Source organism: Rutidosis leptorrhynchoides, chromosome 4 (assembly GCF_046630445.1).
Source record: "Rutidosis leptorrhynchoides isolate AG116_Rl617_1_P2 chromosome 4, CSIRO_AGI_Rlap_v1, whole genome shotgun sequence".
NCBI classification, from domain to species: domain Eukaryota; kingdom Viridiplantae; phylum Streptophyta; class Magnoliopsida; order Asterales; family Asteraceae; genus Rutidosis; species Rutidosis leptorrhynchoides.
This window is the reverse complement of record NC_092336.1, coordinates 64690452-64762540: the sequence shown is the minus strand read 5'-3', so window position 1 is coordinate 64762540 and position 72089 is coordinate 64690452. Positions and strand designations below refer to the sequence as shown.

General features: G+C 34.1%; 3 protein-coding genes across 3 annotated transcripts; 2 read left to right on the top strand and 1 right to left on the bottom strand.

Annotated features, from left to right (window-relative positions):
* Window positions 1–21715: 21715 nt before the first annotated feature.
* On the top strand, window positions 21716–23203 carry LOC139844160 (small heat shock protein, chloroplastic-like). Its single transcript, XM_071834365.1, has 2 exons — window positions 21716–22007; window positions 22536–23203. Exons 1-2 carry the CDS (start codon window positions 21785–21787, stop codon window positions 22955–22957), a joined length of 645 nt encoding a protein of 214 aa, XP_071690466.1. The 5' UTR covers window positions 21716–21784; the 3' UTR covers window positions 22958–23203.
* Window positions 23204–32501: 9298 nt separating this feature from the next.
* On the top strand, window positions 32502–60482 carry LOC139844400 (uncharacterized). The gene is made up of 5 exons (XM_071834625.1): window positions 32502–32873; window positions 58930–58983; window positions 59077–59188; window positions 59266–59312; window positions 60005–60482. Exons 1-5 carry the CDS (start codon window positions 32808–32810, stop codon window positions 60212–60214), a joined length of 489 nt encoding a protein of 162 aa, XP_071690726.1. The 5' UTR covers window positions 32502–32807; the 3' UTR covers window positions 60215–60482.
* A 5822-nt stretch (window positions 60483–66304) lies between these two features.
* LOC139843340 (uncharacterized) lies at window positions 66305–70335 on the bottom strand. Its single transcript, XM_071833418.1, has 5 exons — window positions 70039–70335; window positions 69198–69275; window positions 69012–69096; window positions 68748–68836; window positions 66305–66647 (listed from the first exon to the last, which is right to left on the bottom strand). Exons 1-5 carry the CDS (start codon window positions 70324–70326, stop codon window positions 66504–66506), a joined length of 684 nt encoding a protein of 227 aa, XP_071689519.1. The 5' UTR covers window positions 70327–70335; the 3' UTR covers window positions 66305–66503.
* Between the last annotated feature and the right edge of the window lie 1754 nt (window positions 70336–72089).

Below are 72089 nucleotides of genomic sequence, written 5' to 3'. Positions count from 1 at the left end.
AAGCCCATTAATAGCCCATAGTCTAATTTCCACAAGTGTCGTTCTTTTGTCCAAACCTCAATTATGGTACAAAGCCCAATTACCCAATTTTAGTAATTAGCCCAACATCATGATTACTTCGTTTTAAATAAGCATAATAATAACTTAGCTACGAGACATTAATGTAAAAAGGTTGAACATAACTTACAATGATTAAAAATAGCGTAGCGTTACACGGACAGAATTTCGACTTACACACTCAAACGATCTCTATCATAAATCTTATTATTATCATAATTTAAAATTAAAATTAAGATTATTGTTATATCTTATTACATTAACATTATGATAGAGATTTTTAGATATAGATATTGATATTTGATATTGGATCGGTAGAAAGAGGGATAAAAGGATATATAGATTTTTTGATCCGCTCCTTAATGTATCGATTACATAGCCTTTTATAGGCGAAATTAGAATTGAAATTTTCATTTACGACCCCTGAACTATGCTCAATTAACAACTTTTTATTATTTAATATTATTCTTATTATGAATTATTTAAATATTATATTTTATTCTTGTGCATAGTTGACTCATAATTTTTACACCGTTGCGTCGAGCGTTGAGAGTTGACTCATGTCCTGGTTCCGGATTTTCGAACGTCCTTTCGTACAATTTTATATCATGTACTTTGCGTTTTGTAACTTGTACTCTTGTCATTTTTAGACGTTCTTCATCAATAATTTGAACCTTTTTGATTGTATCTTGTACTTCCGAGCTTTTTGGACCTTTGTGTCTTCAATTCGTCGTTTTCGCCTTTTGTCTTCGCACTTATTTAATATAAACGAATATTACTTGAAAATGGAACAATTGCAACTAAAATTCTGTCTTTCTTGGGGGATAATGCAATGAAATATGTGTTCATTTTTAGCCTTATCAGCAACCACCGTTCTTACAGTTGACACCCGAATTGGTTCAGGTGACCTAATGAATTCTAGGTGAATTCCTAGGATTTTACGTTCAATGGTAATGAACGCATTAAAAATGGGTTTTCAGAAAACAAATCGGTTTTAATTTGATCAAAATATTTTCTCGTTCAAGCTCGAGTTTAGATATCATCGAATTCCATGAGTTTGTAATTCTCAATCTTTGAGGTCAATCTCTAGGATTGAGTAATATCTGTCTTAAAAGCTGATTTTTAATCTTTAAGGAGATTATCCTTTCTGGGAATCTGATTCATTAGTCTTATCAAGCTAATTTGCACGGCGCCCTCCCCATTTTACGAGACAGATCCTCTCATGGTTAGGATAAGTCTGACCACTTGGCGACCCTGTTTGATGCTGAGGTCCGTGGATTTCCTGCTGATTTTAGAGATGACTTTTCTAGATTTTTCGTCAACCTACAGCTGGTCTGGACGACAACTTCTTGACTAAATCAAGAAGCGCGTGTCTTTTTCGGAAGACTTTACTTTCATTTAATGATGGAATTGATTCACCGTGTAGATCCATCTTTTCTTTTATCTTTATTATAATATTGCGGGTAAAACAGTCAATTTAGTCCAAAACAAAAGCACCTGCAATAACTTTACAGAAACATGTGATAGATAGTTTTTTTTAATTGAATAACTTGATACATTCTCCCCACACTTAGTTTCTTTCTTTGCCTTTTTATTCTCCTTTATTCCATTTTAAATGAATTCAAGTGTTTTAGGGTGTTTCTCAATTTTATGTCCTTTTCGAGGTAACGATAATTTTGGTATTAACACCTAGTTTTCATCGTTCATAAATATGTATAAACATGATTTTGTATTCATTTAGTTGAAAATTTTTTAAATTTTCACAAAATTTGGCAATTAAACCAAGTGTAAACCTGAGAGAATTTATAACCCTTCTCCACACTTGAGATCATGCAATGCCCTCATTTGCATGAAATTAGACTCTAACTATAAATTCATGAGGGTGATTAGTGCAGAAAAGTAGTTAAAGATACCCAGTTTTGTAATTACAAAGCTCGTCGAATGATAGATGGCGCGCCTCATCGTTCATCCCTTCTTGTTTTATCACACATGTTTTTTTTCTCTTCAAAAACGGCTGATTTTCCGAGCTGTTTGTTAATATTTGAAAATGCGTCTTTTACTCTTACTTATTATGCATGTTTATTAACGAGTTATGCACTAACCTGAACCCCTAATTTAACGTTAAGTGGGGTTAGACTTCCCCACACTTAGCTGACGATATGTGAAGTCGGTAGAATAAGTTTCACGAATTAGAATAGTGAGCCAATTATTTACATCTCGGGTGGTGTATAATATATCAATGGGTTTAAAGTTTAGAACCACTCGATCGTCACTACTTAATTCTTTTTTAAGTGTAGCTTTTAGTAAATGGATACGTCTCTTTTCTGGTTCTTGGTCAAATGAATCGATATACACCGACATACATATTTCTATAGGGTGGACAATTCCTAACATTTCCTTTCGTTCATTCTCGGGATCAAGGTTTTCACCTCTATTACCCAATTGGGTGAAATTCGAGGTGTCAATATCTATTACAGCTTGTAGTTCATCTTTGGTAGATGACTCGTCTATTGAGAATATTGGGTTGGAAGGTTGTGGAATGGTGAATTTCTGGATCGAAGCAAATTCTTCTTCATTAATGGTACTAATTGGTCTCACCATTTTGGTCTCGGGGGTAAAATTTTCAACGTTATCATTTTTCCAAGAGTACCAATTTGCCACCCTTACTTCTTCTTCATTCATTGATGGATCGATGATTTTGTCGGTAGAGGCTAATGTGTCGATATGTTGTGAAATTGGTAAAACTGAATAAAAAGTATCATCGGGATAATTGGTGATTTCGGAGCTCTCGAATTCATCAAAATTCGATGATATGAGATTTTCTTGTACATGATTCCTCAGATCAACATGTGCGTAATCTGATAGAGTTTCAGCTTGCCTATTTACAAACTCTCTCATTTGTTCATTTTGAGCATCAAGTTCTTCGAGTTTGATTTTCATATAATCTAAAGAATTTTCAGACACATAATTTTCCCCATCTTCTGGTTGTGGAGTTTGGAAATATTCTTGGGAATAATCCCAATTTGAATTGTATTCTTCATAATCGTTCCCTTCAGGTTCCATGGGTTCATAATTTTCCATAGGAACGTAATAATAACATTCCCATGTTAAGTGATAATCTCCACAGATTTCACAACCAGTTATTGTTTCGTCATTCGTGATCCAAGATTGACCGAACGAATTTTCATCAACACCCGTTTGAGAGTATTGATTAAATTGATTTCTGATGTCATAAAGAGTTTCCAAAATATTCTCGAGATTTTCCATAATGCGCTTATTACCAAATTTTAGCTACAATGTGGTGCATTTACTTAATTATCCTATTAGTTATAAAAATAAAAATTATATAAGTTATCAAATTAATAGACTTTTCTACTTTTGCCCACGTTTCGAATAGCCAATAGATACAGCAGGGAGCCAGAATCCTTTAAATCAGAAGCTCACAACTCAGCCACTAACAAATCTAACTATTACTACGAAGCAGAAAATTTGGATGTCTATCAATTTAAAAGCTTAAAATAATTTTTCGTTTTTGAAATTTTAGAGAAGAAATAGAAAATTCTATGTCCTAAAAACTAGATCGTCGAGAAATAAGAAAGAAAAAGAAGTGCGTCGAAAAACGTCGAAAAATAAAAATGTCGAAAAATAATAGGCATCGAAAAATAAAAATAAGAAAGTAGCGCGTCGAAACTTAAAAAGGAACTAAAAACTAAGAATTAAAAGTTGCGTCTAAAAATATTAAAGCTTAAAAGGAAAACTATATCCCAAAATGGCAATAATTTAAAAAGGTACTAAAATTTATAAACAGCGTCGCAAAATTCTAAAGCACCTAAGTCTTAGTCTAAAGAAAAAGCACTTCAGGGATTTTACGGCAAAGCCTAAAAATCTAGAAATAAAAATAACTATGGTAAAAACTATATTAAAACTAAATACGAGCAAAAAAAAATACAAATATTACACTAAAACAAATAAAAAAATACAAAATATAAAATAAACTTAAAGTTGTAAAATGTACAATTTTTATAAAAATATTATTTTTATATTATTTATTTTATAAAAGTATTAGTTTTATAATTTATTAAAACTAATTAAACTAAAAATACATATTAATTAAATAAAACTAAAACTAATAATTAAATAAACTAACCTAATTAGGGTTATAATAATAATAATTATAAATTAATTAAAACCCTAAACTGTCGGCTGAGGTTACCAGGCCTGTCAACTCAAGCCATGCGATCGCATGGTTTGGAAGTTAAAATCTCATGCGATGGCATGAGGTAGGGTTTCGGGCCAAGAGCTGGCTGCTACAGTGTTCGGGCCAGAGAGTTTTTTTTTTTTTTATATTGTTTTTCTAAAAATGATATACAAATATATTTATAAAATATAGTGTTTCGCCGAATCCCCGGCAGCGGCGCCAAAAACTTGATGTTATGCGAGGTGTATATGAAATAGCTTATATTTTACTAAGAAAAACTAATAAATACGTTACAATTTTATACAATATATTTATTATTTATTTACAGATGGGATATACCTAAACCTTGCTACAACACTATAGACAGTGTACCTAATCGTAGAGTAGTATAGTTTTTAGTAAGTTCGGTTCGTTTCACAGGGAGTGGGCTTATTGTACACTATATTTTAATTAACTATATTTGTACAAAATATTTATAATTATATATAATAATATATAAAAGGGGGTTTACCGTTTAATGATCGGTTTGTCGATTTTAAAACTTTAGTCGCAGTTAAAACCTAATGTAAAATATTAAATAAATAAAAGACTTAATTTAAAGCGTAAAGTAAATAATGATAATGAAATTGCGATAAATAAAAGTGCGATAAAGTAAACTTGCGATAATTAAAAAGTACGATAATTAAAAGTGCAATTAAATACAATGACAATAAATAAAAGTGCGATAATTAGAAGTGCAATTAAATATAAAATAAAAGAAATTAAATATGAAATAAAATAATTATGCTTATTTAAACTTCCGTAATCATGATGTTTGACGTGTTGATTTTAGTTTTATGCCCAAGGGTTAATTGTCCTTTGTCCTGGATTATTCAATATGTCCGTCTGGTTTTTGTCCATAACAGTCCATCATTCATAAATATAAAGTGCGAGTGTCCTCGTCAAATTATCCTTATACCCGAAGTCAAATATTCCAGCTAATTGGGGACTTAAAATGTAACAAGGTCTTAATACTTTGTTTAATAATTACACCAGGATATCGACTGCATGTAACCCAAGGTTTTAATACTTTGTTATCAATTATGCCAAGTGTCCTTGTACATAATTTCACCCCTGTTTTAATAATTCCATAGACTATTAATCCATTCCCATGTCCGGTTAAATGAACGATTATTTGTACATATAAATATCCCGCCCATCGTGTCCGATCGAGTGTATATGGTTATTTATAGGTATGTCCAATTGTAAATCTTTATATTAAAATTAACAAACTATCATTCAGTTAAACAAGTATAAAGCCCATTAATAGCCCATAGTCTAATTTCCACAAATGTCGTTCTTTTGTCCAAACCCCAATTATGGTAAAAAGCCCAATTACCCAATTTTAATTATTTTTAGTCCAACATCATGATTATTTCGTCTTAAATAAGCATAATAATAACTTAAGTACGAGACATCAATTTAAAAAGGAGAACATAGCTTACATTGATTATTTATCGCGTAGTGTTACATGGACAGAGCTTCGACTTTAAAACCCGTAAAATAACCTTTACATAACCCAAACTAATCTAATATAAAAATACCCTATACTAATATCCTCTAATAACATATATATATATATATATATATATATATATATATATATATATATATATATATATATATATATATATATATATATATATATATATATGTATATATATATATATTATTAGAGGAGTATTATTATAATTATGTTTAAAACTCGTCGAATAAGCTGGCTATTTATAGGACCTGACCAACTTTTTCGGGCCATGCGATCGCATGGGATATGTGCCTTCTGGCCATACGATCGCATGGTGTCTGGCACCAGCTCACATTCATTTGTTTTTTAGTCTGCCGACACTATTTAATATAATATAAAATATATAAATAATTTATATAATTATTTAAATATTATATTATATTCTTGTGCATAGTAGACTTGTAATTTTTGGTCCGTTGCGTCGGGCGTTGATAGTTGGCTCAGGTCCCGGTTTCGAATTTTTGAACGTCCTTTCGTATAATTTAATATCTTGTACTTTGCGTTCCGCAACTTGTACTTTTGTCATTTTTAGACGTTTCTCATCAATAAATTGAACCACTTGGATTGTATATTGTACATTTGAGCTTTTTGGTCATTTGCGTCTTCAAATCGTCGTTTTTGCCTTTTGTCTTCGCACTTATTTAATATAAACGATTACAACTTAAAATAGGACAATTACAACTAAATAATTTACATATTGGGAGGATATTGCTACTAAATATATGTTTATTTGGAGCACTATCAACAATCTTTATGAAAATATACCTACATATATATTTTCCTTAGATGTAATCATAGATTTAATGAGTTAACATAATATTAATCTCATCTGGTTTTCGACTAGGACTAGAATATATAATCTCTAAAACTTTTAGAAACTACATATTCTCTACAAAATATTTCTTCGATGAAGTTATGAATCAATACTTCATCGTTTGTTGTTGTTGGTATTCCTTGGTATCTATGGTGCGTATGACGTTGATGTTCGAGGTACAGATTGTGATGTTGAGGTGTGGGATGAGGATGTTGTTGTTGGTGGTGGTGATGGTACTGTTGGTGTTACTGATGGTGGTACTGTTGCTGCCGGTGCTACTGCTGGTGCTTGTAACCTTTGGACCACATTCTCCAAAGCCACTACCCGAGCGCGAAGCTCGTTGACTTCTTCTATTACACCGGGGTGATTGTCGGTTCGGACGAGTGGACGAATAAGATCTACAATTTGAGATAATATATAATTGTGTGAGACACTCTGGAAATGAGAGAGAAAATGGTGTCTCGAATAGGTTCGCCGGTAAGTGCTTCAGGTTCTTCGCCAAGAGGGCAATGTGGTGGATGGAAGGGATCACCTTCTTCTTGTCTCCAATGACTAAGCAGGCTACGAACCCATCCCCAATTCATCCAGAATAGGTGATGGCTGATTGGTTGATCCATTCCGGTTACACTGTCTTCGGAATTCAGGTGAATATCCATATCGTAATAGTTGTCGGAGTTTAAGGAATTTGAACTAGATACAGGATCCATCTTGTATAATTAGAGAGATGATTTTTGATATGAATTAGATTATAGAATTTAGTTTGGTATTCTTCAATACATAATTTACATATGTATATATAATACCAAATTCCATAAATCACGGAGAAATTTTCGGAAGGTGTCAGGAAAAGTTTACAGCAACAGATACGCTAAGATATGAATTTTTGTCTATACACTATTTATGCAATAAATGCAGGAAAACGTGTCTAGACTTAAGAATGATAAGCATGTAATTTCCGACAAGAAATGATAAGCAAAACTTTTAACATGCAGACACGGTCGAAGTCCAGACTTACTAATGCATCTTAACAACTATCAGTTAGACACACTCATGCAAGACCTGGTTCGCTAAGACCAACGCTCTGATACCAACTGTGACGATCACTCCAAATCCATATGGATGAACACGTCATTCATCGATTTCATTGCGAGGTATTTGACCTCTATATGATACATTTTGTAAATATTGCATTCTTTTGAAAAGGCACACCATAAATGAATATTTAAATCGAAGGTTTTCGACATCTGATGATTTCTACATATAGACAATCACCGTAATATAATAGTTTACATTAGTACTTCCATTGACAATGCAGTCAAAATAAGATACATGGTGATGATTTGGTGAATGCAACGTTTCCTTGAAAAATATGCCATGTAAGACTCCATGCACATAGCTTGTCTAACATATAAGCAAACAACGGAAGACTTCTAGGGAACCTGAGAATAAACATACTAACAAGTGTCAACACAAAGGTTGGTGAGTTCATAGTTTTAATGTTTTGCATAATCTGTACATAAAGGTGGATCACAAGATTTCAGTTGTTTCATCCAGAAACATTTATCAAAATATTCTACAAGATTGAGCACCCTGGTAACTAAGCTTTAACGTTATAATAAGTACCCCTGTTTTAACATACATGCAACCAACATGTACAATACACGCAAACCAACGTGTACTAAACTCAAATAGCATACGTATGTTTAATAGTTCAGGCTAGGGTTTCTAAACCTGGAACAGACGGGGATGTCAAGCTCTATGGATCCATATATAACTACTCGCGCCCACCAGTTCTTATAACCGGCAGTTACTAGTTGCCAAAGCTAAGGGATTTTTGGTTCAAACTCCGTGTAGAATTTAGTATGTACTTGTATCCATTGCGTTTAAAATAAAGTGCATGTATTCTCAGCCCAAAAATATATATTACAAAAGCAATTAAAAAGGGATTTATAAACTCACCTTAGCAGCATATAAACTCGTTCACCGAAATGTGACCGAAACTCGGAATACCAAATAACTGTAGTTCTCAACCTAGAGAACATATGTTGGTCAATAAATATCTATCAAGCTAGGTCAGATCATAGTGTATCACAATCGTAATGCTCGAGATCGACATACAAAAGTTATCAAAAGTCGTTTCAAAAAGTTATTCTGACTCAATACTATAGTTGAATGATCATGGCAATCGAAACATTTTAACATTTCACATAGTTTCCCAATACTTGTAAAATTAGACTATAGTTTTTATAAGACTTTAAAATATGATAAAACAATCAATTTTGACAATTGTTCAACAAAACGAGACGTGCCTTATGTAAGAATTCATTTACTCGATTAGTAATATTTGAAAATCCAATTCATCAATCTTATAAACAAGTTGTTTAAATATCAATTGCAGATTCAAAAGCAATTCAATTAAAGTCAATCATAATTCAGTTGACCATATCTTTTAATTCGTTTATCGAAATTACGCGATTTCTAAATGAAAAGTTATTGATTTTTCGCCAGCTTTCCAAAAACATGTATATCATATACCTTTTACCAGTAATATATGTATTTAATTCGTGATTCATTATAAACTGCTTAACGATGAAATTTAGCATACAAGCATGCATAAATATATATACTCGAGCACTAGACATGGATACACAATTAACATATAAAAGATAAGATATGAATGCTCACGTATCAATATTGTGATTCAATATTGCAGGGAAAGTATGTAGACGCAACAGAGATGATAAACACTAGGTTAGACTTGCGAATAATACCCACGTACATTACCCATAACCTCCATAGCTATAGCCCATAGTTTCCTTAGCTTTGACTCATTTGAAAACTCGGTTTGAAATTATTTGGATATGACCTCGTCGTAGTATTTTATGTATAATACTATTAATATTACTAATAATAATTAGATTAATAATAATATTAATCTTAATTTTAATAATAATAATAATAATAATAATAATAATAATAATAATAAATAAATAAATATTACGGAGTATATATCTATATCTGTGTAAATATGTGTGTGTGATATTCGTTCGAGCAAAAACACTTGAATTTATAGTACCTGGCCAGTTGTTTAGCCCCATGCGATCGCATGGTTTAGAGGTGCAATGGCCATGCGATGGCATGGCCCCTTTTTCCAGCTCAGTATGTTTTTGTCCATAAGCTTGTCGACATAATATTAAATTAATATAATATATATAATTTAAATTAATTAATTATATATTATATTATATTCTCGTGCCTAGTTAACTTGTAATCTTGGTTCCGATGTCTTGTACGTTTACGTTCGACTTATGTCCCGCTTCCGGTTTCTCGAATGCATTTTCGTACGCTTAGAAAACTAGTACTTTTCGTTACGCGACGTGTACCTTTATCAAAAATTAAACTTAATCATTGATAAACTATGTCACTCGAAGTGTAGCTTTAATCAATTAAGTGTTTTGGTTATTTGCTTCTATAAATCATCGTCTCGTAGTATATACATATACATATATACATTTTCATTTTGAAATAGTGTTTTACTATAGCAAAGTCACTGTAGCAAAGTTTTTTTACTGTAGCAAATAGTGATTTTCGAAAACACTGTAGCTTTTCGGGTACTGTAGCAATTCGAAAATATTGTAGCAAATTAGTGTTTTACTGGTTCATCTTAAACGTTTTAGTTAACTTATCTAAATATCAATCGAATCAATAATCGAATGTAACTATCGTTTACTAAATAACTTGAATATATATATATATATATATATATATATATATATATATATATATATATATATATATATATATATATATATTTATATATGTATATATATATATATATATATATATATATATATATATATATGCACATTAAGTTATATATATATATTGTTCGTGAATCGTCGAGAACAGTCAAAGAATAATTGATTACATGAATATAGTTCCAAAACTTGAGACTCAACATTACAGACTTTGCTTATCATGTCGAAAACATTAAATCATTTAAAGATAAAGTTTAAATTTGGTCAGAAATTTCCGGGTCATCACACAAGTACATACTAAATTATACACTGAGTTAAACCGAAAATCCCTTAGCTTTGGTAACTAGTAGCTGTCAGTACATAGGATATGGACTGGTGGGCACGAATAATTGTATATGGATCCATAGGACTTGACATCCCCGTCCGAGCTAGAGCGCTAGCCTTTTAACGGACGTATGTTATTTGAGTTTATGACACGTTGGTTTGCGTGTATTAAAATGAATGGGGTAATTATCATTATAACGTTAAAGTTTAGTTATCAGGGTGCTCTGTTACGTAGAATCTATTGATAAACTTTTGATGAAATCTTGTGGTCTATCTTTATATACTTATGACTCGAGCAATTAAACCTATAACTCACCAACATTCATGTTGACCTTTTTATCATGTTTTATTCTCAAGTCCTTAGACTGCTTTCGCTGTGATGTGCTTGTTGCCTGCATGGAGTCTCTCATGCTTTGTATAGAGTTTATTGCATTCGAAACAAAACCACGTTGTGTAATAAATAAATGGACTGTGATGTCAACCTGTAAAATAAAGACTTATGTATTTTGGGGATTTGCTTATACCTAAGCACTCGCCCACATGTTTATAACTTTCTATGTTTAGAAAGTCACTTATTTTAATGAATGCAATATTTTATCAAAACATATCATATAGAGGTCAGAACCTCACTGTGGAATCAATGATTAACGTGCCGCGTCAATAGCGATTTTGACGGGTCGTTACACCTAAGCACAAAGTGATCACACCACTACCGGAGTTGAACATTACACTAGCAGGTATAAAAAGGCACCTGACGCAGTGTCATGCAGATTTCCACCACAATCAATCGAATTTTAAAAACTCGATCTTTAGGTTTCATACACCTGATATCGCCCATCTCTCCACAATAATGACCCGAAGTCATACTCACCCGACAAACCTCACGGTTTATCGTCTTATCGAAAGTTTCTACCGATTATACGCTACTCGCAATTTCCACAAGGCCAAACGATATAGCCTCACGAAACCTTTCACCTAACACTAAAGAGATGCTTGAAAACACCAAGTCTTACACCCTTCCACACATCAACACATCCACCACTACAAGGTATATTCCGTTAGAAATGTTACCCTATAATCCACAACATGCTAACACACTAACGCAATTACCGTCGTACGGGTCTCACTCCCATGAGTTTAATGACCCTAAGACTACTCGATTAGCCAAATCCAAGGCGACTCACAATTAGAATCCTAACACGATTCTCTAACCACACACTCTACCGAGTGTAACCCCGTTCTACAATCATTAGACTTGCTACGTCCCATTAAGGGATTCAAGTCCTTGTCGCACACACATTCACACTAATCAGTCATCCTAGTTATGATGGGTAACTACAACCAATGACGATCTCAAAATGCACCCACTACGTAGGGTGACTAAATATGCGCCGAACTCGTGAGTTGGCTCACTCGCTTAACTAACAGAATTCACCGTAATAATTTTCGACTCACAAAGAACCCGATGTGACAACAAGCACAACACTCGAGACCACTATATCCTAGGAACCAATAAAAGATTCCTAACTCATCCCGTTCTACCCCAACCATGCCACGTTTCCTCCGTTCGGTACTTGTCATGTCATGCTTGGTGTCAAGATACACTTTCGTAATAATGGTGATCAATCACTATTACAAATGCGTACCTTACCATTTTCACATGGTCACACAAAGTACTTTACCTGGACTGGCACAACATTCACACAAGATAACACGCGATAACTCCTAGTACCCGAATGACCAAAGTCCTTAATGCGAACGTGATCACTCAAAACCGCCAAACATCCGAATCTCTCCAATAGATCCGTCTCTAGGACACCGCACCAATAGATACTTGTATATATACATATATACAATATAATAATAAATATACACAAGTACACCGCAACAACAAGTCAACCTACAACCTAGGTGACTATCACTAAAACAACGTCCAAGTTCGCCTACTTACATTAGGCACTAGCAATCTAAGGCACTAATTTACACACGAAATAAGGCCCCACATAATCACGCATATACAATATAATAATAAATATACACAAGTACACCGTAACAACAAGTCAACCTACAACCTAGGTGACTATCACTAAAACAACGTCCAAGTTCGCCTACTTACATTAGGCACTAGCAATCTAAGGCACTAATTTACACATGAAATAAGGCCCCACATAATCACGCTTTGGACAATCACAAGTCCTAGTTAGTCACCTACTCTAAGGCACTAACAAATCTCAAACCGACCAGTATTCCTACAAGTCCCGCAAATAACGCACAACCGTCAATAAGTCTAAGACTAGGCACCTATTCCAAGGTCACCTAATTCCCTTAGACTATGCTATGATACCACTTGAAACAACCCCAATCCGTTAAACCAAAAACGGAGTACATTTTTTTTTATATAAGTTAGGTCCCAAAAGCATCCAAGTACACAACCATTTCAAAATAGTTTTCCGTATACAATTTATCATAATAAAACGTTAACGTTTTATCTCGACTCTTGGTTTACAATTGACATCATACATCCTTATGAGAAAGTATTTCACATACAAGGTTTGACTCGACATAACCAAACAATACGACCTCAAAACATTTATTCAACACCACGGTTAAGACACAATAGCCCAACCCGATACCAAGAGCATAATCCCGAGGATCTACCAAATCCCCAATCCACATCCATATCCTAAAGCTACCCCATCGAGTCCAAGCGCTCCTACGTATCTAGTCTAACGACTAACTAGCTTCACAATCACAATACCTGTAAAAAGGTAAACAACGAGAGAGGTAAGCTAACGCTTAGTGAGTGCAATAAGTATACACATGCATATATAATATACCTACTTGCAACCACCTACACACATACCGCAAACATGCTAGCAATATAATATTAGCATACGAACTCCAAGTATAAAGCTAATAACCTCCATTACCGCAACTAGCATAAACAATAGCATATACTCCAAAATATAATATGCTACACTACAATACATACACAAACTATATGGTTAACCATATGTAATGCTATGACGCTACCGGCTCTGTGGTTCACTTCATTACGCATTCGAGTCATACTCTTTTATAGTGCTACCGGCTCCGAGGTTCACACTTCGGTGTTACCGGCTCCGTGGTTCACACCTCATTTTATAGTGCTACTGGCTCCGTGGTTCACACTTTGATGCTACCGGCTCCATAGTTCACATCTCATTTTATAGTGTTACCGACTCCGTGGTTCACACTTTGATGCTACCGGCTCCGTGGTTCACATCACAACACATGCACCATGATGCTACCGGCTCCATGGTTCACATCATAGCACACTCGCACACACTATGGCACTCTCGGATCCATGGGTCATGCCATAGCATACAAATAAATATACTATATACATACATGCATAAATATCCCACTCACCTCGAGATACATGCACAAGTCATGTATGTAAAGTCTCCACCAAACGCAACCGAGCAAGCTTTTACCTATAATACGCATATAGATATACACACAATCAACATACATTCTCTACAAGAGAATTCGACGACAAAGCCCTTAACCAAGGGTTTATACCTACCTCCACAATCCGCCCATTTAGACACCTAAAATGCAAGGTATACCTTTAATACATTTAACGACACCCGAAGGTCCAAAACTAACGAGACTAGTTCCCGCGTTCCCAAAATACCCAAATACATCAACTTTAACCTTTAAACGCATAATAGATCGCATTTTACACAAAAACCCATTCCATGGTTGACCAAGTTTGACTTTATTGCCAAAACACCAAATTTCAACCCAAAATCATTTTCAACGATTAACTCACATCCAAACACGTCCTTTAACACTTAACACTAGTGTTTAAACAATCGTTTGACCAAAACTAGTGTCATCAAGTTTGACCCTATTCAATTTACCCATTTTGACCAAAGTCATAAAAATGTCCAAACTAACCAATAATCACTAACACAAGTGAAAATGGCCCTAATACACCAATTAAACCCAATCACAAGTGTTAAATACTTAGCTCATCCAATTTGACACATAAACCCTAATTTTGACCCATTTCAAAATTAGTCAACCCAAATACACCCAAAAGGGCTCCAACACTACCAAAATCACTAAACTGAGTGATTACACCCAAAACCAAAGCCTAATCATGGCCAAAATGTCAATCAACCTAAAACCCACCATGTATCAAAAATAACTAGTTTCCATAAACCCACTTCATCATCTAAATGGGTTTTACAACTAAAAAGCTCAAAACCCTAACTTAAATATCAAATCATAACGATGAATTTCGGAGTTAGGACTTACCATCACTACCACAACGTAGCCGTAAACGAGGAGAACAACTTTAACTCTTGAGACCTGACCCTCTTCCTCCCCGATTCGAGCTTTCTCTCTCTAAACTCTTTACTCTCTCTCTAGGGTTTGGTGTGTGAGTGGGAGGGAAGAAATGAGAAGGAAATGAGATTTGGATAAGATTGGGATCAGTTTTATGGCAAAAAACTCGTCCATATGTGAAATACCAACTTTGCCCTTCATTTAACTCATTAAAAGGCTGAACAACACCAGATCGTGCCTATTGTCGCGTCGCGGAACAAACCCTCCGCGCTGTGGCCCAAAGGGTGATTTTAGATCACTTTTTTAAGCTTTCTGGCCCTCAAAATAGTCAATTGTCGCGACGTGGCCATTCTGGTCGCGCCGCGGCATTTGCCTGTTTCATCCGAACTTCTTCAAACTTGTTTTGGCCATAACTTTTTGACCGTAACTCCGTTTTCGATGAATCAAATACCGTTGGAAACGTAATAAAATTTCCTTTCTAATGGTAAGGTTTTGAAATATCAACTCAAACTTTATTTGGGGTCGAAAAGGTACGTACACACCTTCTAACTCAAACAACGTCCAGTTTTCTTCGACATTCGAACAAGAAACACGTACACGCTTGGTACACTTCATGCACTCATCGTACAATCATCTTTATACTATTATACAACCAAGTATGAACATTCTAAAGATCATCACGTACCTTGGACTTTTATGATGAAAAATGGGATGTTACACTATCTTTAGGATTCGCGTCAATTAGGGTGTATGTTCCCTAATTCTTAGATTACCAGACTAAAAGGGACATATTCGATTTCGATCAGTCAACCATAGAATGTAGTTTCGATTACTTGTGTCTATTACGTCAAGCATTTATAAAAGCAGCGCATGTATTCTCAGTCCCAAAAATATATATTGCAAAAACATTTAAAAAGGGAGCAAATGAAACTCACAATACGATATTTTGTAGTAAAAATATGCATACGACGGAACTGAACAATGCAAGGTTGGCCTCGGATTCACGAACCTATATTCAATTATATATATTAACACATATAATTGTAATTTGAACAAATTCATATATTATAACCTGTTTTACATATTATATATATATTTCATTTGTGTGTATATATATATATATATATATATATATATATATATATATATATATATATATATATATATATGATTAATATTTATTTAGTTATATTAATATATTTTTGGTTAGTATTATATTAAAAATACCTAATTTGTTATATATAAATATTCGTATAAAAATTGTTAATATGATTAATACATACTTATGTAATATTACTTATAAATATATTTTTATATACATAATATTTATTTAGTAAAATAATAATGGTAAATAAAAGTTGTATTTGATTATAATGATAATACTAATAATAATAATACTGATAATAATGATGATGATAATAATAATAATAATAATAATAATAATAATAATAATAATAATAATAATAATAATAATAATAATAATAATAATAATAATAATAATAATAATAATAATAATAATAATAATAATATTGAAAACTACCTTTAAAACTTTTTCCAAAAAAAAAAAAAAACGCCTCATACCAGACTCGAACCCGCAACCTCTCGTATAACACAAACACCCCCAAACCATCCAAACAAATCCGTTTTTCTTAGATTATTCTCAAGTTATAAATATTTAACCCGCATTTATTTTTCGTTCTTCATTTTCTTTCGGCCCAAAATCAACAAAGTGGTATACGGCCCACCAGAGAATGTGAGTTTAATCTCGGCCCAACTAATAAGGAGAATTACAATGGCCCAACATTTAAAATTACTTAGCCCAAGTTCATGTATGTATCGTGAAATAATAATAAAAACTGGAAGGTATTATGTTGTGGGGTTCGTTCAGAAAAGGGAAAACATAAAGAAAGGTAATTGAATCATCATTCATCAGCGAACAAACAAAAAAAATATACAAAACGTGGTTGTGGTTTCAATCGGGATAAGAAAGTGAGTCACCATCCTCGTCGTCATTATCATACGTCACCATATCATCATCACATCATGTCGCCATCGTTTATCATCACAGTCGTAGTTTATTATTATGATCCTTGTTATCGTATTAGTAACAGGAACGAAGAAGAGCAGCAGTCGAACAGTAATTATGTGGGTTTCGAAGAAAAAAAATAACATGAGTTGTGCAGTAGTAAGTGTGGTTTGGATTTGATTTACGTTTGAACAGGAGAACAAGCAGCACAAATTTATGGGTGTTCTTATGAGCTGACACAATGATACTTTGGAGAGTGTTGAACTGGAATAGAAACAGAATAAACGTACAGCGATATGGGTGATGATTTTCTTGATCTTTGGTTCGTTCGACAGACAATTGAAACAGAAAGTAGATACTTACAGCTGCAGTAGCAACATAATAGCGACGGTGATGGTTTGGTGATCCTTGTTGACTGTTGTAGCCGTAGAAACAGTAACAAAAAGAAACGGCTGCAACAACGGTGGTGATGGGTGATATTCGAGTAGGGTGTTTAACGGTGGTTTGAAGTGGTTCATTGAAATCAAACAGTAGTATGTGAAGGTTTCGTGGTCTTCAAACGTAACAAAAACAAGTCGAGCGATTTAGTTATAATTGGGTTCAATGGGTGTGGGTTGTTGGGTTTCAACCGAATCATATATAACCATAGTTTGATGGTGGATGGTGGTGGAGGAAGGTGATACTTCTCGTGGGTTTTGGTAAGAGGAATGATGGCCTGAGGTGGCGGTTGAGGTGGCGATAGCCGGTGGTTGGTTTGATGGTGTTCTCGACATATGGGTTTGTGGTGATTAAATGGGTTGTCGACGAGTATCAATTGTAGAAGTAGTCGAGTAGCAAAAACCATTTATAGTTAGGTGATGCTTGAAGGTGGATCATGGTTGAAGAGGAAGAAACAAGGAATGGTTTTCATCTTTCTGTAAGTGTGTGTATATGTAGTATGGATATATATAGATATACACTAATATATAATACAATATATAAATATAATAATTATAATATCATAATTAATAATCAATTATGTGAAAGGAACTTTAAGAAAGAAACAGTAATATGATTGATATTTTAAAATTCACGGATGAAAGAAATGAATCAATTGGGTGTTGATCACTTTCATGTACAACATCTATATATAATTATAGTTAATAATAATAATAATAATAATAATAATAATAATCTATTATAAAAATTCAATCAACAAAACGTGTGGAAAGGATTAGCCGCCTCTCTTTTGAATTTCGTACTCCGTGGTTAAACAGTGGCGGATAAAAGTCTTCGAAAAAATTTCAAATTTTTAGATTAACTATATTTATTTATTTTGGTCATTATGGTATAAAATTCGATCCTTAATTTGTTAAATAAAAATTACATCAACTGTCCCTCTCAATTCTGGATAAAATATAAAAAGTGTTAAAACTTAACAAATAGTTTTTAAATAAATTTTAAATAAGCCTAAAATTTATAGAACTCATTTTCGTATCACCGTTTATTTTAAAATTACATAAATTTGAATTTAACTTACTTAATATCAATCGGGACATCAAATGAGTATTACAATCATTTAATATTTATTTTTAATATACTTTATTTATATATATAGATATATTTTAAATAATAATTATTATAATATCTTGTTTTTATTTTATTTTACATAATTAAATTTTAATAGCAATAACATATAATATTTCAAATTATATTTTCAATTACCATTTTTATATATATATATATATATATACACACATATCTATTTACAATTAATTGTTCGTGAATCGTCGAAACTGGTCGAAGGTAATTGAATACATGAACATAGTTCCAAAATTTTCGAGACTCAACATTATAGACTTTGCTTATCGTGTCGGAAACATATAAAGATCAAGTTTAAATTTGGTCGAAAATTTCCGGGTCGTCACAGGGAACAACCGTTTTCCACCACTGTCAGCCACAAAATTCAGCGAAATAAAGAAAAAAAATAGTTGAAGATGAAGAACATTACCAATTTTATGATTGGACGGAAAACACAGTCTGCCACCACCGTCCGTCACCAAAATCAGCGAAAAAATAAAATAAATATTAGAACATGATGAGCATCGCAAAGGTGATTTCCTAGTGCATATTTACAAAAATAGCAAAAATTATAGAAAATATATAGGTAACATGAAACCCTAATTTGATCTGATGCGTCCAAATTGTGATAGGGCTTGCGACCGTAGAAAGAAAGATAACGGCCGGATTTTTGAACAAAGGCGGCGAAGTCGTGGTGTTAGCGTCAGATTTTGTGAGGTTGGGAGGTTTTTTAGTGAGTAAAGAATGAGAAAAGGATTGAGGGAGGATCAAACCGATTACCTGATTGGTGAAGAAAATAGCGGACGTGAAGTATTTTATAAATTGGAGTTGAATAAAGTTTTTGTGGTCAATATACAGAGAAAAATGAGGTTTATGGATTAAAGTCATTATACTCCTTATTGTGGCAGTGACTAAAGGGAAAATAATGAAAGCCGTAGATAAAATGGGCCAAGCCCTTTCTAATAACATATATAGACATACTCAAAAGTTATGGGTCTATCCATTTAACAGATTATTACTCCTTAACATTAATAATAAAACCATCATAACTTTTTTTTAAGGTTCTGTCTTTCTTAGAGTTTGTGAATTATAGACAAAGACGATTTCATATATTGAACGTTATTATGTAGTCATTTAACTAAATATGAGATAAAATTAATATGTAAAAGAAAACATTAAAATAATTTAAATTTACATTTATTTACATTTACATTTACATTTACATATTATCTAAAATACAAAACACTATTTCACTATTCATCAATAGTAATCAGGGGTATTTCCGTCATTTCACCTTTTTTTTTTGGCTCTACAAAACACTATTTCACTATTCATCAATAGTAACCAGGGGTATTTCCGTCATTTCACCTTCTTTTTTTTGGCTCCAACGATAAAAGAAACAACTTTCGTAAAAGAACCAACCCTTCAATGTTACCAAAAGATGTCGAAAAAAATTCTTTTTTATAAAAAAATCAACTACCTTTTTTTTTCTTTCCCCCTCAACGATAAAAGAGGCAACTTTCATAAAAGGAACAACCCTTCAATGCCACCAAAAGATGTCGAAAAACATTTTTTTTTACAAAATCGATCAACTAACTTAAAAAAAAAAAGGAACACTAAAAGAAGCAATTTTCTCAAAAGGAACAACCATTCAATGTTAGATGTCGAAAAAAAATTCTTTTTTACAAAAAAGATCAAGACTTTTTTTTTAACTCGCATTCAACGGAGCCCCCGGCGTGAAGCGAGAGCTCCACAACTAGTTTTAACTAAAAAGATAAAACACTCATTTACTTCTTCATTTTGGCAACAACAAAAAAAAATTTGATTTAAACCAAACATACAAATCAAATAGTGAATTGAGCAGGTAAAGCTGCCAGATCTACTCCGATAGAGGTTTATCGAGTAGATTAACGACAAAAAGATCAACGAACAGAGTTAAACGTTTGTAATGTAAATATTCTATGAACTAACCCACTTACAAAAAATTCTGAAAAACGTTTACATAAAAGCAAACTATCGATAATTAACAAAATCGACGCTAAATTACAATCACCAGCTTACATACCCGGCGCAAAGCCAGGGACAACCACTAGTTGTTATTCATTTCCCTAAAATGTCGTTCTCGCTTGACTTAATTACGCCCTTGATCTCTAAAGTATTTTTGTTTCATCCTTGTTCCTAAAGTATTTTTTTTCATCATAACCCTTAAAATAATGATATGGTTTCATTTAGGTCCCCATGGTTAACTGCCGTTAACTCACCGTTAACTGGGGATCTAAATGAAACCATATCATAACCTTAAGAGTTAGGATAAAAAAATACTTTAAAAAAAGAATAAAATAAAAAATAAATTTATAAGGACCAATGGCTTAATTAAGTTCCTATGCAATAAAGATCTAGTTTTAATATAAAAAAATCACGTTAGATAACTCATCTGTTTATTTATTTTTTAGTAAATTCGTATTTCAACGCCAAACTGACAATATTCCATTTCCATCTTAGGGTGCGTTTGTTTGCCTCTTAATGGAATGATTCAGCGCCGAATGGCCTCCGAATGACATATAGTGCTGAATGGTTCAGAATTCAGTGCTGAACCATTCAGAGCGAAGACACACTCTTAACCATTAAGAGCCTAAATTTTTAGTGATATTCTTCTCAAATCATAGCCAGAACACTTAGCCAATATGAATATTGAATTTTTTATTCATGTAACACGTTATTAAGGTAATTTTAGTCAATTAATATCGTTTATTCAAAATGACTATCAAACAGCTTATTTTTATTCAGAACAAACTTTATTCAAAGGCTTTGAATCATTCAGATTCTGAACCATTCAACGCTAAATTATTCAGTTTTATCAAACGCACTCTTACTTACTATAATACTCCGTTATAAAATTATTAATTAATTAATTAAATATAATTTCAATATATTCACTTCCTCTTCTTGGGGAACAAGCATCCTTCTAGAACCTTCGTGAGCTTCCACACTCTTCCAGGATCATCTTCACGACACCTCCACACCGCCTTCTCCATCCGGTATAAAAACACTTGCATACTCCACGCACCGCCACATAACAAAACCCTAACTTTCACAAACGATCAATTCATACGCGATTCTCATTACTCGTTTCAACAACTGATCAATGGCAACCCCTCTCGCTCTCAGAAAAGCCACTACAGCCGCAGCTCTACTTAACAAGCTCTACAACCCTGTTCGTTCTGTTTCTGCAATTCCGTCCGTACGACGAGGTTTCAATACGAACTCCGCTCAGGTTTCTGCTTACGACGATTTCAATCGTAGCGTCGATGAAGATCGCCGTCCTGATTCCACCGTCTCTCGCCGCCGTGAGAACGATTACTTCTCAGGTGAGCTTAATGTTTTAACTTCGTTTTTCATTTTGAAACTTGTAGATCTAGACTAATTTATTGAGACTCGTTCATTAATTTCTCGTCTATGCTATCTAAATCGTTACTATTTTATTTGATGTACCGATAGAGTTTCAAGCTATTGTTTAACTGTTCAACAATTTAATAATTTAATTAAATATTCTTTCTGTTCCTAGTCATTTACATCTTTATTTCAATTGTATTGACGTTTACGAATTTATCTCTTTGTAACAATTTAGTTATAAATTCTGTTTGTAGTCATTTGTTGATCTTAATTGCGTAAGATGTTAATGAACATAAAATATATTAATATATCTTGCCTCTGTAATGACTATATAATAAAGTTTTAGGTTTCTATTTGAAATTATGTTATGTGATTTATATAGACGTTTACACTCTTCTCTGTTATGGTGATTTACAATTAGAATTATACCTGTTCTGTATTGACGAATTTGAATTTTGTTACATAACGATCCGTCTGATTATCTTTGTTTGCGATGAATTTAGATGTGTTTGATCCAATTTCTTCAACGAGAAGCTTGAGCCAGATCCTGAACATGATGGACCACATGATGGACAGTCCATTCATGTCAGCGCCACGCGGGCTAGCATTAGGAGCAAGGCGTGGTTGGGATGCTAAGGAAGACGACGAGTCGCTCAGTCTTCGTTTCGACATGCCAGGGTTGGACAAAGACCATGTGAAAATCTCCGTTGAGCAGAACACATTGGTGGTCAAAGGAGAAGCTGAAAAGGAGTCTGCAGAAGATGATGAGCCGGCTCGTAGGTACTCGACTAGACTTGATTTGCCGATGGACGTGTTTAAGCTGAACGAGATCAATGCTGAGATGAAGAATGGTGTGCTGAAGATTGTGGTTCCTAAGGTGAAGGCAGAGGAAAGGAAAGATGTGTGGCAGGTTGAGGTTAAGTGAAAATGTGTTTACTGATGGTGGTTTGTTGGTTGTTTTTGAGTTTGTTAGATTTTGTGGTTGATGTGGTTATAGCTAATGCAAATAAGAAGTTTCGTTCCTAATTTTGTGTTGGTCTCTAGATATCGAGTCTTGTGAATTTTGCATTTGTCAAATATTAAGAATGTTAATTTTGTAACACGGGGCAAAGTTCGACTCCTTAAGTTTTTTTTATGATACCTCTGATTGTTTGTTGGTATACTCTCCTAGGCGAACTTGCGAGTAATTAACATTGCAAAAAAGTCATTCAAATTTCAAAGAACATCTTATGACATAATTAATTCCCTTTATTTATATACTATTTAATAGACAAAAAATTTGAATTTGAATATTATCTAGGGGTTTTTTCATTATTTTACTTTTCTTTTTTCACTTTTTTTTCCCTTTCTTCAAAAAATTCTCAAATTCAGAAATTAAAACCGTCCCTCCAATTAAAATAGAGGGGTAAAGTTTCAAATAACTATTTTCATAAAAAAAAAAATCTTAATTAAATTCCACCTAAATATTTAATAGGTCATATCTTCTCGCTCGCAACGAGTTAAATTTTTTTGACACTGTTGTTAGTGGTGGGTGGTGTTGGGTGGCCTCTCTAACTAGAGATATTATGTTAGGCGATGTTTTTTAAAAAATCGCTAAATATTTGAGGTATTTTTTATACACGTTGATTTTCCGTTAAATTTTTAAAAGTCACTCCATAGTGAAATGCGAAGATGTATATATATTGTTAATTTAAAATAACATTTAAATTTTTTACGGATTATACCTTTTAGTTTGATTCCGACATTATCGTTAGTCACGAAATAATTTTACAAACTAAACGCAATAAAATACATTGAAAATTGTGCGAAGCGAGGGTTCGTAAATTAGATGTTAATAAAGGGAAATTAATAGTAGCTTCAATACACAACTTTTTTCATAAAATTCTCTATGAATAAACTATACCCAAAGTTGTTACATTATAAGGATCCATGATGCTAACTTAATAAAAGCTATACTCAAATTGCACTTGCACGTAAAGTATCCGATGAAAATGTTTGAACGTAGATTATGATATTCGGGTGTCTTTGCGTCTGCCGACAACACCTTTTGTCGAGAGGTTGCAATATTAGTCACAAGAGTATATTGCGTCTCCTGAGAAGCCAAAGGGCAAAGTTTTGCGTGTGCCGGCAAAATTTCAAGTTTCTAATTTTATGGGTTTTGTTGAAATAAAAAAATAAAAAAATGGGAAATTAAAACATGGTTTGAAAAGCCCATTTGTAAAATAAAACATGCGGCCCATGTTATGACATTTTTTGGGTCAAATTAAATAGTATCTACTGTATAAGATTAGAAGAATATTGTTTAACAGATCGGGAGGTCATGGCCCGCTTTACTACACGGAGTCTTGAGTACTACATAAGTGAAAAAACGATTTCGCATACAAAAGACAAACAAGGTTAATGTATTGGATTGATTGGTTTTACTTTAATTTCAAAATTGCACTCTTTAATATCCACTGTTTCATAATTATTGTCTTTCAAGATGATGTTGATGGTTGAATAGAAAATGTTGACAATAATCTTCTATCTTACTAAATCGGTAAGATAAATTCACGTGTTGCAATCAGATTCATCCTCAAAAAATACTTTTTTCTCATAATTTTGAATTAAAAATTCACTAAATTAAAAATTCACTAATTACGTTGTAATGACGTGTGTCCCTTATTAATCACATAAACATTCAACGGATTAGGGTTAATTACACCCTTTTCATTCTATAGCCGTACCCTTTTTCATTATAAAATCCGTCGTAACGGATTCTCGATTCTTACTTTGTTTCATTTATAACTCCAAATCCTAAAATTTAGAAGCCCGATCGATCAAATTTTCTCAATATATCGAATCTGCAATGTAAAAATAGTCACAATCATTGGAACTGCTAATGGCGTTTATCAGGTATGTTCGAACATTAATATCAACATATTATCCAGGACATCAAATCGAGTGACGAATAATTTAGGTCTGTCCCCAATGTTTGTTGTTTGATTTTGTGTTTTTTTTTTTGTTTAACCATTCACTGCTAATTGAAGATCAGTTCAAACGTTAGATTTTCAGTTGAAGGAGTGTTTACAATGGCCATTGGTCATCAGATTGTTGAATTAACGTTGTTGATTTGCGAAATTTGAGCATTTATTCCTGTGTTCTGATTTCTTACAGGTATGTTTGAGGAATGTTGATGTATTGTTTGAGTTTTATTATGCTTGCACAACAAGTGTTTGATTAAATGCTTGAATGAATATATAGAATTAATATTGTACCAGGTTGTAATTTCATAACTTTGGATACAAAACTAATGTCACTTTGATGACTATATTTAAAAACCTGCAAACAAAACTGATTATTTGTCTATAAAGTTCTCAAATTTTGACTTACATGTGATAATAATAAATTTTTAATCAGGAAGTAGGTAAAGTGACAGTCATATTTTATAATTCAGTAGCTAAATGAAATCAGTATGCATATTGGCATTTTATTACAGTAACCTTTATTTTCGAGCAACTTCAGAAATTAAAATCCACGATATATCTCTGCAACGTTGACGTCCATCACCGTTGGCCTGCACCGATCAGATCCCTTTTCTTCGCTGGAATATCTTTTCTCGGTTTTCTAAAATTGATAAGGTGAGAGTTATCCTTCACTTTGATTTAGATTATGAGGAATAAACTGCCGATTGAATGAAATCAGGTTCTTAATTTCATGGTATAATTAGTCGACTATATTGGTGACTGTTATTCTCAATTGATTGAATATGGTGCTTGATTACTTTGTTTGCGACATTTTCCACTTTTTGGTGATACTTTATCTTTTTTTGTTGATTTTTGATGAATAACGTGATTTCGCTTTAGGTTATTATGAGTGTACATTTGGATTACACCTTGGTTAGGTAATTTTTTTTGTTCTCTTTGCTTTATGAATATCGACTTTTTTTGCTGAATTTTGTTGAATGCTTTATATGACAAATTTTGATATTATGCGAATGTTTGTTAATTTCATGGTATGCGTTATCTGAGTAGGTCAGCTCAGAATAAGGGAACATTTATGGGGGTGTTGATCAATATGATAATGATTTTGAAATGCCTACTATCTCTTCGAGGCAAAATGCTGCTAGAAGCATGTTACAAAGTCTAAATTTCGAATCCTTCTTCTGCCTCTGTTTAATATGTTAGCTGTTGTTATCGGTGATGTGTGGACTTATTAGTTGCATTACCGTATATGAATCGTGTTATAGAATGTTATAAACAGTAATAAAGTCTTCAGAGTACAACGTTGACTAAATTTGATTTGTGTTGTGATAGCTCTAAGAAAAGCGGACAGGGGAAGGTGAGAACAGATTCTGGAAAATTGTTACTCATGGTTTTATGACACGTGAGATGCTAATGAAGGTATTGTTTCCAAAACATTATTTAATGGCTGTCTAATTTTTCACACAATAACTAATTATGGGGTTTAGGGAACGTAAATAACATTAGTTTGGAAGATATATTTGTTGGTAAAAACAGCAACATTAAGTCGTATTGGGGGTTCACTCTATGGAAAGCTATTGAATGGGTTACCGGTTACGTAGTTTGGAGGAATAGGAATCAAAAGATTTTTAAAAATATGTGGTGGTATGGATTGGTAGCTCTAAATGAAATTCAAGTTAGAAGTTTCGAGTGAATCTATAATCGGTCTCGGAAAGTAAAATGGGATTGGCAACAATGGATTTCGTCTCCTTTTGTATATCCACAAGGGTAAATTTTATATTTTTGATCATCAACACATATTGTAAACAATAAGATCATTTTTATATAGAGGGTGTCAATTTGGGTTATGGGCTCTGTTACTTGCAGGATTTCCTTTTGTACCTCATGTAAAATTCAAAGCTTTTTAGTGAATTAAATGTTTGACTTTCCAATAGGTGAGTGTAGCAAATTCAACTCATTTTGGATAGACGGGTTGATTCGGGTTATGGGTGAAATCTAAATGTTTAGTTAATGGGGCACTTTATCTATGTAATCGAAGTACATAAAACATCAAACAATATAATGTGTAGGTGTTTAAGAGTCTGCCAAATTTAAGAGTCGTTAACTTCATAATTGGTTGATGTTTTATGAAATTAGGTCTGTTGGGGTGTTGAGTCATTTTTTTAAAGCAAAAAACGAATTTTAATACAAAGGGAAACTTTCTTATTATCTAATGTGGTATTTTCAGGTAGGCAGTTACACTCAGCACAAAACAAGCAGGTTGGTTTCTACGGTTTACTTTTTTTTGTGGTGCGTTCGTGTTTGCTAAATTTTAATTTAACCATACATTGTTTAATTGATAAATTTTTTCTTATTATCTAATATGGTGTTTGGTAAATTTTTTCTTATTATCTAATGTGGTGTTTTCAGGTTTTCAAAGTGTTGATTTTTAATCTCGCCAGTGCTCCCCATATATGTTGATGAGATACGAGGATGCGCCGGGCATTGCAGCTATATAGTAGTTGAGCAGATCGTGTTTTCTTTTGCTTCATGTGTGGTGTTCCTCTGCTGGGAACTTAATCGTCATTTACTCCAGGTTTTATCCCTTATTACATTGTTTAATTGTATTTATAAATGTGACATTATTTAGCCATTCATTTATGAACGTGACTATTTAGGTTATGTTTAATTTCGAATTTGTCAAATGGCTAAAATTGACCCAATATATGCCTTTTTATTTGGTACAACATCTCAAGTCATTTTGTCAAAATTTCGGATGATTATCTAAGTTTTTGTATATTGTGATGTACAATTCCTTGAAGGTCTGACTGACAACAATATTGAAACATGGTGTCAAGCTACATTTTTTGAAGAAACTGGTCTGACTGACAGCAATATTGACACATGGTGTCAAGGTACATTCTTTGAAGAAACTGGCGAGACCTACAAACAAGTAATAGTTGTATGCTTGAAGCCCTTATAACAGCTCACCTTGGATTTGAGTGAAGGACTTAGTAGTTCTTTCGATAACTCGCTCCAATTAGCCAATCATTTATGTTCATCAATGGCCCTGCCTTCAAGTTCAACGCTCCATGAATCATTTTATGACTTTCAGATGAATACAATCACTCTTATATTGGTCTTTGATTTTAATTTATCTTTTAGTTATAATTATATTCAATAAGTTCAATCACCAGTTTACAAGGTAATGTATTATGGATGGTATGAAATGTACTTATGTCATGTAGGTCTTATTCAAAGTTGTGTATGTTTAGAGTCTTGGTCTTTTGAAACATAAGTTTCAAAGCATTCTCGTGTTCTTTCTACTGCCACAACAAGTGTTAAAGAACCCGGAACAACCTGTAAATTCACAAATTACCATATTTTGTGTCAAATAAAGACCGTGGCATCATTTCTGCAACGTGTCTCTTTGAATTTGCATTACTTGGCTATCGACTACACTGTTATATTCCTTTGTGGTAGAATTTCTAAAAAAAGTTTTGAATATCAAGTATAACTTTAGTAAAAAGAGTCACCTTTTGTATTATTTATTGATAATGCGTTCAAGTCTGTAAATTTGATATTCTTAACATGTGTCAATATGGGTAATATAAAGAAACATAATGTCATATTAAAAACATAAACATCTGACATGCATCTTTTCTTTATCCTTCAAAGCTTTAATATGTCATTATAAGGGTATAAAAATTGTATGAAAGTATTAGTTAGTTTTGCTTGAAATTATCAGTTGCCTTTGTTAATAATTATCACTCAAATGTTGATTCTAGACTTATAGTTATTTTTCGCGCAAAATTTGCATAGCATAGCTTTTAGGTCGAAATTATCATCCAAGTAAAAATATCCTAATGATTATGAGAAATTAGATATGTCCTTTCTTCTGTATGGATTGATATAAGAAAGTTATAATGAAACATTTGCTCGAACAAACCTTATGGGTCGAAATAAACACCTGGGCCAAGTTGAATCCAGAAAAGTTTCATGCTTTCTAACTGTAATCATTGGTTTATAGATTTGTGTTTTGAGTTTGTGGTATATTTTGCTCAATTGGTTGTACTGTATGTATAACTTCATATATTAAAAGACAATATAGAGGTAAACGTTTACCTATATTTCTAAGCATTATTTGATACATGTGTTGTTTGACTGATTATTGCTCGAGTATGTATTTGTCTACTTAAATGATAGGCTAATGAAATTTATTTTGATGAGCATCGTGTATTAGTAATTGTGTAAACGGGTTGGGTTTGGGTAGCCATCATATATCAGTTTAAAATTCAAGGTTATTTGCGGAAGAGTCCCCGTGCAACGCACGGGCTCTTAAATCTAGTAATATAAAAGATGTTAAACGTTTTCAAGGTCAGCCGTTCAACTCAAGCATGAACCACGCCACACAAGTTGAAGGCCAAAACCGCCCATAGAGGGTGCTTTGGACGTTTTGGTATATTCACATAAGCACAAAGCAGGCCTGGCCATTGCGAAAGGTCTTAGGTTCAGGAAAACAAAAAGCTTGAACAATTGTAATATAGAGCAATGGCACATGGGGATGTTGCCACGTGGCAGGGACTGGTAGGCATTGGGCGGTCATTGTCGTATAGTGGTGGTGCAAGTGGCGGTCTAGCCATGCAATTTTGTCTCTACAGCCCCACTCCTTGTGGTTCCCACTTAATTGCTACTTGCCAAATACAGTATTTATCACTTTTCTCAAACATTGTCTCAAATGCAAGTTTCAGATGATTCGTCTTCAAATGTGATTATTAAGTTGGCCAAATGCCAAATGAAATTTATGAGTATCAAATCCACTTTTGCTTCTGTTAGTACCATCATGAGTAGTTCGTTTTTGAAACTTGAATCAAAGTCTAATTCGAATAATATTACTAAAACTAGTAATTCAACATTGTTCAAAAGTTATTAGGTTCTCGTATATTACTAAAACTAGTAATTCAACATTGTTCAAAAGTTATTAGGTTCTCGTTGTACAGGTTGTCCCAGAGGACGAGTATTCTACTATGACATATGCGACTTCTCTAAGAGTGAGAGGTGAGTGTGAGGTGTTTTCGAGCATAGGCAAGATAGGCAACCGTCTAGGGTTCAAAAAATTAGGACTCAAAATTTTGAATGTATAAATATTTTTCTCAATATATTTAATTAAATGAAATAAAAAAATTGTCAATTAAAGTTAAAAAAATGTAAATGGCCTTTAAATTAACGTATATGTAGGTTCATTTTTATTTTTTTTAAAATGTAAATGGCCTTTAAATATGTAAATGGCTTTTAAATTAACGTATATGTAGGCCCATAAAAAATGTAAATGGCCTTTAAATATATTTAATTAAATTCTCAATATTATTTTTTTATGCGTATTAAAAAAAAATTAACGTATATGTAGGCTCATTTTTATTTTCGTCTATGGCCTTTAAATTGTTGAGACGGCCCTACTAAGAGTAAAATGTAAATGGAAAAATGAGAATGGAAAAATGAATAATGTTTTTTCTTATTCAGGCTAACAGAAAAATAAGAGTATTTTTTGCTCATATTTATGCAATCTATCCGGAACAATCAATGATGGTTTCAGACCGTTTTTCGTGAAACCCGAAGACATGATGATAGGGAGTTTGAACTTGAGCTCTTGTGAGAAATGTAAATGGAAAAATGAGAATCGAAAAATGAATAATGTTTTTTCTTATTCAGGCTAACAGAAAAAGAAGAGTATTTTTTGCCCAGATTTATGCAATCTAACCGGAACAATCAATGATGGTTTCAGGCCGTTTTTCGTGAGACCCGAAGACACGATGATAGGGAGTTTGAACTTGAGCTCTTGTGAGGTAAACAGTTGATAATGCAAATTCTACAATCCTTATTTCGGTCATAACTTTTTCATACGAATTCCGATTTTGTTGATTTAGAAGCTCAAACGTACGTAACTCAAAGAGTTACAAAAACTCATTGCTTAAAATTTTAGGGGGTGGAAGTTGGTAACCCCTCTTTCCCCTCATAAAGCTCCACCCTTGTGAATTGGGTTTGTGTAGTTTCGGTAGGGGTATTGAGTGGTTTTTTTCTATGAAAACTCAACTAGCCAAACAAATAATCCCATTAAACTAAAACTTTGACAGTTTGAACACCTCTAAAAATTTGAGGTGAAGGCTTAGGTGAACAGATTCGGAGTTGTAACCAACATCATTTACATTGGATCGTTGGGTGTTTAGTTGTTTATTATTATTATCCATATCTTTTTACATATTTTTTCAAAATAGTACCAAAACAGGGATGTGTTTAATGCTCCAAGAGTGAATAACTGCTAGACCATTATACTCAAAATACTTTTTTACAAGTGGACCATTACTAGTCATCTAGAAATGGACAATGACATTTTCGATCAATGATTTTGAACTGCTTGTGAACCATAAATGCTACAAAGATGAAAACTCAGAAATAGAATATTGCATTTCACAAATTTCGACCAAAATTTCTCATAAAATTCTTACAATGTAACCTTTTATATGCATTTTTAAAGGTATTCAACCTTTGTTACAGCAAAAGATTAAATCAAATTGCATGAACAATCAACAACTCGTTACTAGTTTTAGTATTTGTGAGCCACCTTGAAAAGAACTTAAGGGAGCTAATTCTCAGTGATTCCTTCAAATTACTACTCCGCTCGTTTCAATATTATTGTCCACTAGTATTTCTTTTTAGGTTTTTCTAAATTAATTGCACAATTTCATAAATAATTTAAATAAATTATATAAGAATAATGAATCAAAATACTTTTATGACATGTAAAATAAGATGGGTAAAAAATAAGGGTAAACGTACAAAGCTAACAAAAAGTACAAGGTCATAATGATAATGATAATTCTTAATCTACTTGTTAATTTAACCATTTACTCCTTAGTGGCTATCGAGTTGCCCAATGAAGCACACCACCCAGGTCCAATTCTTGGCTATGTCAAATTGTTCAAAAAGGGAGTGTGACTAGAGGGTGTGCATAACGCGCAATTCACCCGGTACCATGTCTCGCGCTTGGGGGACTTGATTACCCGAGGTTTTACCTTCTATGGGGAGCCAATGTGCTCGTTATAGAAGGGTTTCCTCGTTTACCCAAAAAAAAAATATAAGGACGGAGGGAGTATTAGTCTGACAACGGAAAGAGCTTGGGGCATTTGACAACCGATAAGTGAATATCTACTAATACATACGTCGTCATTTCTACCATGGTCGAGTCATGTGTCCCATACTGACTTGTGGGCTCTATGGGCCCACATGTGTGTGGGGGGCGCAGTTCAAATGGGGATCAAATCAATCTGATATTTTCTAAATTGAAGAGCCATTGATCTACGGTGCTGTAGTACATCTATCTGCATGCGTCTTCTTAAAATCCTATTATGCATTTGAAACTTGAAACTAGGGTCCATAAAATTTAATAAAAAAGTGATAAGGGGAAGGGGACAGTAGAGGATGTCAAAAATCTCTAATTAAAGATTCATCACCAAACACTTCCATGTTCTCTCTTTAAACATCCTTCCTTCCATTCCTCTTACAATATCTGCATTCAATTTCACCCTACCCCTTACTCTATGTGTATTATATCCCTATAAACATATAATAATATTAATAGTATATATATTAAAAAGTGTATATATATGATAACTATCATGTGTGATCAGAAACCAATACAAACACATACTCAGAACCATTGCAGCAGAACAATTAAGTCAGAGTGAACAAACCTGGGAGAGTTCAGATCAGAACTGCAAACTAAATAACCATTAATAATATATAACTTCTGATAACGTTCATCCGTCTGATAAAAAAATGTCTTTTCTTGTTTATTGTCTCATCTTCCACTTATGTGTTTCCATGCGTCCATGCAACGCTCGCTGTAACGACCCGTACTTTTTCGATCATTCTATAATTATAAGATTAATATTTACATAAATTAAACCTTGCCAACATGATAAGCAATCCAAATTGTTGAGATTTATGTTTCCGAAAAGAGTTTTACATAACGTTTGACCGTCTAGTTTGACCGATGATATCACGAACTATACAATATATGATAATTATACGTTTGTGTATATATATGTATATATACATATTTAACATGATTAAAGAATGTTTTAATACCTCATTTTATATTAATAACAATAAGTTACAAGTATATTTTGAAACTACTAACTTAAGTTTTCAAAACGATAACTATACGTAACGTTATTTGACATAAATACTTAAGACTTATAATGTTTATACATATATCGTATAAGTAATGTATTTAATCACTTTTAAGAACTTAAATACATAAAATCATATAAGTGTATTCACAAAAGATAGCTATATTTGAATCCTCATTCCATTTTTCACAAAATTTCTATACGTATACCTAGAGTATTTGTACTCGTATCATACCAAGCTCCTATACGTATTTACTAATAGTAAATACACATCAAAATCACCACCTAACCAGCCATTATTCATGCCCTTAGAGCTAGGTAATTACTTTTGGATGATTACTTGACTAATTAACAAAATTACAAACTAAAAATCTTATCATGTATTACATGATACACGTTTTTTTTAGGTTATAAGTATCACCATTTCTAGTTCATTTTCTAACCTCATTTTTAGTTAAACACACACTCTTTCACAACCCTTAAAACCCTTAATCAATTCAGCAAAGTTTCCAAGAAGATCTAGCTTCAAAAACCATACTAAAACACCATAAGAAAACCATACAAAAACACTTCAAGAAAACCCTCCAAGAACACCAACTTACTTCCAATCTTTCACCCACTTCTATCACCCTTTTGATTCTAGCTTCTTACTTCTCTTTTACAGCAAACTTATCCAAGGAACTTGAGGTAGAATCTATGTTCATAACCTTATTCAATTCATATATATATAGCTATCTTATTTTGTGGTACAAAAGTTTAACAACAAGAACATAGTTTGAATGTTTTCAAACTTGTTTGCAAACTAAATAGATCCTTCTAACTTAACTTTTAAAATACTTCAAGACATGTAACATAACTTATTTATATGTTAATTTAACAAGGTAAAACTTGGTTTTTCAAAGTATAAGTATTTTTGGAAAAATGGTCATTAAATGATTTTGTTGTAACAAAATGTTTAACTTCATATGTTTCACTAAACTTTCACTTATGCCGTATGATTTTGAATACAAACCAAGGTATTTACAGTTCATAGTCTTAAAGAAGAACTCGATCCAAGAAGATGGCAATTTGAATCAACGAAAACGGACTTGTAACGAAGAAACTATGACCGAAACAAAATTGGCTATCCTAGACATTTTCAACTTCGGGATTCATTGGAAAAATTTACATAAAATCACATCTTTATAAGATAACATGATATTTTATATATATGTACTCATAATTCAATTTCATATGGTTCAGGATCACCCGTAAGCAACACGAAAAGATTAATCATAAGATCCCATGATTGTACGCAACACGTTATTTGACAACACCGGTACTTTATGTACGCAACACGTCATTTGACAACACCGGTACCATGGGTCAAGATTAATCTCGACCAATACATATACGATGGGGTTTTATTTATTTCGTTGGGGGTTTTATTTATTTCATTGCGGGTATATTAAACATCTAAAAATGAACCATTAAAAATTGAATTACTAACCACGAACTGCTAACTACGGACTAAGGAATTATTCAAAGTATTAAAAGTATAACAAGTATATATATGTGACGTTTGTTTAAAAAGAAAAGGTATTGATATATTATATATGGATAGGTTCGTGATATCAATCGGAGACCAAGTCGAAATTACATATCTTCAAGACGAAAGTGAGTATATAGTCCCATTTTTAAACTCTAAATATTTCGGGATGAGAATACATGTATTTTATGTTTTACGATATGGACACAAGTAACTGAAAAATATGTTCTACGTTGAGTTGTACCACTGGCATACTTCCCTGTAGCTTGGTAACTAATATTTACAGCGGTATTGTAAACGCGAATCCTGTTGATAGATCTATCGGGCCTGACAACCCCAACCGGACTGGACGACCAGTATTCAACGGTTGCACAGTACTTCGTTTTGTGACTACACTTGGTACGGTGTAGTAAGATTTCATATTAAAGGGAATATGCGACGTGAAAATGTTAAGTATGGTTATCAAGTGCTCAACCACTTAGAATATTTTTATTAAACTGTTTATATACGAAATCTTGTGGTCTATATATATATTGCTGCCGGCATTAAACCTATATCTCACCAACTTTATGTTGACCTTTTTAAAACATGTCTATTCTCAGGTGATTTCTAAAGCTTCCGCTGCATCATGTTGGATCTAACCAGGATCTTGCGTACGCATGTTTGTGTCAAAAATAAAACTGCATATCCGAGATGTTGTATTGTAAAATATGCTAGAAACCGTGTTGTTGTCATCATTTGTAAAGTTTGTAAGTCGAAGATTATCGCTAAACGTTAATCTTCTTTTTATTGTCTTAAGCTTGTAACAAAAATAATGGTTGTGGTTTGTAATGTATAATATATGCAGTTTTTCTTTTAAAAATGTCTCATATAGAGGTCAATACCTCGCAATGAAATCATACGTTATCTAACGCGTTCTTATGGTTAAGGACGGGTTATGACATGTGGTATCAGAGCGGTGGTCTTAGCGAACCAGGTTTGCATTAGTGTGTCTAACTGATAAGTCGTTAGGATACATTAGTAAGTCTGGACTTTGACCGGGTCTGATTTAAAAACCATTGCTTATCGTTGTTGGTTAAAATTTATATGTAAATATTATGTAGTACTAATGGGTTAGTTGTTGTGTGATAGATGTCGGGCTCAAAACTTGTCATCACGTTCAGCGACTCCGAACCAGAATCTTCAGATGGTGTTCCAGTCATTAACCTATCCGATGACGAAAATAATATCTTTGGGGAAGACTCACAAATTCCGGATGAACCGACTATAGAGAACCCGGAAAGTGAACCCGAGGAGGAAAGTGAACCTGAGGAGGAAAGTGAACCCGAGGAGGAAAGTGAACCCGAGGAGGAAAGTGAACCCGAGGAGGAAAGTGAACCCGAGGAAGAAATACAGGAAATTACAAAAGACGAGTTCGAACTAGGAAAGAAACGAAAGGCTAATGAATTAGAAAATCCAAATCCCGAGTTTAATGAGAATGAAGTGGCACCAATTCCACTCAACACTACCACCCCTATCCCCGCTATTCCTATTAGTGCTATCCCCGCATCTAGTTCTTCGGCTCCTCAGCCAAAACGTAGGCAGACAGCTAGGATAAGCGTTAGGCCATTCATTGGAACTAAACGCCCTAGAAAATAGACCGAACGATGCACTGCCGTATTAAGCCATGGAATCATATAATGTTTTGTATAATATTATTAGTGTGGTTTGCTTAAAGTTTGATGTAAGATAAGCATATGTAAAATAGCGAAGTATGAAATGCAATAATTTTCCATGGTTAAGTATTATTTAGATTGTAGTAATTGGTTCTGTACTAAGCTATTAAGTATGAACATTAACGGGTAGGTACTACCCTAGATATAATTATAAAACGCTAATAAGAAGAAAAGGCTTTTATAATAATACCTGGTTCATATTATTAACAAGCTATAATGTACTATAAATACACACTACATCTATAATAATCCATGTGAATAATTATTTTTTTTTCATTAGGAAATGGCGCGATTGAATCGAATGACGGAACAAGAACTCGAGGAACTCATCAATCAACGAGTGAACGATAGAATGTTATGGGTCGAAGCTGCAAGAGCTGCTGCAGTTAATCCAAATCCTCGTGTAGGATGTACTTACAAAACTTTCCAAGCTTGCAAACCTTCATCATTCAGTGGAACGGAAGGACCGATCGGTTTAACCCGATGGATAGAAAAGATGGAGACTGTGTTCAAAATCAGTGGTTGTGATGAAAAAGACATGACCAAGTTTGCATCGTGCACTTTACAAGATAGTGCACTCACATGGTGGAAGAATTATGTGAAGGCGGTAGGAGGAGATGTAGCTTATGATACTCCATGGGAAGAATTCAAAGCAATGATAATCACCGAGTATTGTCCAAGGAATGAGGTTATTAAGTTAGAAGATGAGTTACGAAGTTTGAAGGTGGTTGGTACTGAAATCACCAACTACAATCAGCAATTCATGGAATTGGTTTTACTATGTCCTGAATTGGTTCCAACCGAAGCACGGAAGATTGAAATGTACAAAGGCGGTTTGCCCAAGAAGGTCAAGGCAAACGTTACGGCGTCGAAACCTAAGACAATTCATGAAGCTATAACCATGGCGAACGAGTTAATGGATCAGGTCATTCTGGATAAGAAAGCATTCACTACTGAGGTGAAGGTATCAAGTAACAAAAGGAAGTGGAACGGAAATTATGATCGAGGTTACCAACAGCAATCTTTTAAGAAACCAGAAACCCCGAAAGGTGCGGGTAGTGGTTCAGGCTTTGGTTACAAAGGACAAAGTCCTTTATGCAACCGATGTCACAAACATCACTTTGGTTACTGTAGTGTGTTGTGCACTAAATGCAATCGACAGGGTCATCTTGCTGAAGATTGTAAGGCTCTCGTTACAAATGGTAACAAGACTCCTGCTACCAACGCAAATAGAACTGCTTTGGCTAACGTTACTTGTTTTGGATATGGAAAACAAGGTCATTATAAGAGTCAGTGCCCGAATCCAGAAAAGAATGGCGGACCTGCACGTGGAAGAGCGTTTGTTATTAATGCTAGAGAGGCACGTGAAGACCCGGAGCTTGTTACGGGTATGTTTACCATTAATAACTTATCAGCATCTATTTTATTTGATACTGGCGCCGATAGAAGTTACGTGTGTAGAAATTTTTACACTAAATTGAATTGTTCATCATTACCTCTAGATGCTAAGTACATGATTGAGTTAGCTAATGGTAAACTAATTAAAGCCGATAAAATTTGTTGTGATTGTGAAATAAATCTAGCCGGAGAAACGTTTAAAATCGACTTAATACCCGTAGAATTAGGAGGTTTTGATGTAATAGTCGGCATGGACTGGATGTCCAAAATAGGAGCGGAAGTTGTTTGTGCTAAGAAGGCAATTCGTATTCCTGGTAAGGATAAAATACCGGTGATGATTTATGGAGAGAAGGGTAATTCAAAGCTAAAACTCATTAGCTGTTTGAAAGCCAAGAAGTGTTTAGAAAAGGGATGTTACGCTATTTTAGCACATGTTAATAAAGTCGAAAAGAAAGAAAAGTGCATCAACGACGTGCCTGTGGCAAGAGATTTTCCTGAAGTTTTTTCGGAAGAATTGCCGGGATTACCTCCATTTAGATCGGTAGAATTTCAAATAGATTTAGTACCAGGAGCTGCACCAGTGGCTCGTGCTCCATATAGACTTGCACCGTCCGAGTTAAAAGAACTTCAAAGTCAGTTAAAAGAATTACTGGACCGTGGATTCATACGACCGAGTACTTCACCGTGGGGAGCTCCAATTTTGTTTGTTAAGAAGAAAGATGGATCTTTTAGGATGTGTATAGATTATCGTGAATTAAATAAGTTAACTATCAAAAATCGGTATCCACTACCGAGAATTGCCGACTTATTTGATCAACTCCAGGGATCATGTGTTTATTCGAAAATCGACCTAAGATCGGGCTATCATCAACTACGTGTCAAAGAAGAGGACATTCCGAAAACTGCTTTTCGGACACGTTATGGTCATTACGAATTTTTGGTCATGCCGTTTGGATTGACGAATGCGCCAGCTGTATTCATGGACCTCATGAATCGAGTTTGTAGTCCGTATTTAGATAAGTTTGTTATCGTTTTCATTGATGACATTCTTATCTATTCCAAGAGTGAGCAAGAGCATGAGCAGCATTTAAGGTTGATATTAGAGTTGTTGAGAAAAGAACAGCTATACGCTAAATTTTCTAAGTGTGCTTTCTGGTTGAAAGAAGTGCAATTTCTTGGCCACGTTGTTAGTAGCAAAGGAATTCAGGTTGATCCAGCAAAAATTGAAGCCATTGAAAAATGGGAGACTCCTAAAACACCAATGCAGATACGCCAATTTTTGGGTTTAGCCGGTTATTATAGAAGGTTTATTCAAGATTTTTCCCGAATAGCTAAGCCGTTGACAGCGTTAACGCAAAAAGGGAAGAAATATGAATGGACCTCGGAGCAGGAGAACGCATTTCAATTACTGAAGAAGAAGTTAACTACGGCGCCTATTTTATCGTTACCTGAAGGGAACGATGATTTTGAAATATATTGTGACGCTTCGCGACAAGGTTTTGGTTGTGTTCTTATGCAACGAAAGAAAGTTATTGCATACGCATCCCGACAATTAAAGATTCACGAGCGGAATTATACGACGCATGATCTAGAACTGGGAGCAGTCGTGTTTGCATTGAAGATATGGAGACACTACTTGTATGGGGTTAAATGCACTGTGTTTACTGATCATAAAAGCCTTCAACATATTTTTGATCAGAAACAATTGAACATGAGGCAACGTAGGTGGGTCGAGTTAATAAACGACTATGATTGTGAAATTCGTTATCATCCCGGGAAGGCGAACGTGGTGGCTGATGCTCTAAGCAGAAAGGAACGAGAACCAATTCGAGTACGAGCGATGAACATAAAAATTCGCATGAATCTCAACTCACAAATCAAAGAAGTTCAACGAGAAGCACTTACTAAAGAAAATATAGGAAATGAAATAATGAAGAAGTATGAGAAGCAACTCGTTATGCGGGAAGATGGAATTCGATATTTTGCAAATCGTATTTGGGTACCGAAGTTGGGTGGATTAAGGAAGTTGATATTGAACGAGGCACATAAGACAAGATATTCGATACATCCTGGAGTTGGAAAGATGTACCAAGATCTTAAGACGCATTATTGGTGGCCTAATTTGAAGACAGACGTTGCAACATATGTTGGGGAATGTTTAACTTGTTCCAAAGTCAAAGCAGAACACCAGAAGCCGTCAGGGTTACTTCAACAACCAGAAATCCCAGAATGGAAATGGGATGGTATTACCATGGATTTCATCACGAAGTTACCAAAGACTGCCTGGGGATACGACACCATTTGGGTGATTGTTGATCGTCTTACCAAGTCTGCACATTTCTTGTCTATAAAGGAAACAGATAGAATGGAGAAACTATTACGATTGTATATAAAGGAAGTTGTTTCAAGGCATGGAATACCTATTTCCATTATATCCGATCGTGATAGTAGATTTACCTCAAAGTTTTGGCAATCACTACAGGAGGCACTAGGAACTCGTTTGGATATGAGTACCGCATATCATCCGCAGACCGACGGGCAGAGTGAAAGAACAATTCAGACTCTTGAAGACATGCTCAGGGCATGTGTGATCGATTTTGGAAACGGATGGGATAAATATCTACCGTTAGCAGAATTCTCGTATAATAATAGTTATCATGCGAGCATTGGAGCTGCGCCATTCGAAGCATTGTATGGAAGGAAGTGTAGATCTCCTATCTGTTGGAATGAAGTAGGAGATCGACAATTAACTGGTCCCGAGATCATACACGAAACGACTGAGAAGATAGTACAAATCAAGGAGAGATTGAAAACAGCCCGTAGTCGCCAAAAGAGCTACGCCGATGTCCGAAGGAAACCATTAGAGTTTCAGGTCGGGGACATGGTTATGCTAAAGGTGTCACCTTGGAAAGGTGTGATACGTTTTGGAAAAAGGGGTAAACTGAACCCAAGGTACGTAGGCCCGTTTAAGATCATCGAACGCATTGGACCGGTAGCTTATCGGCTCGAGTTACCGCAACAACTCGCTGGAGTACATAATACCTTTCACGTCTCGAACCTTAAGAAGTGTCTTGCAAAGGAAGACCTTACCATTCCTCTTGAAGAAATCCATGTCGACGAGAAACTACAATTCGTCGAAGAACCAATCGAAATCATGGACCGTGAAGTTAAACAGCTCAAACAGAGCAATATACCGATTGTTAAGGTTCGTTGGAATGCTAGAAGAGGTCCCGAGTTTACTTGGGAACGAGAGGATCAGATGAAGCAAAAGTATCCACACTTGTTTCTCGATGACGCAAAATAGGTACAATTTTAAAATTTCGGGACGAAATTTATTTAACGGGGAGGTAATGTAACGACCCGTACTTTTTCGATCATTCTATAATTATAAGATTAATATTTACATAAATTAAACCTTGCCAACATGATAAGCAATCCAAATTGTTGAGATTTATGTTTCCGAAAAGAGTTTTACATAACGTTTGACCGTCTAGTTTGACCGATGATATCACGAACTATACAATATATGATAATTATACGTTTGTGTATATATATGTATATATACATATTTAACATGATTAAAGAATGTTTTAATACCTCATTTTATATTAATAACAATAAGTTACAAGTATATTTTGAAACTACTAACTTAAGTTTTCAAAACGATAACTATACGTAACGTTATTTGACATAAATACTTAAGACTTATAATGTTTATACATATATCGTATAAGTAATGTATTTAATCACTTTTAAGAACTTAAATACATAAAATCATATAAGTGTATTCACAAAAGATAGCTATATTTGAATCCTCATTCCATTTTTCACAAAATTTCTATACGTATACCTAGAGTATTTGTACTCGTATCATACCAAGCTCCTATACGTATTTACTAATAGTAAATACACATCAAAATCACCACCTAACCAGCCATTATTCATGCCCTTAGAGCTAGGTAATTACTTTTGGATGATTACTTGACTAATTAACAAAATTACAAACTAAAAATCTTATCATGTATTACATGATACACGTTTTTTTTAGGTTATAAGTATCACCATTTCTAGTTCATTTTCTAACCTCATTTTTAGTTAAACACACACTCTTTCACAACCCTTAAAACCCTTAATCAATTCAGCAAAGTTTCCAAGAAGATCTAGCTTCAAAAACCATACTAAAACACCATAAGAAAACCATACAAAAACACTTCAAGAAAACCCTCCAAGAACACCAACTTACTTCCAATCTTTCACCCACTTCTATCACCCTTTTGATTCTAGCTTCTTACTTCTCTTTTACAGCAAACTTATCCAAGGAACTTGAGGTAGAATCTATGTTCATAACCTTATTCAATTCATATATATATAGCTATCTTATTTTGTGGTACAAAAGTTTAACAACAAGAACATAGTTTGAATGTTTTCAAACTTGTTTGCAAACTAAATAGATCCTTCTAACTTAACTTTTAAAATACTTCAAGACATGTAACATAACTTATTTATATGTTAATTTAACAAGGTAAAACTTGGTTTTTCAAAGTATAAGTATTTTTGGAAAAATGGTCATTAAATGATTTTGTTGTAACAAAATGTTTAACTTCATATGTTTCACTAAACTTTCACTTATGCCGTATGATTTTGAATACAAACCAAGGTATTTACAGTTCATAGTCTTAAAGAAGAACTCGATCCAAGAAGATGGCAATTTGAATCAACGAAAACGGACTTGTAACGAAGAAACTATGACCGAAACAAAATTGGCTATCCTAGACATTTTCAACTTCGGGATTCATTGGAAAAATTTACATAAAATCACATCTTTATAAGATAACATGATATTTTATATATATGTACTCATAATTCAATTTCATATGGTTCAGGATCACCCGTAAGCAACACGAAAAGATTAATCATAAGATCCCATGATTGTACGCAACACGTTATTTGACAACACCGGTACTTTATGTACGCAACACGTCATTTGACAACACCGGTACCATGGGTCAAGATTAATCTCGACCAATACATATACGATGGGGTTTTATTTATTTCGTTGGGGGTTTTATTTATTTCATTGCGGGTATATTAAACATCTAAAAATGAACCATTAAAAATTGAATTACTAACCACGAACTGCTAACTACGGACTAAGGAATTATTCAAAGTATTAAAAGTATAACAAGTATATATATGTGACGTTTGTTTAAAAAGAAAAGGTATTGATATATTATATATGGATAGGTTCGTGATATCAATCGGAGACCAAGTCGAAATTACATATCTTCAAGACGAAAGTGAGTATATAGTCCCATTTTTAAACTCTAAATATTTCGGGATGAGAATACATGTATTTTATGTTTTACGATATGGACACAAGTAACTGAAAAATATGTTCTACGTTGAGTTGTACCACTGGCATACTTCCCTGTAGCTTGGTAACTAATATTTACAGCGGTATTGTAAACGCGAATCCTGTTGATAGATCTATCGGGCCTGACAACCCCAACCGGACTGGACGACCAGTATTCAACGGTTGCACAGTACTTCGTTTTGTGACTACACTTGGTACGGTGTAGTAAGATTTCATATTAAAGGGAATATGCGACGTGAAAATGTTAAGTATGGTTATCAAGTGCTCAACCACTTAGAATATTTTTATTAAACTGTTTATATACGAAATCTTGTGGTCTATATATATATTGCTGCCGGCATTAAACCTATATCTCACCAACTTTATGTTGACCTTTTTAAAACATGTCTATTCTCAGGTGATTTCTAAAGCTTCCGCTGCATCATGTTGGATCTAACCAGGATCTTGCGTACGCATGTTTGTGTCAAAAATAAAACTGCATATCCGAGATGTTGTATTGTAAAATATGCTAGAAACCGTGTTGTTGTCATCATTTGTAAAGTTTGTAAGTCGAAGATTATCGCTAAACGTTAATCTTCTTTTTATTGTCTTAAGCTTGTAACAAAAATAATGGTTGTGGTTTGTAATGTATAATATATGTAGTTTTTCTTTTAAAAATGTCTCATATAGAGGTCAATACCTCGCAATGAAATCATACGTTATCTAACGCGTTCTTATGGTTAAGGACGGGTTATGACATGTGGTATCAGAGCGGTGGTCTTAGCGAACCAGGTTTGCATTAGTGTGTCTAACTGATAAGTCGTTAGGATACATTAGTAAGTCTGGACTTTGACCGGGTCTGATTTAAAAACCATTGCTTATCGTTGTTGGTTAAAATTTATATGTAAATATTATGTAGTACTAATGGGTTAGTTGTTGTGTGATAGATGTCGGGCTCAAAACTTGTCATCACGTTCAGCGACTCCGAACCAGAATCTTCAGATGGTGTTCCAGTCATTAACCTATCCGATGACGAAAATAATATCTTTGGGGAAGACTCACAAATTCCGGATGAACCGACTATAGAGAACCCGGAAAGTGAACCCGAGGAGGAAAGTGAACCTGAGGAGGAAAGTGAACCCGAGGAGGAAAGTGAACCCGAGGAGGAAAGTGAACCCGAGGAGGAAAGTGAACCCGAGGAAGAAATACAGGAAATTACAAAAGACGAGTTCGAACTAGGAAAGAAACGAAAGGCTAATGAATTAGAAAATCCAAATCCCGAGTTTAATGAGAATGAAGTGGCACCAATTCCACTCAACACTACCACCCCTATCCCCGCTATTCCTATTAGTGCTATCCCCGCATCTAGTTCTTCGGCTCCTCAGCCAAAACGTAGGCAGACAGCTAGGATAAGCGTTAGGCCATTCATTGGAACTAAACGCCCTAGAAAATAGACCGAACGATGCACTGCCGTATTAAGCCATGGAATCATATAATGTTTTGTATAATATTATTAGTGTGGTTTGCTTAAAGTTTGATGTAAGATAAGCATATGTAAAATAGCGAAGTATGAAATGCAATAATTTTCCATGGTTAAGTATTATTTAGATTGTAGTAATTGGTTCTGTACTAAGCTATTAAGTATGAACATTAACGGGTAGGTACTACCCTAGATATAATTATAAAACGCTAATAAGAAGAAAAGGCTTTTATAATAATACCTGGTTCATATTATTAACAAGCTATAATGTACTATAAATACACACTACATCTATAATAATCCATGTGAATAATTATTTTTTTTTCATTAGGAAATGGCGCGATTGAATCGAATGACGGAACAAGAACTCGAGGAACTCATCAATCAACGAGTGAACGATAGAATGTTATGGGTCGAAGCTGCAAGAGCTGCTGCAGTTAATCCAAATCCTCGTGTAGGATGTACTTACAAAACTTTCCAAGCTTGCAAACCTTCATCATTCAGTGGAACGGAAGGACCGATCGGTTTAACCCGATGGATAGAAAAGATGGAGACTGTGTTCAAAATCAGTGGTTGTGATGAAAAAGACATGACCAAGTTTGCATCGTGCACTTTACAAGATAGTGCACTCACATGGTGGAAGAATTATGTGAAGGCGGTAGGAGGAGATGTAGCTTATGATACTCCATGGGAAGAATTCAAAGCAATGATAATCACCGAGTATTGTCCAAGGAATGAGGTTATTAAGTTAGAAGATGAGTTACGAAGTTTGAAGGTGGTTGGTACTGAAATCACCAACTACAATCAGCGATTCATGGAATTGGTTTTACTATGTCCTGAATTGGTTCCAACCGAAGCACGGAAGATTGAAATGTACAAAGGCGGTTTGCCCAAGAAGGTCAAGGCAAACGTTACGGCGTCGAAACCTAAGACAATTCATGAAGCTATAACCATGGCGAACGAGTTAATGGATCAGGTCATTCTGGATAAGAAAGCATTCACTACTGAGGTGAAGGTATCAAGTAACAAAAGGAAGTGGAACGGAAATTATGATCGAGGTTACCAACAGCAATCTTTTAAGAAACCAGAAACCCCGAAAGGTGCGGGTAGTGGTTCAGGCTTTGGTTACAAAGGATAAAGTCCTTTATGCAACCGATGTCACAAACATCACTTTGGTTACTGTAGTGTGTTGTGCACTAAATGCAATCGACAGGGTCATCTTGCTGAAGATTGTAAGGCTCTCGTTACAAATGGTAACAAGACTCCTGCTACCAACGCAAATAGAACTGCTTTGGCTAACGTTACTTGTTTTGGATGTGGAAAACAAGGTCATTATAAGAGTCAGTGCCCGAATCCAGAAAAGAATGGCGGACCTGCACGTGGAAGAGCGTTTGTTATTAATGCTAGAGAGGCACGTGAAGACCCGGAGCTTGTTACGGGTATGTTTACCATTAATAACTTATCAGCATCTATTTTATTTGATACTGGCGCCGATAGAAGTTACGTGTGTAGAAATTTTTACACTAAATTGAATTGTTCATCATTACCTCTAGATGCTAAGTACATGATTGAGTTAGCTAATGGTAAACTAATTAAAGCCGATAAAATTTGTTGTGATTGTGAAATAAATCTAGCCGGAGAAACGTTTAAAATCGACTTAATACCCGTAGAATTAGGAGGTTTTGATGTAATAGTCGGCATGGACTGGATGTCCAAAATAGGAGCGGAAGTTGTTTGTGCTAAGAAGGCAATTCGTATTCCTGGTAAGGATAAAATACCGGTGATGATTTATGGAGAGAAGGGTAATTCAAAGCTAAAACTCATTAGCTGTTTGAAAGCCAAGAAGTGTTTAGAAAAGGGATGTTACGCTATTTTAGCACATGTTAATAAAGTCGAAAAGAAAGAAAAGTGCATCAACGACGTGCCTGTGGCAAGAGATTTTCCTGAAGTTTTTCCGGAAGAATTGCCGGGATTACCTCCATTTAGATCGGTAGAATTTCAAATAGATTTAGTACCAGGAGCTGCACCAGTGGCTCGTGCTCCATATAGACTTGCACCGTCCGAGTTAAAAGAACTTCAAAGTCAGTTAAAAGAATTACTGGACCGTGGATTCATACGACCGAGTACTTCACCGTGGGGAGCTCCAATTTTGTTTGTTAAGAAGAAAGATGGATCTTTTAGGATGTGTATAGATTATCGTGAATTAAATAAGTTAACTATCAAAAATCGGTATCCACTACCGAGAATTGACGACTTATTTGATCAACTCCAGGGATCATGTGTTTATTCAAAAATCGACCTAAGATCGGGCTATCATCAACTACGTGTCAAAGAAGAGGACATTCCGAAAACTGCTTTTCGGACACGTTATGGTCATTACGAATTTTTGGTCATGCCGTTTGGATTGACGAATGCGCCAGCTGTATTCATGGACCTCATGAATCGAGTTTGTAGTCCGTATTTAGATAAGTTTGTTATCGTTTTCATTGATGACATTCTTATCTATTCCAAGAGTGAGCAAGAGCATGAGCAGCATTTAAGGTTGATATTAGAGTTGTTGAGAAAAGAACAGCTATACGCTAAATTTTCTAAGTGTGCTTTCTGGTTGAAAGAAGTGCAATTTCTTGGCCACGTTGTTAGTAGCAAAGGAATTCAGGTTGATCCAGCAAAAATTGAAGCCATTGAAAAATGGGAGACTCCTAAAACACCAATGCAGATACGCCAATTTTTGGGTTTAGCCGGTTATTATAGAATTCGAAATTTTTTTATCTATATCTATCAATAATGATAAAACTCTATTATTATCTCATATTCGTCATGAAAACATTCCTATATGTTATTATGACAACCTCTACCAAATTTCGGGGACGAAATTTCTTTAACGGGTGGGTACTGTAACGACCCGGAAATTTCCGACCAAATTTAAACCTTAAACTCTATATGTTTCCGACACGATAAGCAAAAACCTTAATGTTGAGTCTAGAAAGTCTGAAATCTATATTTGAATGATTAGTTACCCATTGACCAAGCCTAACGATTTACGAACTTTTATGTGTATATATGATATATATTTATTAATTGATAACGTTAACAAGGTATTAGATATGTAATATTTGGTTTCGATATAAGAATACTATATTTATCGGCGAGAGTAAAAGATAATATATTTTTACTACATGTCAAGGTGTAATTATTAAGTTTAATATAGTTATCTGTTATTATTTTAGAAATTATAAAATATGATTTATATGTCACGTCTTCTTTAAAAAGGATTATAATTTTTATAAATATCTGAAACCACTTTCGTCAAATTATTATCAAACCATTTTGATAAGAATAAAGATTTTTAACGTTATCTTAAAAGTTGGAAATCACTAAACCTGCGCACTTGCACGAGAAAAATCATAACTAATTCATTCGGACTCGAAAAAGGGTGATCTTGGTGTCCAAACGACCGTAACTCAAAAATCTACAACTTTCGTGACTATACCTTACACGAATCGTGTACCCATTTACACGAATCGTGTAATGTTTTGCCGACATAAAGTAGTTAGGTGACGAAAATTTTCTTTAAAAGGCCTTCTATTATTTTTCATTTCATCAAACATCGCACACACACATATATACACATAATAATACTCTGTAAACTTATAAAATTTATATTATTATTATTATTATTATTATTATTATTATTATTATTATTATTATTAAAATTATTATTAAGATTAAAGATTAAGATTAGTATTAATTTTAAGATCAAGAGTATTTATTGTACCAAAATTTATACAAAGATTCTATGACGGGGTTCTATCCAAGTGTTCCAAAACTGGTTTTATGAATGGGATAATATTAAGGAGATTATGGGTCAAATCTATGAAAGTTATGGGTACGGATCGGGGGTTTTGCTCATGAGACAAACTAGTGTTTGTCATCTCTGTTGCGTCTAAATAATATCCTGCAATATTGAATCTCAATATTGATACGTAAGCACTCTAAACTTAACTTTTATTTACTTTTAGTGTGTCCCTGACTGGTGCTCGAGAAATTAGGATCGTGTATATTTTTATATCTATTTTTGTTAAAATATATTTTTAGGATAGAATCTGAATTAGTTACTCTTGCAGTTGAAATAAGGTATATGAATAATATGTTTTTGGAAAGGTGGCGAAAAACTATAAACTTTTCATTCAGATGTCGAAAGAATTCGACGGATGGATTTGAAGTTATAGTCAATCGAACTTTTGTACAAATTGTTTAAAAATGAACATTTTTACCTTTTATTTACGATATCGTTAAAATCATTATTATTATTAGATTGTTATTATAAGTATTATTATTATCAAAATAGTACTATCATTGTTATTATATCTAAATACAATTGATATTTTTATCAAAAACTATTAAACTAATATTTTTGATCATTATTATTAATAAAACTATTAATTTATTTTCATTGACACTAAAATTATTATTTCTATTAAAAATATTATTTTTAATGAAAATATTGCTAACTTATCATTTCGTATATATTTTTTTAAAAATTATATAATTTTATGAAATATTTGACAACACTATTTAATTATATTTAAACATGAATGAATTTTTGGAAATCATTTTTGAGTCAAATGAATTTTTGTTAACTTTTACATATTAGTCTCGAGCATTAGGATTGGTACACTATAATTTGACTTTAATTGTTATTTAGATATTAATCAATATATATAATTATATAATTAATTAGGTTCGTGAATCGAAGGCCAAACCTTATAAGTTATCAATGATGTTATATGTATTTTTACTACAAAATACAATTGGTGAGTTTCATTTGCTCCCTTTTTAATTGCTTTTGCAATATATATATATTTTTGGGACTGAGAATATATGCGAAGCTTTTATAAATGTTTACGAAATAGACACAAGTACTAAAAACACATTCTACGTTGAGTTGTACCACTGGCATACTTCCCTGTAGCTTGGTAACTAATATTTACAGCGGTATTGTAAACGCGAATCCTGTTGATAGATCTATCGGGCCTGACAACCCCAACCGGACTGGACGACCAGTATTCAACGGTTGCACAGTACTTCGTTTTGCGACTACACCTTGGTACGGTGTAGTAAGATTTCATATTAAAGGGAATATGCGACGTGATTAAATGTTAAGTATGGTTACCAAGTGCTCAATCACTTAGAATGCTTTTATACACTTGCGAGTGTACAGATATTTATAACTATGAAATCTTGTGGTCTATTGAAACTTTTGATAACTGTTGATACGATAAACTTATGAACTCACCAACCTTTTGGTTGACACTTTAAAGCATGTTTATTCTCAGGTACGAATTAAGTCTTCCGCTGTGCATTAGCTCATATAAAGGATACTAGTTGGGACCACTTAAGCCATGATACACGAACGTTGCATTCGAGTCATTGAAGACCATTAAGGGCTAATATTAAGCCATTTGGATATTGTAAAATGTTAGACGAGCATATCAATTTTAATGTAATGATAGTTTGCCTTTTTAAGAATAAATGCAACGTTTGTAAAATGTATCATATAGAGGTCAAATACCTCGCGATGTTATCAACTATTATAATTCGTTTGTAATCGATATGGACGTTGTCCGGATGGATTAGGAACGGGTCGTTATAGGTGTACCACTGGCATACTTCCCTGTAGCTTGGTAACTAATATTTACAGCGGTATTGTAAACGCGAATCCTGTTGATAGATCTATCGGGCCTGACAACCCCAACCGGACTGGACGACCAGTATTCAATGGTTGCACAGTACTTCGTTTTGCGACTACACCTTGGTACGGTGTAGTAAGATTTCATATTAAAGGGAATATGCGACGTTCCTTAACCATAAGAACGCGTTAGATAACGTATGATTTCATTGCGAGGTATTGACCTCTATATGAGACATTTTTAAAAGAAAAACTGCATATATTATACATTACAAACCACAACCATTATTTTTGTTACAAGCTTAAGACAATAAAAAGAAGATTAACGTTTAGCGATAATCTTCGACTTACAAACTTTACAAATGATGACAACAACACGGTTTCTAGCATATTTTACAATACAACATCTCGGATATGCAGTTTTATTTTTGACACAAACATGCGTACGCAAGATCCTGGTTAGATCCAACATGATGCAGCGGAAGCTTTAGAAATCACCTGAGAATAGACATGTTTTAAAAAGGTCAACATAAAGTTGGTGAGATATAGGTTTAATGCCGGCAGCAATATATATATAGACCACAAGATTTCGTATATAAACAGTTTAATAAAAATATTCTAAGTGGTTGAGCACTTGATAACCATACTTAACATTTTCACGTCGCATATTCCCTTTAATATGAAATCTTACTACACCGTACCAAGTGTAGTCACAAAACGAAGTACTGTGCAACCGTTGAATACTGGTCGTCCAGTCCGGTTGGGGTTGTCAGGCCCGATAGATCTATCAACAGGATTCGCGTTTATAATACCGCTGTAAATATTAGTTACCAAGCTACAGGGAAGTATGCCAGTGGTACAACTCAACGTAGAACATATTTTTCAGTTACTTGTGTCCATATCGTAAAACATAAAATACATGTATTCTCATCCCGAAATATTTAGAGTTTAAAAATGGGACTATATACTCACTTTCGTCTTGAAGATATGTAATTTCGACTTGGTCTCCGATTGATATCACGAACCTATCCATATATAATATATCAATACCTTTTCTTTTTAAACAAACGTCACATATATATACTTGTTATACTTTTAATACTTTGAATAATTCCTTAGTCCGTAGTTAGCAGTTCGTGGTTAGTAATTCAATTTTTAATGGTTCATTTTTAGATGTTTAATATACCCGCAATGAAATAAATAAAACCCCCAACGAAATAAATAAAACCCCATCGTATATGTATTGGTCGAGATTAATCTTGACCCATGGTACCGGTGTTGTCAAATGACGTGTTGCGTACATAAAGTACCGGTGTTGTCAAATAACGTGTTGCGTACAATCATGGGATCTTATGATTAATCTTTTCGTGTTGCTTACGGGTGATCCTGAACCATATGAAATTGAATTATGAGTACATATATATAAATTATCATGTTATCTTATAAAGATGTGATTTTATGTAAATTTTTCCAATGAATCCCGAAGTTGAAAATGTCTAGGATAGCCAATTTTGTTTCGGTCATAGTTTCTTCGTTACAAGTCCGTTTTCGTTGATTCAAATTGCCATCTTCTTGGATCGAGTTCTTCTTTAAGACTATGAACTGTAAATACCTTGGTTTGTATTCAAAATCATACGGCATAAGTGAAAGTTTAGTGAAACATATGAAGTTAAACATTTTGTTACAACAAAATCATTTAATGACCATTTTTCCAAAAATACTTATACTTTGAAAAACCAAGTTTTACCTTGTTAAATTAACATATAAATAAGTTATGTTACATGTCTTGAAGTATTTTAAAAGTTAAGTTAGAAGGATCTATTTAGTTTGCAAACAAGTTTGAAAACATTCAAACTATGTTCTTGTTGTTAAACTTTTGTACCACAAAATAAGATAGCTATATATATATGAATTGAATAAGGTTATGAACATAGATTCTACCTCAAGTTCCTTGGATAAGTTTGCTGTAAAAGAGAAGTAAGAAGCTAGAATCAAAAGGGTGATAGAAGTGGGTGAAAGATTGGAAGTAAGTTGGTGTTCTTGGAGGGTTTTCTTGAAGTGTTTTTGTATGGTTTTCTTATGGTGTTTTAGTATGGTTTTTGAAGCTAGATCTTCTTGGAAACTTTGCTGAATTGATTAAGGGTTTTAAGGGTTGTGAAAGAGTGTGTGTTTAACTAAAAATGAGGTTAGAAAATGAACTAGAAATGGTGATACTTATAACCTAAAAAAAACGTGTATCATGTAATACATGATAAGATTTTTAGTTTGTAATTTTGTTAATTAGTCAAGTAATCATCCAAAAGTAATTACCTAGCTCTAAGGGCATGAATAATGGCTGGTTAGGTGGTGATTTTGATGTGTATTTACTATTAGTAAATACGTATAGGAGCTTGGTATGATACGAGTACAAATACTCTAGGTATACGTATAGAAATTTTGTGAAAAATGGAATGAGGATTCAAATATAGCTATCTTTTGTGAATACACTTATATGATTTTATGTATTTAAGTTCTTAAAAGTGATTAAATACATTACTTATACGATATATGTATAAACATTATAAGTCTTAAGTATTTATGTCAAATAACGTTACGTATAGTTATCGTTTTGAAAACTTAAGTTAGTAGTTTCAAAATATACTTGTAACTTATTGTTATTAATATAAAATGAGGTATTAAAACATTCTTTAATCATGTTAAATATGTATATATACATATATATACACAAACGTATAATTATCATATATTGTATAGTTCGTGATATCATCGGTCAAACTAGACGGTCAAACGTTATGTAAAACTCTTTTCGGAAACATAAATCTCAACAATTTGGATTGCTTATCATGTTGGCAAGGTTTAATTTATGTAAATATTAATCTTATAATTATAGAATGATCGAAAAAGTACGGGTCGTTACATTACCTCCCCGTTAAATAAATTTCGTCCCGAAATTTTAAAATTGTACCTATTTTGCGTCATCGAGAAACAAGTGTGGATACTTTTGCTTCATCTGATCCTCTCGTTCCCAAGTAAACTCGGGACCTCTTCTAGCATTCCAACGAACCTTAACAATCGGTATATTGCTCTGTTTGAGCTGTTTAACTTCACGGTCCATGATTTCGATTGGTTCTTCGACGAATTGTAGTTTCTCGTCGACATGGATTTCTTCAAGAGGAATGGTAAGGTCTTCCTTTGCAAGACACTTCTTAAGGTTCGAGACGTGAAAGGTATTATGTACTCCAGCGAGTTGTTGCGGTAACTCGAGCCGATAAGCTACCGGTCCAATGCGTTCGATGATCTTAAACGGGCCTACGTACCTTGGGTTCAGTTTACCCCTTTTTCCAAAACGTATCACACCTTTCCAAGGTGACACCTTTAGCATAACCATGTCCCCGACCTGAAACTCTAATGGTTTCCTTCGGACATCGGCGTAGCTCTTTTGGCGACTACGGGCTGTTTTCAATCTCTCCTTGATTTGTACTATCTTCTCAGTCGTTTCGTGTATGATCTCGGGACCAGTTAATTGTCGATCTCCTACTTCATTCCAACAGATAGGAGATCTACACTTCCTTCCATACAATGCTTCGAATGGCGCAGCTCCAATGCTCGCATGATAACTATTATTATACGAGAATTCTGCTAACGGTAGATATTTATCCCATCCGTTTCCAAAATCGATCACACATGCCCTGAGCATGTCTTCAAGAGTCTGAATTGTTCTTTCACTCTGCCCGTCGGTCTGCGGATGATATGCGGTACTCATATCCAAACGAGTTCCTAGTGCCTCCTGTAGTGATTGCCAAAACTTTGAGGTAAATCTACTATCACGATCGGATATAATGGAAATAGGTATTCCATGCCTTGAAACAACTTCCTTTATATACAATCGTAATAGTTTCTCCATTCTATCTGTTTCCTTTATAGACAAGAAATGTGCAGACTTGGTAAGACGATCAACAATCACCCAAATGGTGTCGTATCCCCAGGCAGTCTTTGGTAACTTCGTGATGAAATCCATGGTAATACCATCCCATTTCCATTCTGGGATTTCTGGTTGTTGAAGTAACCCTAACGGCTTCTGGTGTTCTGCTTTGACTTTGGAACAAGTTAAACATTCCCCAACATATGTTGCAACGTCTGTCTTCAAATTAGGCCACCAATAATGCGTCTTAAGATCTTGGTACATCTTTCCAACTCCAGGATGTATCGAATATCTTGTCTTATGTGCCTCGTTCAATATCAACTTCCTTAATCCACCCAACTTCGGTACCCAAATACGATTTGCAAAATATCGAATTCCATCTTCCCGCATAACGAGTTGCTTCTCATACTTCTTCATTATTTCATTTCCTATATTTTCTTTAGTAAGTGCTTCTCGTTGAACTTCTTTGATTTGTGAGTTGAGATTCATGCGAATTTTTATGTTCATCGCTCGTACTCGAATTGGTTCTCGTTCCTTTCTGCTTAGAGCATCAGCCACCACGTTCGCCTTCCCGGGATGATAACGAATTTCACAATCATAGTCGTTTATTAACTCGACCCACCTACGTTGCCTCATGTTCAATTGTTTCTGATCAAAAATATGTTGAAGGCTTTTATGATCAGTAAACACAGTGCATTTAACCCCATACAAGTAGTGTCTCCATATCTTCAATGCAAACACGACTGCTCCCAGTTCTAGATCATGCGTCGTATAATTCCGCTCGTGAATCTTTAATTGTCGGGATGCGTATGCAATAACTTTCTTTCGTTGCATAAGAACACAACCAAAACCTTGTCGCGAAGCGTCACAATATATTTCAAAATCATCGTTCCCTTCAGGTAACGATAAAATAGGCGCCGTAGTTAACTTCTTCTTCAGTAATTGAAATGCGTTCTCCTGCTCCGAGGTCCATTCATATTTCTTCCCTTTTTGCGTTAACGCTGTCAACGGCTTAGCTATTCGGGAAAAATCTTGAATAAACCTTCTATAATAACCGGCTAAACCCAAAAATTGGCGTATCTGCATTGGTGTTTTAGGAGTCTCCCATTTTTCAATGGCTTCAATTTTTGCTGGATCAACCTGAATTCCTTTGCTACTAACAACGTGGCCAAGAAATTGCACTTCTTTCAACCAGAAAGCACACTTAGAAAATTTAGCGTATAGCTGTTCTTTTCTCAACAACTCTAATATCAACCTTAAATGCTGCTCATGCTCTTGCTCACTCTTGGAATAGATAAGAATGTCATCAATGAAAACGATAACAAACTTATCTAAATACGGACTACAAACTCGATTCATGAGGTCCATGAATACAGCTGGCGCATTCGTCAATCCAAACGGCATGACCAAAAATTCGTAATGACCATAACGTGTCCGAAAAGCAGTTTTCGGAATGTCCTCTTCTTTGACACGTAGTTGATGATAGCCCGATCTTAGGTCGATTTTCGAATAAACACATGATCCCTGGAGTTGATCAAATAAGTCGTCAATTCTCGGTAGTGGATACCGATTTTTGATAGTTAACTTATTTAATTCACGATAATCTATACACATCCTAAAAGATCCATCTTTCTTCTTAACAAACAAAATTGGAGCTCCCCACGGTGAAGTACTCGGTCGTATGAATCCACGGTCCAGTAATTCTTTTAACTGACTTTGAAGTTCTTTTAACTCGGACGGTGCAAGTCTATATGGAGCACGAGCCACTGGTGCAGCTCCTGGTACTAAATCTATTTGAAATTCTACCGATCTAAATGGAGGTAATCCCGGCAATTCTTCCGGAAAAACTTCAGGAAAATCTCTTGCCACAGGCACGTCGTTGATGCACTTTTCTTTCTTTTCGACTTTATTAACATGTGCTAAAATAGCGTAACATCCCTTTTCTAAACACTTCTTGGCTTTCAAACAGCTAATGAGTTTTAGCTTTGAATTACCCTTCTCTCCATAAATCATCACCGGTATTTTATCCTTACCAGGAATACGAATTGCCTTCTTAGCACAAACAACTTCCGCTCCTATTTTGGACATCCAGTCCATGCCGACTATTACATCAAAACCTCCTAATTCTACGGGTATTAAGTCGATTTTAAACGTTTCTCCGGCTAGATTTATTTCACAATCACAACAAATTTTATCGGCTTTAATTAGTTTACCATTAGCTAACTCAATCATGTACTTAGCATCTAGAGGTAATGATGAACAATTCAATTTAGTGTAAAAATTTCTACACACGTAACTTCTATCGGCGCCAGTATCAAATAAAATAGATGCTGATAAGTTATTAATGGTAAACATACCCGTAACAAGCTCCGGGTCTTCACGTGCCTCTCTAGCATTAATAACAAACGCTCTTCCACGTGCAGGTCCGCCATTCTTTTCTGGATTCGGGCACTGACTCTTATAATGACCTTGTTTTCCACATCCAAAACAAGTAACGTTAGCCAAAGCAGTTCTATTTGCGTTGGTAGCAGGAGTCTTGTTACCATTTGTAACGAGAGCCTTACAATCTTCAGCAAGATGACCCTGTCGATTGCATTTAGTGCACAACACACTACAGTAACCAAAGTGATGTTTGTGACATCGGTTGCATAAAGGACTTTGTCCTTTGTAACCAAAGCCTGAACCACTACCCGCACCTTTCGGGGTTTCTGGTTTCTTAAAAGATTGCTGTTGGTAACCTCGATCATAATTTCCGTTCCACTTCCTTTTGTTACTTGATACCTTCACCTCAGTAGTGAATGCTTTCTTATCCAGAATGACCTGATCCATTAACTCGTTCGCCATGGTTATAGCTTCATGAATTGTCTTAGGTTTCGACGCCGTAACGTTTGCCTTGACCTTCTTGGGCAAACCGCCTTTGTACATTTCAATCTTCCGTGCTTCGGTTGGAACCAATTCAGGACATAGTAAAACCAATTCCATGAATCGCTGATTGTAGTTGGTGATTTCAGTACCAACCACCTTCAAACTTCGTAACTCATCTTCTAACTTAATAACCTCATTCCTTGGACAATACTCGGTGATTATCATTGCTTTGAATTCTTCCCATGGAGTATCATAAGCTACATCTCCTCCTACCGCCTTCACATAATTCTTCCACCATGTGAGTGCACTATCTTGTAAAGTGCACGATGCAAACTTGGTCATGTCTTTTTCATCACAACCACTGATTTTGAACACAGTCTCCATCTTTTCTATCCATCGGGTTAAACCGATCGGTCCTTCCGTTCCACTGAATGATGAAGGTTTGCAAGCTTGGAAAGTTTTGTAAGTACATCCTACACGAGGATTTGGATTAACTGCAGCAGCTCTTGCAGCTTCGACCCATAACATTCTATCGTTCACTCGTTGATTGATGAGTTCCTCGAGTTCTTGTTCCGTCATTCGATTCAATCGCGCCATTTCCTAATGAAAAAAAAATAATTATTCACATGGATTATTATAGATGTAGTGTGTATTTATAGTACATTATAGCTTGTTAATAATATGAACCAGGTATTATTATAAAAGCCTTTTCTTCTTATTAGCGTTTTATAATTATATCTAGGGTAGTACCTACCCGTTAATGTTCATACTTAATAGCTTAGTACAGAACCAATTACTACAATCTAAATAATACTTAACCATGGAAAATTATTGCATTTCATACTTCGCTATTTTACATATGCTTATCTTACATCAAACTTTAAGCAAACCACACTAATAATATTATACAAAACATTATATGATTCCATGGCTTAATACGGCAGTGCATCGTTCGGTCTATTTTCTAGGGCGTTTAGTTCCAATGAATGGCCTAACGCTTATCCTAGCTGTCTGCCTACGTTTTGGCTGAGGAGCCGAAGAACTAGATGCGGGGATAGCACTAATAGGAATAGCGGGGATAGGGGTGGTAGTGTTGAGTGGAATTGGTGCCACTTCATTCTCATTAAACTCGGGATTTGGATTTTCTAATTCATTAGCCTTTCGTTTCTTTCCTAGTTCGAACTCGTCTTTTGTAATTTCCTGTATTTCTTCCTCGGGTTCACTTTCCTCCTCGGGTTCACTTTCCTCCTCGGGTTCACTTTCCTCCTCAGGTTCACTTTCCTCCTCGGGTTCACTTTCCGGGTTCTCTATAGTCGGTTCATCCGGAATTTGTGAGTCTTCCCCAAAGATATTATTTTCGTCATCGGATAGGTTAATGACTGGAACACCATCTGAAGATTCTGGTTCGGAGTCGCTGAACGTGATGACAAGTTTTGAGCCCGACATCTATCACACAACAACTAACCCATTAGTACTACATAATATTTACATATAAATTTTAACCAACAACGATAAGCAATGGTTTTTAAATCAGACCCGGTCAAAGTCCAGACTTACTAATGTATCCTAACGACTTATCAGTTAGACACACTAATGCAAACCTGGTTCGCTAAGACCACCGCTCTGATACCACATGTCATCCGCAGACCGACGGGCAGAGTGAAAGAACAATTCAGACTCTTGAAGACATGCTCAGGGCATGTGTATATATGCAGTTTTTCTTTTAAAAATGTCTCATATAGAGGTCAATACCTCGCAATGAAATCATACGTTATCTAACGCGTTCTTATGGTTAAGGACGGGTTATGACACTCGCCAACTTGGCGTGTTCAACAAGGAACCTGGAAAGGAGTTTGCTTCATCAAGTGAGGTCAGTTCTTAAATTTCCATATATGCACACATAGATATAATGAATATTTATATGGTTACATATGATCATTGTTTCTAATCTTGTGTTGTTTAGGCACATGCACAAACAATAGTTGAGTTTGAAGAAGAAATCATAAATGGAGACAATATGGAGCTTAAAAATTCAACAATTGACTTTCCTTTAAATAAGTTGAACGCACTTGCAGGTTATGATCAATTTCATATGTTTATGATATGTTTATGTTGCTAAAAGATATTGATATGTTATACTGATTACTTTCAGAAACTGATATCAAAGTACAAATTTCTCAAGAGAAAAGCAAAATTGAGGTAAATCACATTATATTATCATGTATTTTATAGAAGCATAAAAAATATAGATAAAGTATGTCTACAAAATACTTATGCTTAACTTCATATATTAGTATGGTCTTTGCAACAACATGCATGCACATCCATATGTATGATATGCATCATGAAGAACAAGAGTATTTCATGCTACAGTTCATATTTACATTTACTTCAGTTACCACAATATACTCGCCGTGCCAAAATTCAGTTGAGAAAACTTACTACATTAAGTTGAAAGTAACATTAAACTTTGGTTGACATTCAAATTTCTTTACTTTAAGGGATAGAAAACATATAGTATGGGTGATATGTTTTTTCACAAGATAGCCCAGTTGTTCGGGCCCTGATATACTTGCAAAAGGTCTAGGATCGAATCTTATGGTGGCCAGCGATGGGTTAGAAACAACCATGGAGTAATCCGGCCTAACTGCATACATTAGAGTATGGGTCGGAATACTTGCCCTCCGGGTAACCCGAACAGGAAAAAAACCTTGTAACTTTTAACTACCAAGTTGATATGTTTTATAAGAACACTTCTAGGTACAAAAACTATCAATTATAATCATGATTAAGTACTTGACACATGTTCTATAATGGTATATATTGGAGTAGATGTAATCAATATCGTCACGTAAAAGTGACTCATACTTTTGTCTCATGTAATACCATAGGGATGGAAGAATCATGCTCGGTCAGCCATGGAGTCTAAGCAACAAGACTCGAAGGAAGCTATCAATAAATCCAAAGATAACAGTTTTACTGAAGATGTTGTAGTCATGGACTACGCTCAGCCCCATCGAAAACCACCTATCCACAATTTAGACCCCCAAGAAACTACTATTCTTAATTCTCCCTTATATGAATACCAACGCGGCCCGTAAGAGAATCAGAGGGAGTTAATAACATTACACGCAAAATTATAATCAGTTAGTCAATACTATATATATCATGTATTATTAATGTGCATTCGGAGTTGTAATCAGACAACCTTTCTGGTGTGGATGATATCAATTCTTGTAATGCTTTGTTTCAATTTGAATTGTATTAAAAGTTGTCTATTATAAGAAGTAATTGTAGTGAATCATTGTATATATGGTGAACTTACAATTATGTATGTTGCAGTGTTGAAACGTTTTATGAATTAAATAAAGAAAATGATGTGTGGTCCATTGATGTCCCTATGTAATAAATGTATTGGTTGGTTCCTTCTTAAAGTAGTTAGGAAGACAGTTATATGGTAGTTACTTTTTTTTTTTTGAATAGCAGTTCGGGATTACCCGGGGGACTAAACCACCCACTCGTTCATCTCTCGCAGTTGCATAACGTGTACCCAATTGCTACCCAAGAGGAAACCCGGCTCAATCTGAGAGCATCGGCAGTAAAACCCCCTCTCCCCCACTGCCCCGCAACGCGATGTGCAGAAGACACCCTTGGGTAGGGTAAGGGGCAACCTTGTGTGCAATGCTGCACTCCACGGGAGTCGAACAAGAGAGTCAAACCACTACCTCAAGGTTATCTCTAATATATGGTAGTTACTACTTCATTGTTTTAGTTACATCTTTATCTCTAATATATGCATGTCTTATTCTTCTATCCTTCTCAATCAAGTGCATAAATTAATGACAAGTAAATTCGATATGCAAAGCTTTAATTGGACAAAATCATAATATATCCAAAGTTATGTGACCCACTTGATATATCTAAAATGAAGGGTGATTTATGATAAATCTAGCCTCAATTTAAGCTAATCAGATAGCATAAACAGACACTTGTTGACATAGATATGAGACTTGTCCCAGGCAACCAAAGTTATATGACCCTATATGAAAGGTTTGTCTTAGAAATAAATATCATTTGGAACAACTGCATGTGCAACGATAACGACCATGTTTATGTTCTTAAAAAGATGTTTCCAAACTAATCGACTCAAAAAGAACAATGTACGTGATTCGTATTTTACTAAATATGTTTGTTTAGTCCATTTGCATTACAGTTATCTAGCTTGCAGTGTAATACAGAAACCTCGATCCATTTCAATTCTTCTCGTCTTCTGAGTATGAAAAAAAACTGAGAAATTTCTGGTTCTGATATGTTCATGAAAATTTGTAATTGAAAAATATTGTTATGATTCAACCTGCTAATCATGCTGAGATACATATGTGACAGTTTTAAGTCAAATGTGCTCTTTCTGAAACAGAGGATAGTAATGATTAATAGGTCATGATACTCAACATGAAGGGTCTTCCTATTTAGAATACATTTTGGTCAAATAAACATTTATTCCATGTGAATGAACACTACGGGCCTGTTTACCTTTTTTGTCACTGTATGGATATATATATATGGCAGAATGGATATTGATTACATATATGGAGTAACTAGATAGAGTAATTATATGTTTACTTTTTATACTGAATGAATAGTCTGAATGACAGTAAATGACCATTATAATCTCATGATTGAGAAAAACTCAATTTTTATTATTATATATACTGAGTAGATAGATATAGATGTAGATATATGATCCAAAAATTATTAAAAGTTAACTGATTGTAATTTTGAACAATGCGCACAAATATAAAAACAAACTCATAAATATAATGTATTTATCAATAGAATTCAGTTCATCTACAACTTTTTAGAAAGAAAAAAAAAACAAATTAACAAATATTACAATTAGATTTTACTAAACAAAACAAAAATACTACTGTAATTAAAAGGGCCAACCACTTCAAAATTAACCATAAAACTAACCCAATCGACATTCGATTTCAACCTATTAAAATCTATTTAGTCAAAAACCCAAAAGACGCCAATAAACTTTACAGTATCTGAAACCCAATTTATTTTCGATTCAAAGCATCCTTCTTTTTTTTTGGGTTTCTTGATAGAATCGATTTGTGATGGAGGGTGTTGCTATTATTTAAAAGTGTTCGTTTAATGGTGATTTTTGGATTTTTGGAAGTTAATGGCATAATAAAAGAAGTGTGAGAGAAAGATGAAAGAAAAAGTGACATGGTGGTGGATGCAAATAGGGGGTAATGTTGGGAAGAGGTAAGCTAGATGGGGACAAGAGCTATTTTTGGAGTGACTGATACAGCCATTTGCTCCCTTCAGCAAAAAAAAATAAGTCCCAAGTAAACAATACTTGTGGTGACCGAATAATATCTCCAGAACAATAATCCTAAATAAGTCCAAGTAAACAAGCCCTACAAGTTCTATGTTATCCATATTCCATACTATTAACTGGATGTGAAATCAATGAGCCAAGGACCATTACCTAGTTCTATCTTCTTCAGTCAAAAAGATCTTAGTAATTTTTTTTTTTTTTTTTTTTTTTTTTTTTTTTATTATTATTATATATACTTAGTAATTCAAGCATATTGTACAATTAATACAGGGGATTAATTGCTGTTCCAAAAAAAAATAAAAAAATACAGGGGATTAATTGGCTATAAAGTAGATCGATACCCATGAGTAAATGTAATTTTGTGGACCATTTCCTTCACGCAACTCAAATGTCATGTTATATATTTGATGCAAATATATAGTATGGTAGAAGTTGGGGAGATGATTTGTGCACTATCATTTATTAGTTTTATACCACCAAACATGTTAACCATGGGGTTTTTACTCCTTTTTCCCTAAAATGAATCCCATAACGCCCGCTGTGGGTTGATTTCTTTTTATTTCCGGGGGGCTTTTTCTGTTTTATAAAAGGACATTTTGGTTGGTTTTGTCCACATTTTGGACCAGGTGTGTGAGCATAGTGTATATTACTCCATATTAAACTAATTTCAACCAAAAGGCTACCCATATGGCCCACCATAATGACATTTCTCACAAATTTCTCGCAACATTGTCACGTCACTCACGGAAAACACATAACGTAGTGGTTGGTCTTAGAGCATTGTATTGTACAGTAACACGTTTAGTGATGTACAATTAAAATTTAGTTGTGTACAAATTACCTCTCTAATAGTGGTGATACTTATGTTTAAATTAGTTACCCTAAATGGATATTTGATAGTTTAGAAGTTAACATTAGCTTGGTAGCCTAAAGATTAATATAACAGATGATATCTACATCTTGTTTTGTTAATTTTTTATGGTTAATAGTTAATTAAGATAGGGGATAATGAATTATTGGTAGGGTACCCAAAATCTGTCCTGCATTATCATCGAATTAAAACTATTATTGTAATTATTCATTCAGTTTAAATTTGAATTTATATTATACTATATTTAAATTATAATTAACAAACTAGGCATTAGATAGGATTAGACTTGTATAAAATGTTTACAGGCATGAAAACAGAAGACTATATCGAACTTTTGATGTTGCCCTCCCTACCCTATGACCCACAACTCGAAATGAGGAGTCTACCAAAAACTATGACTTGCATGAAACAAGTCTGCAGTTGAAATCCCTTGCCACTTACTTCTTTGCTTACTCATATTGAACTCGAATCATATTATCTTTATTCTTTCCATGTCGTGATCAAAGATTTAGAATAATGTTGATTTTGAGTAGCGAATTCGACACAGGCACCTGAGGTTGTGGATATCAGTTCATATCTAGTTCAATAGTCAAAACAAGTTGATAGTATCAAATTAGATAGTCTAACAAGATATTTTTTAGTGTTTTAACAACAAAAGGTTGGGATGTAAAATTTATGTTGCACAAAAGTTAGAATTTGAGGGTCAAATTGTATACTTTTTATTTATACTAATAGATTCTCAATACATGTTTCACACGAGTATGTTGAAAAGATATCTTACTTTGAACTTTTTTTTATTCATGTGTCTTTTTCTTTTCTTTTTTTCCTGATTTTAAAGTAAAACATTAAACATTACTATTACTAACATAACTAATAGACAAAATTTGTCCTTAGTTAATTGTCCTTAGTTATGAATAGTACTATTTAATATTTCATTTTTCACACACTCAACCCTCTAACTTTCATTAAAATACAAATCGAACCTCCCCATTTTATAGTACTATTTAATATTTCATTTTTCACACACCAAACCCCCTAACTTTCATTAAAATACAAATCGAAAAAATCATCCACGATCATCATTTGTTTGTTCTCTCTCTCAAAACCTCTCCTTCACATCTCCCAATAATTCAAATTAAAGGTACCTCCTTCTACCGCCGTGAGTTCCGGCCACCGGCATCCTCGCCGGTGGTCGGGAGTTTCCTATTTTCCTCTAATGCTTCCTTTTTTTTTCTTCGTGTTCTCATTTCCTACCTTCGTTGCCCGATTCGGCATAAGATTACGGCTCCTTTCAACAACCCTTGTCGTTTTTCAGGAGACAAATCCGGTTGGATCTCACCGGATTCTGAGGACGTAAAAGGTTTGTAGTGTGGTGGGTTGCTCTTCCTTTCATTGCCGTTGTTTTCGAGTTGTTTTCGGGTCGCTTCAGATCAAGCTGGTATTCAGGCAGATTGGAATCTTCTCATCTACCGGAAGTTGGGTTCTTTTCATGACTCGATTTTCAGGTATGTATGCTACAAAAAATAAAAGAAAGAACGAGTAGCTCCTTTAGAATTCGAGTTGGTATACGGTGTTTTCTTTCAGATTTCGTATGTATTAGTCGAGTGATTTCGGGCGGTTTCGGGGTTGTTTTCGTGTTGTATCGGGTTGTGTTTATGATCTGAGGAGGATACCGGAATACCGTGGGTCTTAATGGTGGTTCGTGTGTTGGCCATCGGGAGCATGGATTGCTCCTGGCTCGTTTTATATCTAGATTTCTTTCTTTAATTTTTATGCATATTACTTGAATGTCGTAAATTACATATCGTTGATGTGAAACTGATCAGTTGTTTCGGGTGATTAATGGTGGTTCGTGTTGGTATTTTCGGGTTGTTTCGGATGATTTCTAGATCGTGGTGTTAGGGGTGGTGTTTGGAGATCTATGTTTGTGAAATTAGATAGGTGGTTTCGGGTTATTTCATTGTTTGTTTCATGAGATGGTTTCTCGTTCGTGGTTTCTTGGTATTTCGAGGGTATAAAACGTAGATGTTGGTTGTGATTTAACGGTTATGATCTCTCTTTTTACATTTCTACATTCACGATTCCACCACTTGGTTAGTCTGTGTGATCGAGACTATTTGGTTTGATGTTGGTTGTTCGTGAGGTGGTTTGTTTCTCCCCATTTTCATGCTTTCTACCGAGTGTTTGCCCTTAACGTGGTTTTGTGAATTGTTGATTTGGATATATAGTAGATTATTAGATTGTTAGATTGCAATCTTGTACTTTTTCGAGGTTGTGTTGGTCGTGTTTGTCGAGTTATCGTTTAGCGTTGTAACTACTAGCTTCTTGCTAGTCCTATTTTATTTATAATATTATTGCCTTTCGAAAAGAAAAAAAAAATACAAATCGAACCCCCCAATTTTATACCTATATTCTAAAATATTATTTATCCCATCACTAACACTAAAAATATTAAATAATAACACTCACCACGCTACTACTGTGCTCCCTTTTTTTTGTCTCAAACGATAAAAAAACAACTTTCATAAAAGGAACAACCCTTCAATGCTACCAAAAGATGTCGAAAAATATTCTTTTTTACAAAATAGATCAACTAACTTTAAAAAAAAAAAAAAAAAAAAAAAAACCGAACGCTAAAAGAAGCAACTTTCACAAAGGAACAACCCTTCAATGTTAGATGTCGAATTTTTTTTTTTTTTACAAAATAGATCAACACTTTTTTTTTTTAACTCGCATTCAAAACGGAGCCCCCGGCGCGAAGCGAGGGCTCCGCAACTAGTTGTAGTTATTGGCCATCAAAATTATGAGTACAGACAATTTCATGCGATTTATAAATTTTCTTAATAATGTTAAGATCAGTTCCACATCCTTAATTATAGAATGATACATTGAATGTGTATAACAGTGATTAGTAAGAAAATTATTAAAAAACTTATCATGAACATATGATAAAAAGATTATGGTACTTTAACATATCGCAAGACAGATTAATCATGCACTCCTTTATAAATTTGATTACAAATGGCTAAATGATAATGTATTAAAATTAAAATGAATAATTAGGACTTCGGAAATATTAAACTGAAGTGAATGACGGCATGTTTGAAAAATGATCTGGGAACAAGAAAGGACCTTCTCAATGTGGTAAAATTCTATTTGATTCAAATGATCATGAACTGCTACAATTCACAATAAAAGGTCTTGTGAAGTTGATGAACTCGGATGTTCTGATTCCTAATTTTAGATCAATCTCCCCACCACCCAGCCAAAAGTATTCCGGTTGAAGTTTCACAATTGCTTCATCCAAAATAACCTGCCATTGTTCATCAGGAAATAAATTTGCATTGTCATGGGTAAACGGGTCGAAATCGCACCTCTATGACATCCTATCAGTATATTAGGAATCTTTACAATCATAAGTCATGCGCATTGTTGTAAAAAACCCCGATTACTCCTTTAAGAACAGGCCGTTCCGATTTTTCAAAATCTATTTAATTAATCGACAAAATACACCGGGGGTCCATGTGGTATGTTCAAAATTACAACCCGGGTCCAAAAGAATTTTTTTGACTTGGGGGGTCACTGTGGTATGCATTTGTTTCATGGGGAGTCCATTTGCCTAACACCGCTATCTTTTTCTGTTAACTTTCACCATGTGCATCGCATGTGAGGGTACTTTGGTCTTTTTACCTCATTTTATCTTTTTATCCCTTCGTTCCTTTTTATTTTCTTTTCTCTATTCTTTTTCTTTTCTTTCCCTGTGACCAAACTTTCAATCTTCATTTTCAATAATCCATCTCCGGTGCTGTAAACTCGGAAAGAAACCGATCAAATAATAAACCCAATTTTAAACCCACTTTCTTTCTTCACTCTGTCTTTTCATCCATCCCACAAAATGATGAACCCAATTTAAAACCCATCAAATAATAAACCCAATTTCAAACCCACTTTCCACTCCATATTTCTTAAATCAATTTAGTACAAATCCCTTTAATAATTACGCAGTAGTAGTTTGGTTGTAGACTCACTTCATGAAACAATTGTAAGCAGATGGGAGCATGTGTTGTAGATACATATAGCTAAAATAAGAATTAATCAATCAAAAAGTAGTTGGGTTTTAGTAATTTCAAGAGATTGATTTAATAACATACGCAGGTTTCAAGACGAAAGAAGCTTTGCCGCTTTGGGACGTGGGTTCATTTGAAGTTAATGACGAACAACGGCGGTCGTTTTTCAGATACACCGGAGGTCGATTACCTAGATTTAACAGCAATTGTTTATAGTGATTACCAGAGGTCGATTTCGTGTTTAACTTGTGTTATGAAAGATTTACTTTCAGATTTTGTAGTTGATGCTTAAAACGAAAGATAAAGCAAACAGGGGAGTATATACGGGAGTATATACAGATGAAGGCCAAGTGAAATCGAATGATTCATATAGCTAAACTTCTCAATGATGAAAGCCTAGTGAAATTATAGATATAACGATTGCAGGTTTGAGATGTGTTTTTGATCTCAAATTAGGGTTTTTAGTGTAAAGTGATTAATGAAGAATGGGTGCAGGTAACACCTAAAAGGGTGTAAAAGGAGGTAAAAGGATCAATGTACCCTCATGTGCAACTCATGTGCAACACTCTACCGTTAAGATATCACAAACGTTAGGCAAATGGACTCCCCATGAAACAAATGCATACCATAGTAACCCCTCGAGTCAAAAAATTCTTTTGGACCACAGCTGTAGTTTTAAACATACCACAGGGACCCCCCGTGTAATTTTGTCTAATTAATCAGTCAACGGTCAAATTCGGATTTGTTGGTCAAAATCAAAATTGGTTAATATTATAAAATGATTTAAACTAGAATTTAAAAGTTTTTGAACAAATGAATGATTATGTTTAGGTTTTTAGACATTAGGTTAAAGTTTAAGTTATGTTTATGGTTTTCATATACATTTACACATAAAATTTTGAAAAGAATTAATTAAATGTATAGAAAACCGATCCGATTAATCCCAGAATAGCCAATTACTCCCTACAAAATCCCGACCGAGTAATCCCCGAGTAGCGAGTTTTTGCATGGTCATGAGACCCTTATAAGTTCTCGGCAACAAGCTACTACAAACCTAATGTTGCTTAATTTATAATTTTTTCAGTTGGACATTCACATTAGTCTTTAACATTGGATTTGGTCATTACAAACGGTATATGAGAAATCTTTAGAAATGTATTGGGTTAAACAGGACATCATCATCATCATCCTTTGATAAACTCTATAACTCGTTTAGGTTGAACCACAAATCATCAATCTTGGTTCACAAACTAGAGGAAACGATTTTGGAAGCAGTATAACATCTTCAAAAACTTCGATTCAGTAAAAAAAAATTCAGAGAAGTTGTGCACATTAAAATAGCTTACCGGGATGTCTGTTTTCATACCAACACATGTTACTCCATTGTGTCCATAACCAGTTAGCTTGTTCGATATCTCTTCATGAGCAAGTCTCACTGCACCACCAAGTCAATGCATCAATGATCATATGGTAGAACAAAATATTTAACCCAATATTTTAAGTTCTTAACATTGTCATTATAATGTCAACCGTTAACAAGAACCATGAATGTGAAGTAATAACCTTTTTGTTATATGATACAAATAGAATAGATAGATGGTGTTACTTACAGTTGAATCTCTTTTTGGGTATCTTGCCATCGTTGAGCGTATAAAGAAAGTTTTTCACAGCGTCAGCACTAAATCGAGCAGTGTACTAAAAGGAAATGAATTACTTGTATTATAAATGAGAAATGATTGCAGGGTGGTTTGTATAGTTACAAACAGATACATCAAAAACTAAAAGAAAAAAAGCACCTGAACAACAACAATGTAGTATTTTGAATTGTGGCGGTCACTACAATCAGTAATATCAACTGCAGCTTGAGTATTGACCTGAAAAGAGCAACAAGATATAAGAAAAAGCGTAGATAATACATAAGTGCGACTCTTTCATTAGGTCTTTTGGGATTGTATATTTCAAGTGCTTATAGGTTAGCAGCTTAAATGTCACTACTATACAGCTGCATTTTAGCTTATTAATTTGGAATCGGATAGATTGTGATCAAACTTTATAGCAAATTCAATTGTATGTATCCAAACTTAAACGTTTATATGTATTAAACTTACGTTTGCCATTGTAAGTATCTAATGACTTATTCATCAGGTAAGGCAACCAAATTTGTTTCCACATCATCAATACTGGTGCCACACACTTACAAATTAATAGAGGTAACATTACAAAGTATATCAAAAATCGATAGTTTGATACAAACAATAAAAACTTAATTAATTGGAAATATGGAATAGAAGTTTGAGATGTTATTACATAATTAACTGTATCTCTAAAAACAAAAACAACAACAACCAAAAAAAAAAAAAAAAAAAAACAAGAGAAATACTTATTTTTGAGTTAACTGAGTGACGCTCATTTTAAACACACTATTTATATTATATTTAATTATTCCATAAGCAAATAAGCAATTAAATACTCAATAACTGGAATCATAATTCATATTCATAATTCATAATACATTCTATGAAACATTCGAAACGATTATTATCAGGAAATTGAACTCAGTCAAATTCATATAAACAAACGTAAATACGATTACTTATTTATTAATTAATTAATTAATAAGACGGAGTAGTAATGTACCAGAACAATGCTTTTGCAGAGATGATGAATTGATGAGGCGCCGAGAACGTCTCTACGAGATTCAAGGGACCAATCGTAGTAATCGGATGGAACGCGTTTGAATGAGAAGTCGTTGACGCCGCCGGCGATAAGGAGGGCGGAAAGGCGTGATTCCGTGGTGGTTGTGGCGGTGGTGGTGGTTGGGAGGTGGTTTTGAGTGTTGGATTTTGGAAGGATTAAGAGTTCGAGTTTTGCGATTTTATGGAGGATTTGGGTTTGTCGTCTCTCAAGCTCTGCTAATTCCTCCATTTTTGTTTGGGTCACGTCTCTAGGTTATATTTTTGATAATATACAGAAAATAAATACTTTACTCCTACTCAGCAACTCCATGAGACGACTCATCGGATCATTTTTCACGCAAACACATATTTTTCGAGCGAAAATTCGATCTGCATTACGAGAACTTAATCCCTAAATCATTCGGGGGCAAGCGGTGCAGGCCGTATCCTGAAATACGAGTCGATAAAACTTTCTCAAAGTCACTTCATAAATCGAGTAAATACTCTAAAATGTTTTAAAGAAGAAGAGTGTAACTTGAGACCTCCTATCCCATCCAATACAGGTGTTGAGTGTACCACTAGACCAGAAGAGTGGGTACACAACTCCAATTGTCTTCCATATAGATACTCTGATCGCTTAAAAGTAAATCGCTATGTGAAAGCACTTTGCAAATGTGTGTGCCAGCTTTATTTTGAGAGCACTTTGCAAATGGTGTGCCTGAGCTTTATTTGTATTAAAACTTCTCGTCATACAGAAGGTATCCGATGAAGATATTTCATAGTCATTCGATTATTACGGAAGATTTTAATGAGTTAAATGGGTTTCCGTTAAAAAATACAAGTTTAAGTGTCATTATCGATCTACGTTTTTTTTTTTTTCCAAATAGCCTTCAACAATGAGAGTTAACAAGCCGTTTAAAAGTCCACACTCTTCTACAACTATTTTATATTATTTATTATTTTAAATGACATAAAATGTGACATGCTTGTGTTACGAAGTTTTCAATTTGTTATAGAAAAAGTTATGTGGGGCGTCAGTTTACCCTATATTTTATGCGGCGTCTTTAAACCTTCTTTTGATGTGAGGGGTCATCATACTTTGCACTAGTTTTGTAAGGTCTCCGTCACAATGACCGTCAAAAAATTCCGTTAAATTGTATCATGTGCACACCAAGTGATGAGTAATTTCGTCATTTTATTTATGCCCGATTTTAACCAAAGGGTAATTGGCCTGACGGTATCGTGGTGGACCTCTTAACCAAGAAGTTGAGGGTTGAAGTCCCGTATTAGACATATTCGTAAATTATTGTAAATATTTGTGTAAAAGTGTGTGAGTTTGTCTTTTAAAAGAAAAAAAATATGCCCGATTTTATGATCACTTCATCACCTTCATCCTTTTTAAGTTTCTTCATCTTCAACTCTGAATTCATTTACCTAAATCAAAATTGTAAATATCTGAACTTATGCTAGCATCTCCAATAACATACTCGTAACAATTAAGATAAATGTTAAAAATCATTCTTCTCAATTTGTTCTGATTAAAAATTCCTACTAATACTCATAGCACCAATTGACAATTTCAATATTTTAATTCTCGATCTCTCCTCTTACAATTGGTTAGTTTTACCATTTGTCAATACTTTAATTAATTTCTTTATTACTTCATTACTTCATTTTCAGTAAGATTATACGGAGTAATAATAATAAGGATATAAGAGTATAAATCATTACTCATTTTCCTTTTATAATATTCGTAAAAGAAAAAAACTCAGTGTATTAATCTTTACCAAAAATAAAAAAAAATACTCCGTATATGAATCAGTTTATTATTTACCGACAAGGAAGGAGAATGTCAAAAAGTCAAATATTTTACACGTTATTTTCTCTATTTTCTTCTATACTTTCTCACCACCAAACACATTGTCACTTGCCCTTATATTTCTCCCACACTATTCTATTCTAAGTTAACAATTAGATCACCATATTAAGCTCAAAACATTAAAATAAAACAAA

Excerpts from the sequence above, each read along its gene's own strand:
- LOC139843340 (XM_071833418.1), bottom strand. The coding sequence starts at position 70,326 with ATGGAGGAATTAGCAGAGCTTGAGAGACGACAAACCCAAATCCTCCAT. Across the intron at positions 69,097-69,197 it reads ACTACATTGTTGTTGTTCAG|TACACTGCTCGATTTAGTGC; the intron begins GTGCTTTTTTTC and ends ATTTCCTTTTAG. Across the intron at positions 68,837-69,011 it reads ACCCAAAAAGAGATTCAACT|TGAGACTTGCTCATGAAGAG; the intron begins GTAAGTAACACC and ends TTGGTGGTGCAG.
- LOC139844160 (XM_071834365.1), top strand. The coding sequence starts at position 21,785 with ATGGCAACCCCTCTCGCTCTCAGAAAAGCCACTACAGCCGCAGCTCTA. Across the intron at positions 22,008-22,535 it reads TGAGAACGATTACTTCTCAG|ATGTGTTTGATCCAATTTCT; the intron begins GTGAGCTTAATG and ends CGATGAATTTAG.
- LOC139844400 (XM_071834625.1), top strand. The coding sequence starts at position 32,808 with ATGTCTTTTCTTGTTTATTGTCTCATCTTCCACTTATGTGTTTCCATG. Across the intron at positions 58,984-59,076 it reads AGTTTGCTTCATCAAGTGAG|GCACATGCACAAACAATAGT; the intron begins GTCAGTTCTTAA and ends TGTGTTGTTTAG. Across the intron at positions 59,189-59,265 it reads TAAGTTGAACGCACTTGCAG|AAACTGATATCAAAGTACAA; the intron begins GTTATGATCAAT and ends GATTACTTTCAG.